Source organism: Populus trichocarpa, chromosome 8 (assembly GCF_000002775.5).
Source record: "Populus trichocarpa isolate Nisqually-1 chromosome 8, P.trichocarpa_v4.1, whole genome shotgun sequence".
Lineage (NCBI taxonomy): Eukaryota > Viridiplantae > Streptophyta > Magnoliopsida > Malpighiales > Salicaceae > Populus > Populus trichocarpa.
In genome coordinates, this window is record NC_037292.2 from 12,240,362 (window position 1) to 12,309,435 (window position 69,074).

At 34.5% G+C, this 69,074-nt stretch overlaps 9 protein-coding genes, 1 non-coding gene and 1 pseudogene across 15 annotated transcripts; 7 read left to right on the forward strand and 4 right to left on the reverse strand.

The window, feature by feature from the left end:
• Window positions 1-3,703: 3,703 nt before the first annotated feature.
• LOC7480918 (U-box domain-containing protein 6) lies at window positions 3,704-8,535 on the forward strand. The gene is made up of 6 exons (XM_002311684.4): window positions 3,704-3,907; window positions 4,720-4,814; window positions 5,244-5,429; window positions 5,540-5,647; window positions 5,994-7,186; window positions 7,536-8,535. The coding sequence occupies exons 2-6, from the start codon at window positions 4,764-4,766 to the stop codon at window positions 8,323-8,325; spliced, it is 2,328 nt and encodes a 775-aa protein (XP_002311720.4). The 5' UTR covers window positions 3,704-3,907; window positions 4,720-4,763; the 3' UTR covers window positions 8,326-8,535.
• Window positions 8,536-10,388: 1,853 nt separating this feature from the next.
• Window positions 10,389-10,461, forward strand: TRNAK-CUU (transfer RNA lysine (anticodon CUU)). Its single transcript has one exon. It is a non-coding gene; the product is annotated as a tRNA-Lys (tRNA).
• A 255-nt stretch (window positions 10,462-10,716) lies between these two features.
• On the reverse strand, window positions 10,717-12,580 carry LOC7494779 (AAA-ATPase At3g50940; the record flags this gene model as incomplete). The annotated part of the gene is made up of 2 exons (XM_002312596.4): window positions 10,717-11,378; window positions 11,462-12,580. Coding segments are annotated over 2 exons (1,638 nt in total), but the record flags the coding sequence as incomplete, so codon positions are not given.
• A 2,624-nt stretch (window positions 12,581-15,204) lies between these two features.
• Window positions 15,205-16,979, reverse strand: LOC7480919 (uncharacterized). Its single transcript, XM_002312597.4, has 2 exons — window positions 16,812-16,979; window positions 15,205-16,472 (listed from the first exon to the last, which is right to left on the reverse strand). Exons 1-2 carry the CDS (start codon window positions 16,812-16,814, stop codon window positions 15,396-15,398), a joined length of 1,080 nt encoding a protein of 359 aa, XP_002312633.4. The 5' UTR covers window positions 16,815-16,979; the 3' UTR covers window positions 15,205-15,395.
• A 1,794-nt stretch (window positions 16,980-18,773) lies between these two features.
• On the forward strand, window positions 18,774-21,961 carry LOC7480920 (OVARIAN TUMOR DOMAIN-containing deubiquitinating enzyme 4). 2 transcript variants are annotated; one of them, XM_002311685.4, is made up of 6 exons: window positions 18,774-18,955; window positions 19,779-19,900; window positions 20,295-20,335; window positions 20,648-20,746; window positions 21,171-21,335; window positions 21,818-21,961. In XM_002311685.4, the coding sequence occupies exons 1-6, from the start codon at window positions 18,907-18,909 to the stop codon at window positions 21,831-21,833; spliced, it is 492 nt and encodes a 163-aa protein (XP_002311721.2). In that variant the 5' UTR covers window positions 18,774-18,906; the 3' UTR covers window positions 21,834-21,961. The 2 variants fall into 2 exon arrangements, with proteins under 2 accessions (XP_002311721.2, XP_024462779.1); XM_024607011.2 differs by lacking the exon at window positions 18,774-18,955 and adding an exon at window positions 18,982-19,217.
• A 1,061-nt stretch (window positions 21,962-23,022) lies between these two features.
• On the reverse strand, window positions 23,023-29,778 carry LOC7494780 (uncharacterized). 4 transcript variants are annotated; one of them, XM_024607010.2, is made up of 9 exons: window positions 29,182-29,778; window positions 27,626-28,383; window positions 26,081-27,279; window positions 25,478-25,739; window positions 25,172-25,378; window positions 24,557-24,730; window positions 23,834-24,028; window positions 23,601-23,714; window positions 23,023-23,490 (listed from the first exon to the last, which is right to left on the reverse strand). In XM_024607010.2, exons 2-9 carry the CDS (start codon window positions 28,301-28,303, stop codon window positions 23,161-23,163), a joined length of 3,159 nt encoding a protein of 1,052 aa, XP_024462778.2. In that variant the 5' UTR covers window positions 28,304-28,383; window positions 29,182-29,778; the 3' UTR covers window positions 23,023-23,160. The 4 variants fall into 4 exon arrangements, with proteins under 4 accessions (XP_024462778.2, XP_024462776.2, XP_024462777.2 ...); XM_024607008.2 differs by having other exon boundaries at window positions 26,081-27,282; window positions 29,182-29,777; XM_024607009.2 differs by lacking the exon at window positions 29,182-29,778 and adding an exon at window positions 28,981-29,146 and having other exon boundaries at window positions 26,081-27,282.
• Window positions 29,779-31,043: 1,265 nt separating this feature from the next.
• On the forward strand, window positions 31,044-33,099 carry LOC7480922 (GDP-mannose transporter GONST3). Its single transcript, XM_002311686.4, has 2 exons — window positions 31,044-31,186; window positions 31,596-33,099. The coding sequence occupies exon 2, from the start codon at window positions 31,607-31,609 to the stop codon at window positions 32,723-32,725; it is 1,119 nt and encodes a 372-aa protein (XP_002311722.2). The 5' UTR covers window positions 31,044-31,186; window positions 31,596-31,606; the 3' UTR covers window positions 32,726-33,099.
• A 2,532-nt stretch (window positions 33,100-35,631) lies between these two features.
• Window positions 35,632-37,931, reverse strand: LOC112328357 (NADH dehydrogenase [ubiquinone] flavoprotein 1, mitochondrial-like; annotated as a pseudogene).
• Window positions 37,932-40,260: 2,329 nt separating this feature from the next.
• On the forward strand, window positions 40,261-49,027 carry LOC7480924 (urease). Its single transcript, XM_024607692.2, has 19 exons — window positions 40,261-40,428; window positions 40,536-40,669; window positions 40,887-40,960; window positions 41,307-41,352; window positions 41,764-41,869; window positions 42,566-42,708; window positions 42,837-42,947; window positions 43,503-43,666; window positions 43,794-44,169; window positions 44,300-44,408; window positions 45,076-45,215; window positions 45,392-45,529; window positions 45,617-45,708; window positions 46,284-46,413; window positions 46,490-46,648; window positions 47,518-47,685; window positions 47,893-48,027; window positions 48,358-48,429; window positions 48,533-49,027. Exons 2-19 carry the CDS (start codon window positions 40,544-40,546, stop codon window positions 48,752-48,754), a joined length of 2,511 nt encoding a protein of 836 aa, XP_024463460.1. The 5' UTR covers window positions 40,261-40,428; window positions 40,536-40,543; the 3' UTR covers window positions 48,755-49,027.
• A 1,007-nt stretch (window positions 49,028-50,034) lies between these two features.
• On the forward strand, window positions 50,035-55,001 carry LOC7494782 (lipoxygenase 6, chloroplastic). The gene is made up of 9 exons (XM_024607194.2): window positions 50,035-50,970; window positions 51,095-51,372; window positions 51,468-51,705; window positions 51,803-52,135; window positions 52,227-52,312; window positions 52,406-52,513; window positions 53,039-53,340; window positions 53,424-53,690; window positions 53,949-55,001. The coding sequence occupies exons 1-9, from the start codon at window positions 50,562-50,564 to the stop codon at window positions 54,706-54,708; spliced, it is 2,781 nt and encodes a 926-aa protein (XP_024462962.2). The 5' UTR covers window positions 50,035-50,561; the 3' UTR covers window positions 54,709-55,001.
• Window positions 55,002-64,549: 9,548 nt separating this feature from the next.
• LOC7494783 (uncharacterized) lies at window positions 64,550-68,627 on the forward strand. Of its 2 annotated transcripts, none has more exons than XM_002311689.4 (4): window positions 64,550-65,204; window positions 66,035-66,466; window positions 66,696-67,002; window positions 67,988-68,627. In XM_002311689.4, exons 1-4 carry the CDS (start codon window positions 64,701-64,703, stop codon window positions 68,125-68,127), a joined length of 1,383 nt encoding a protein of 460 aa, XP_002311725.1. In that variant the 5' UTR covers window positions 64,550-64,700; the 3' UTR covers window positions 68,128-68,627. The 2 variants fall into 2 exon arrangements, with proteins under 2 accessions (XP_002311725.1, XP_024463266.1); XM_024607498.2 differs by having other exon boundaries at window positions 66,696-66,991; window positions 67,988-68,137.
• Window positions 68,628-69,074: the final 447 nt, after the last annotated feature.

The following is a 69,074-nucleotide window of genomic DNA, read 5'->3' on the forward strand; positions in this document are numbered from 1 at the left end:
ATTGTAAAAAACTCTCGGTTTCAAAATTATACAACTAAAACATATAAGAATAAAAACGATTATTAACATAGTTTTAAAACCCAACTCAAAGGTCGATTCAGGGCAAAGTCCGGGTTTCTGGTTGAGGTCAAGGTCATTAGACGGGTTGACCTGAGTCAGCGTGATAATAAAAATGATTATTATCATAGTCTTAAAACTCATTTTAGGGGTTGATCCAGTGCAAGGCTCAAGTCACGAGTGAGGTTGATTGTTGACCCAAGTCAACGTAAGGATAAAAGTGGTTATTATCATACTTTTAAAATCCAACTCGAGGGTTGACCCAGTGCAAGGCACGGGTCACGTGTCAAGAAGGTCAACATGAAATAAAAGTGGTTATTATCATGGTTTTAACACTTGATTCGGGGGTTGACCAGGGCAACAAATCAGGAGAGTCAACCTAAATTAATACAAGTCAATGTAAAGATAAAAATGATTGTTATCATGATTTTAAAACCTGACTCAGGAGTCGACCTGAGAAAATGTTCATGTCATGGGTCGGAATGATCAACCTAGCTGACCCGAAAAAAATCATAGCAACCTAGTTTTAACCATTTTTTTTTCAAAAAAATTCAATGTATTTTTTACCTGTGTTTTATCCTGGATTGACTTGGGTTTCTGGTCGGGTTATGTCGAGTCAATTCTTACTCTGTTGTTTTCTTAAACTCAGACCAGTTTAGGGCCCGGGTTAACCAATTAAGTAAGTTCTAGCTTTATAATTAGTATTATTATGATATTATTAATTTCAACACTTAATATAAATTAAAGTAAAAAAAATATCTAATTATTTTTTAAAAATATATAAGTCTGACAACAATACATATTACAAGTAAAATAGACTTTTCATATTTTATTGTGTATTGTCTATTATAACCAAATAAAATATTTAGATAATCACTTTGTTTTGTGTATTGTTACTAAACATAATTTTGTCTGTTTGTTTTCAGTCTTGTCTTATTTGTCTCCACAATCTCTATCTCTTTTGTCTCGGTATACTAACTAAATGTTTTTTTATTGTATATTTTGTATTGTAAAGTATTTTACTTTAAAAAATACTTAAAAATATATTTTCTAAATTTTCTATATTAAAATCATTAAAAAACATTGTAAAAAAATATATTAATTTGTTTTTTTTAAGACAAATATAATTTTAAAAAGCAACTAAAAATAAAAGATGCGATGCTTCTAAACGATACCTTGCTCGTATAATTTGATTTGAATGACTATGTAAAACGTGTCGTTGCTGAAGAATAGCTTGCTTTAGAAAAATCTATTCAAGTTAATGTTTAATCTTAGAGGGTAATCAATTGCTTAGAAACCATGGGACTTGTTCAAGTGGTGTTGTAAGAATCTTTTTCTAACCTTGAATATTTTGCTTTATAGTGAGGTGCTGTCAAATTTCAAATTAGATGACAAGATAAAAGGATAATATAAATTATTTTATTATAAACAAAATTTAGGGCTTGTTGGAATTATGTTCCTTCTAAAATATTTAAATTTTTGTTTCGTTTATAATTATAATTTTTTATTTTTTTATTTTTTTAATATCAAAAATATTTCTTTTAAAATAATCTCTATCACATTCATAAAATTCCTAAAATATTTAATTTGAAATGCAGTCAAGTACAAGAGAAAGCTATTCATATAATTTGATTATGACATGTATCTCTAGGAGCTTGCTTTGAAAAAATCTATTTAAGTCAATGTTTGATGTTAAAAGATAATTACTGGCTTATTAGATAATAATGTAAATTATATTTTTAAATTTCATGTAACATGTTAAACTATTGGATTGAGATGGTTCTTTAATATGGTATCAGAGTCTTGATGACCAAGTGGTCATGAGTTTGAATCTTATCATTTCTATTTTTTTGATAAAAATTAAACAAAAGGTAAAATGAGTTTATATAAATTTCAAGTTTAAAGGACTTTTACTTTAGAGGGTGTATTAGAAAATAATATAAATCATATCATAAAATCTTACCTAATAGTTTAAGTTATTAAATTGAGATGATTTTATAAAAATAAAAAAACCTTCATTTTGCTTATAAACCATGAGACTTGTTCAAATGGTGTTGTCAGAATCTCCCAACCTTGAATATTTTGCTTCCTGACGAGTGATGATACTTACAGTGAGGCAGTATCAAATGTCATTTTTTTTTTCTCTTCCATGTACGAGAAAGAAAGAGTATTTTCAAACTTAATCAATTTCATACAGACAAGATAATAGGATCATATAAATTATTTTATTATAAATAAAATTAAGGGTTGTTTGGAATTGCATTTGTTTTATAAATTTTTTTATAATTATAATTTTTTATATTTTTAACGTATTGATATAAAAAATAACTTTAAAAAAATAATAAAAAATATTATTTTAATATATTTTTAAATAAAAAAATATTTTAAAAAACAATTAATAAAAACAAACAATAAAGAGTAGCTTTGCAATTTTTATTAAAAAAAAAAGGCTACAGAGACAATTAATGAGTGGAAAAAGATTAATTAAGTTTAGCTTAGTTTCGTTATTGGTTGTCAGTGACGAGAAGCAATCTCAATAAGACACGTGTTGGCCAATGAAGACAAATAATCAAATACAAGCATAGTACAGGGGAAGACAGCTGTGCCAATGAGACGTGTCTTATTGATTACCACCAATCATTCAAAACTAAAGTTCACCTTGCAGTGAACAATTTGAATAATGTCGATACTGTACGGCATAAATGAGATTTTTGCAAATTTACTAGCTTAACGGTCTGCGTGGATTAATCCCAGTCCATTCATATTTATATTTGTTTGGAGATTTTTTTTTTAAAGTTCAAATAAAATTATTTTTATTATTTAAAAAAATTAATTTATATTTTATTCAAATCAAAATTATGACGGATATAATTAAATAAACTATCATTTTAAAAAGCAACCGTAATCACATTTTCAAACAGATTCCAGCCACGGCCTTAATAAATATTGATCAAAGTTTATTTTTTTCTTAATTTTTTTTTATATTTATAAATTATTTTGATATATTAATATTAAAACGATTTTTTAAAATAAAAAAATATTATTTTAATATATATATTTTTTAAAAATACTTTAAAAAAAAAATATCACCGCAGTTTCAATCATAGCTGTCCATGCCATCACCTTTTCAAAATCTGACTATTTTCTTACCCTTACGAAAGACCGACTTCTCATTGCAAAACATTTCTGAGCCTCAGGATTGAAAAGGTAAAAAGAAAAAATAAGAACTTGATGATGAATAGTAAACGACAGTCGGTGGCTACCTGTGGCTGTTGAAGGAAGGAAAGCACCCAAGGGGGAGGGAGTGATGCGTAATTGCATAAATAGTCGTAAGAAAAAAAAAGGACAATATGGTAATCCGAAGCATTTATGACAGATCTGCTAACCGACAAACAAGGAGGTCGGCAGTTGTCGGCCGGCGAACGTGGGAGTCGACATAATGAGCGGCGAAAATTCAAACCACACCCCTCCACTTTTCCCTTCCCCAATTTCAAAAACAAAATTAACTAACTTTAATCTAATTTATCTCACTTAATTATTATTAATACTGTTAAGCATTAAGTATTATTTTTCACAGTCACAGACAGTTACTATTTTATTTTATCACATCACCACATTATTATTTATTTCTTTACCATTGACGCCCACTAGAACCAGAATATAAAATAAAAAAATCGTTTCATTTCCTTCATCTACCCTTCATAACACAACCGATTTGAGCTCCAACTCTAACGAGATGGGATTGTATAGATCATCATAGAAACTCTACCGATAATCCTCTGTCCCGTTACTTGTTTTTTTTTGTAAATGCTCTTTTATAAAGCCTCCCTGACTCGCCCAGATTCTCCCGGTATGCATCTTCATCTTTTTGTTTTTTTAAACCAAACCCTTAGTTTGAGCTGTTTGCTAGTTGTTATTACTTCCCTTTTTGGATTTCTTCTGGTTTGTGCAAATCGTGTTTCAATAAGTTGTTTTGTCGTTGCTACAATTGGTGGGTGTTTTTTTTTATTGCCTTTTTTAGAAAATGAAAAGAGATTGTGATGTTCATTCTGTGTTTCTTATCCTGGTAAAGGATCTCAAAGTCATTCTCGACACCAGCCTTTCTTTTCTTTTTAATTTTTTCGATTCCGATTTCATGTAATTGGAGGCAACGTTTTTGTTTTTGTTTTCTCCTTTAGCTTCTCTATGCAATGTCTAAATCAATTTATGTTTGTTCTTTCTAAATTCTCTTCTTTTGCTTCAAAACTTTTTTTTTTCCCTGTTTTTGAGGTTTGGTGAAATGTGTTAATCAAATGGTGTTGTTAGTGTTTTTCCCTTTATAGAATGATGCTAGATGCGTCAATTATTATTATTATTATTTGTTTTTTTTTTTTTACAAAAATTGAATGTTCTCCTGTTCATTTACATAATGCTGTTTTTTCGTGTTTGGTTGCTGAGCGGTGTTGAGATTAGAAGAAAATCTATTCAAAATTTTCAATTAGTTGGCATTTTATTGTCTTCAAGCTAGATGGTATTTTTTTGGCATTTTTTTCTATCCCAAGAAAATTGTAGCATAAATTTTGGCTTCTTATTCTATTTAATGAAGCTTAATTAAGTTTGTTTGATTTGGAAAATTAGGAGGGTTTGTTTTGTGTTCACTAATGTGTTTTGTTCATGTTTCAGTTGATATAAATTTGTACTGTAATTTTCCACGGTGGATGTGAATTATGGATATTACTGAGGTTGAAGAAAATTTGTTTGCAGCAAGTGAAGCCAAGGTACGAATTTGGTATTCTCTCGTAAGAAAGTATTTGGATTTGGTGTTTTTGTATACTAAGCTTAAGAAATCCCCAATACCATCTAGGCTAGGCAGCTTATTTATCTGTTTCTTTATTATTTTTTTTCGATTCCAATCATTTTCTGATATGCATATGAAAAATGCAATGCCTGTTGCCTGATTGGCTAGTAGACTTGGGTTTGGAGTTGATGTGCTTCTGGTGCTTGCTATATCTCTCATTTTGCTGAAAGTTATCTTCTTTGATATTTTTTTCCCGGTCATTTGGGGTGTCTTTTTTACTACATAAATATTTAAAATGTTCATATTCCTAACTGTTTTTTGGCCCATGAAAGCATGCTTGCTTTAAGGTCTTCAAAGGTTAGCGTATTCATGAACAGTAACTAAATTGATGATATCTCTCTGTTTTCAGCTTCATGGAGAAATGTGCAAGGAACTCTCTGTAGTTTATTGCAAAATCTCTTCCATTTTCCCTTCCTTGGAAGCGGCAAGACCTAGGAGTAAATCTGGCATTCAAGCATTATGTTTGTTGCATATAGCCCTTGAGAAAGCCAAGAACGTTCTCAAGCATTGCTCAGAATGCAGTAAACTTTACCTGGTAAGATAGCCCTTTTTTATAGATGCACTGAAATTTGCTTGCCTTTTCCATTTTTTGTTTTTCTGGTTTTATTTATTGGTTTTTGTGATATCATTGATTTTATGATACAGGCTATAACTGGGGATTCCGTCCTTTTAAAATTTGAAAAGGCAAGATCTGCTCTTGTAGATAGTCTTAGGCGTGTTGAAGATATTGTTCCAGAATCAATTGGATGCCAGGTAGTAATTTCCTTCTGAAGTCTATTTTTGATAAGCCAATGTGAAAATGATATCATCAATAAATTGGCCTGTCTAAACAAATTGATAACAGAAATGAAGTATCAGAAGTGTGATAGCAGAAACTTCTTATATTCGTATCCTTGCTGTATATCAAAAAGAATTCGATCATTTCTATATATTAACATGTCATCTGTAATGATTATATTAACATATCATGGCACAATTATATTGAATTAACCAAAATGTAACCTGGCATTATTTTGTGGCCTTTTTCTTCCCTTGTTTCTTGTGCCTGCATAGTTTAGAAGCATTTTTTGATCGCCTTTGTTATTTGAAATCTTGTCAGATTTTGGAGATTGTAAGTGAACTTGAGGGTACTGAATTCTCACTTGATCCATTGGAGAAGCAAGTTGGTGATGAGATAATTGCATTGCTTCAACAGGGGAGAAAATTTGACGATAGTAATGACAATACCGAGCTAGAATCATTTCATCAGGCTGCTACTAAACTTGGTATTACCTCTTCTAGAGCAGCTCTTACAGAGAGAAGGGCTCTTAAAAAACTCATAGAAAGAGCTCGTGTGGAGGAAGACAAGCGGAAAGAGTCAATTGTGGCCTATCTCTTACATCTCATGAAAAAATACTCCAAGTTATTTAGAAGTGAACTTACAGATGACAATGATTCACAGGGTTCATCACCTTGTTCGCCAACTGTTCAGGGTTCTCTTGAAGATGGAGGCCCTGGTGGCAATGGCCATGCCTTTGAGCGACAGCTATCAAAGCTTAGTTCGTTCAATTTCAAACCAACCTATAGGAAATCTGGGCAAATGCCTCTTCCACCTGAAGAATTGAGGTGTCCTATATCATTGCACCTGATGTATGATCCAGTCATCATTGCTTCTGGACAAACGTATGAAAGGATCTGCATTGAGAAATGGTTCAGTGATGGGCATGAAACCTGTCCAAAGACTCAACAAAAGCTTTCTCATCGTTGCTTGACTCCTAATTATTGTGTAAAGGGTCTCGTTGCTAGTTGGTGTGAACAGAATGGAGTCCCAGCACCTGATGGCCCCCCTGAGTCTCTTGACCTCAACTATTGGAGGCTGGCAATGTCCCAGTTTGACTCGTCCAATTCAAGAAGATCAGTGGAGAGTGTCAGATCTGGAAAGTTGAAAGGGGTCAAGGTAGTTCCTCTGGAGGAAAGTGGTCCCATTGAGGAGGCTGAAGAAAAAAATGAAAAATTGTCATCGCAACAGGAAGATTCCATGCCAGAAGATGCCTTCGGGTACAATATATTTGAAATATATAAGAATTTCCTGGCCATTTTGAATGGTGATGAAGAGTTGAAGAAGAAGTGCAAGATAGTAGAACAAGTGAGGCTTCTGTTGAAGGATGATGAGGAGGCCAGGATTTTTATGGGGGCCAACGGGTTTGTCGAAGCACTATTGCAGTTTCTAGAGTCAGCTGTGCGTGCCGGGAGTCCAATGGCCGAGGAAGCTGGAGCGATGGCTCTTTTCAACCTTACTGTCAACAATAACAGGTGTGTGGATTCTCTAAATATCAAATTAACATGTAGTAGTAGTGGTAGTATTATGAAATATTCAATTCATTTAGGTGTTAGAATAATTATTAGAAACAAGAGGTGTTAGAATTTAGAATGCTTATTATCTTTTATAAAACTGACTGGAATGGAGTTAGGATGTAGAGATAAAGTGAGTGACACATGCTTTTTTCTCAAGGGAACTGTTATGGATCTTCTTGTTGATGGAGGAAATCCTGCTAGAAATAAGGAGTTGGGTTCTTGAATCATTTTCCATAGATCTGTGAAGTGTGAAGATGTGCCAAGAACTTTAGCATAACTGATTTCCTTTTCCACTATTCCATTCCAGAAATAATGAAATGATGTTGGCTGCTGGTGCTATCCCATTGTTGGAGGTTATGATTTCCAACCCTGACTCTGATGGATCAGCAACAGCCCTCTATCTAAATCTCTCCTGCCTTGATGAAGCGAAGTCCATTATTGGCTCAAGTCAGGCCGTCCCTTTTTTAGTCCAAATCCTTAAAGGTGAAACTGGAGTCCAATGCAAGCTCGATGCCCTTCATGCTCTCTATAACCTCTCCTCCCGATCCACCAATATTTCGAATCTCCTCTCAGCTGGCATCATCAGTGGCCTCCAATCCCTTCTTGCAGTACCTGGTGATCATGCATGGATAGAAAAATCCATAGCAGTTTTGATAAACTTAGCTTCTAGTCAATCAGCAAAAGATGAAATGCTATCTGCCCCTGGCCTTATTAGTGGGCTGGCAACGATTTTAGACACTGTTGAACCCATAGAGCAGGAGCAAGCTGTTGCTTGCCTTTTCCTTCTGTGCAATGGAAGTGAGAAGGGTAGTGAATTGGTCCTACAAGAAGGAGTGATACCTGCGCTGGTCTCAATCTCAGTGAATGGGACCACGAGAGGGAAAGAGAAAGCACAGAAACTTCTGATGCTGTTTCGGGAGCAGCGGCAGCGAGATCAACCATCTGCTGAGGTGTGCTTTCAGCGAACCGAAAGTAGTTCCAAGTCCATGCCGGGTCCTGAATCAAAGCCGCAATGTAAACCTGTCTCAAGAAGAAAGATGGGGAAAGCTATAAGCTTCTTTTGGAAGAGCAAGAGCTACTCAGTTTACCAGTGTTAAGTTGGTGTTGTAAATTTCTGTTGTATCTTGTCTTTCTTTTGTCCCTGGGGCGTTCTTTGTTTTTGTTTTCATAGAGAAGAAGAGATGTACATGCCCTTGTAAGCTGTGGGTTTTGTTTTTCCCTTCGCCATCCTCTTCTCTTTGGAATTCATGTACCATATATGGAAATTATAGTGGAAGCCTTGCTAGATTAACCTTGCAGTAAAACAACTTGTGGTTTTTTTTTTTTTTTTTAAATGTTAGAAAGTGTTATAGCAACTATCAAGTGTTTTTCATTCAAAAACAATTTAAATAATATTTTTTTATAATTTATTTTTAATATTAACATATTAAAACAATTTAAAAATAAAAAAAATAATTTTTTTAAAAATTCCATTTTTAGCTCGGGAGGCTTCATGCCTTTAATTTTTGAAAGGCAAAAAAAATCTCATATCACCTACATTATTTAATATTATAGGACATGTGAAATAAATATTTCTACCAGTTCACCGTATTTCATCAGAGGAATCATCACGCATGAGCTTTGGTTCAAACTAGTATAGTAGCTAGTCTTTCACTGCGTGTTAGATTATATATTTTTTAAACTAAAAAGAATATTAAGGGTATAAATTTTTTTCTGCAATATTATTAAATTTAATTAAACAGTTTAATTTTGAAAATTGAATCTTACTTAACTTAAATTTTGAATTAAATTATATAGAAGTTGATCTAAAATGAATAATTCAATTTAATAGATAAAAAACAATTTGAATAACTAGTAAAAACATGTTATAATTTTTAAAAAAACTTTAAGAAGATTTTTTTTTAATATTAAAATGATATCAAATTGAATTGACCTCGATTATCTTGTAACTTAGGTCATGAATTTTAATGAGTTTAATAATTTTATTATTTTTATAAATTATTTTTACTTAATTTTATGATAAAATTAGATGCTTGCAAAATCAAGCACCACCCCTAAAAAAATATTTATTTGAGATCATGATAACTCTATAAAAAATAAAAAAATGAAATGAAATAAAAAAAATAAAAAATTAAAGGACCACAAGCAAAAAAATAAACATATTAGGTTTGATGGATAAACCCACTAAATTTGTGAATCGCGTAACCCGAATCAGCACGAAAAACTTGCAAACTGGGTAACAAACTACATTGGGATTAATAACTTTTTTTTCTAAACTATTTTTTATTTAAATATATGATAACAAAAATAGATGATTGCAAAATCGAGCGTCACACCAATACTAAGACATTTTTCTAAAACTATGATAACCTCATAAAAAAAAACAAAATAAATTATAAAACTCAATTCTCAATCAGCACAGCATCAAAAGATAAAATAAAACAAATAAATTTAAAAAAAAAAAAAAGTTAAACTCGCTAAACCTGTCAACAGGCTCATAGACTTTTTAAAATTTAATAATATGTTTTTTTTTATGGAACTACTTTTTTTTTTTACTATGTGATAAAAAGATAAATAGACGATCACATAATCGAGTTTAATTAGTAAAAAGAAAAACCAACTCTAAACCTGCGAACCGAGGCAATTAGATTTATCTTGCCAAACTTGTAAATTGGGTCATTGGCTTCACAAAGTTTAATATCCTAGTTTTTTTTCAAAAAACATTTTTTATTTAACTAATTGTTTTTAAAAAATAAATCATACCGCGATGCTAGGATTTTTTCTAACACCAACCCAATGATGAGATTTTTTTGATACCATGATAACCATATAAAAAAAAAACTAAAATAAATTATCAAATCTAAATCCATATAAGCACATCATATAAAAACTAAATTAAAAAAAAAGTCAAAATACAAAAATAAAAATAATTAAAAAAAAACAATATAGATTATAATCTACAGCTAATAAATATATAAATATAAAAATCAATATCTTCCCACACCTTTTAGTTTTATACTTAATTAATACTTAATAAGAATTCCTTCTGGTGACTCATCAAAGTTAAAAAGTCTCAAGCAAATTAATGTTGGATTTTTTGATATCAAGTTTATGTTAGTAATGTATATTACATTAGTATTTCCGACCTTGACAACAACGAGCCCGTCTAGCTCAGTTGGTAGAGCGCAAGGCTCTTAACCTTGTGGTCGTGGGTTCGAGCCCCACGGTGGGCGTTTTAACTTTTATCCCCTCATCTTTTCCTCTTTTGCTGCTTCTGCATTGTACATCATTTTCCAACCCTCTCCACGTCCTTTCCAACCAATCCTCGTATTTGTGCAGATGACTTGGACTTGAACTAAACTCTCTTTCAGCTTAAGCTCTCAGTCACACAGATACACACCATAAACCACATATTACTGGGTCACTGTTCTATATATATTCGCAGTTTGGCACCTTCAAGATCAAGAAACTTCTTGGTGAACCGAGGCTTGAAAAGAAATCAATTGTTTCATACTTTTTATTAATATATTTGAGAATATGCACTTCATACTGTAAGCTATTCAAGAACAAGAGACGCAAAAGGATTTATTTTACTTTATGGAATCAAGATAGAACACCTTTAAGTTATCCTCTATTGCTTTCTCCCTTTTGCTCTTCTAGCCATCTTCCTCTTATTTCTCTTGACTTTCCTCTTCTCACACTTCTCCTCCATTTCCTGGCTTTCATTTTTCTTGTCATTTTCTTCCTGATTTTCATCCCCTACCTTTTGTTCTTCGACACCAGATTGTTTTCTTTTCATTCCTTTTTTTCTTTCTAGAAATCCAATGATCCCTGTAAGCGCAGTATCAACATCTTCATTCTTCATGAGCTCCTCTGCAACTTCTGCTGGAGTCACTTCCACTTCCATTATCAACTCCTCAATCTGACTGAAAAGGCTGTGGTTCTTAACGTTGAGGTAGTTAGAAGCAAGAATCTTGAATCCACAAGGAGTGCAGTAGGACATGTGGATGTGCATGTCCATACGGCCTGGTCTCAGCAGTGCAGGATCTAGTTTGTCTTTGTAGTTGGTTGTGAACACAATTATCCTCTCATCTCCACAGCTTGACCATAAACCATCGACGAAGTTAAGCAGCCCAGACAAAGTTAATTGCTACAAGAGAAAAATTCTTAAGGACCACCAACAATATGCTAAATAATTTTAGCGTAGAAGAGAAGCAAACATAATGAACTCACCTGGCTCTCACCCTGGATGTACGCTCCATGTTGTCGGTCCTGCAACTCAATACTACAATCTATGTCCTCAATTACAATTATCGATCGATTTGTTGTACTAGTTAGCAATGACCTCAGATTTGAATTGCCACGCAAACTTGCAAGTTCCAGGTCGTAGATATCAAACTTGAGGTAGTTAGCCATGGCTGCTATCAAGCTGGACTTGCCTGTGCCAGGAGGACCATACAACAAGTACCCACGTTTCCATGGTTTTCCTACTCTTAGGTAGAAATCCTTTCGCTTCACAAATCTGTCAAGGTCATCCATTATCTCCTTCTTGAGTACCGGGTCCATTGCTAATGTGTCGAAAGTGGACGGATGGCTAAGGCTGACACCTTGGTAATTTCCAAGTGCTTGCAGCTTGAGCACCCTGTTTTCATTCTTAATGGCTTTGGATCTTTCGAGTACATAGGGGAGGAAAGTGTTCAAAACCTTCTCGTTGTGATTCTTGTGGAAGCTCAGCAGTATTGTTTTATGCTCCGTTTTTTCTGATGATTGGGACCAGGTTTCAACATCTACAACCGTTTGTTGGGTTTCAGTAGACGCGAATTCCCAAGCTAGCTCAATTCCTTCGAATGTGTCGATAATCTGTTGGCCTTTGTTGATCGTGACAGAAAGGCCTTTGTTCCCTGGATCCTTGAAAACCTTAAGCTGTCCGATAGAGCGAGTGACTCTTGTGCTCAAGTAGACCTCAGAAGCCTCGTACATTTCATTGATGGAGAAACCATTGTATTCATTGACGATGAGAGTCAAACGAGACGAGTCATCTCCAAAAAGGCGTCCGAGACTTGATGATATTCTTTCTTGCAGTTTTTGGGGGATTAATTGGTTAATCACGGCCTGAACTTCATTGAACACAGACCGGACAAGCATTGCAGACGCAGCAAAAGCAGTGTATGTTGATAAAACTGATGTTGTTGAAGGCATGCTTGGTAGAGAATACATGTTTGATATCAAAGAAATTACTGCAAGTCGGTGACTTGGGATGAATGGAGATTTCTTGGCATCGGTTTTTATACTGCAAAAATGAGTGAATATAGCTTCTAGTTGAAGCCACCTGATGAGAAGATAAGGTCCAAATTAAATCTTTAATAATAGAAAGCTTGCAGCGAAATTTTCACAAAAAAAGGAAAGAAATTCAGTCACAGCAAAATCGTATATCATACAATCTCCAGTCTCTGGTCAGTGGCCGAAAAGGTCACATCAAATACGTGGAGAGGCAATCTTCTCGAGCAATTCTTACAGAGTAGGTGAGCTGTCTGGTGGTCAATGACTTGGACCGTTCAAGTCATCGAAAGGAAGTTGTTTGTATTGAAAAAGTGGTTATTTTTTTAAATAATTTTGTTTGGAAATATATTAATATAATATAATTTATTTATTTTTTAAATTTTATTTTTAGTATTATTTTAAAAAAATTAAAAATACAAAAAAATTAATAATTTAAAGTATTTTTTTAAAAACACATTCACATCACAAAAATAAAAGCTGCAGTGGCTCTTTGGTCGAACGATCTGTTTCATCACAGAAATTCGGCTGGAATAATTAAAGGAAACATCTCTTCTTTGTTGATTTAAAAGGTTTTTTTTTTATTTTTTGTTTTTTAAAAATATTTAATTTTTTTTGAAGTTAATATTTATTTCAAATTATTTTAACTTGTTAATTTTAAAAATAAAAAAAATATTATTTAATATATTAAAAAAAACTCTTTAAAAATAACCACTAAAACAGAAATTCTATAAATATTACTATGCAAAATGCAGTGGCTCAACACCTTGCAGCACTGAGTAATTAACTTCTGTCAAATGACCATTACTATTATAAAAAAATTTAATCAAAACAGACTGTAGTCGGAGGAAATTTTTTTTTTTGGTTTCAAAAGCAATTTTAAAAAGAATTATTTATTATTTATTTTAAATTATTTTTTTATTTTCGTATTGTTTTGATCTGTTAAAAATAAAATTTAAAAAATAAAAAATTACATTATCATTAAAATAAATTTTCAAGATTTTAATTATTTTCATATGGTTTTGATATTTAATGTTTAAAATAAAAAATATTATTTTAATAGTTTTATAAATAAAAAAACTTTTTAAAAAACCTTTATTATAATATTAAATATTAAATAGACTTTGTGTATGTGTAGATAGAGGGCTTGAAGATTTGTCCAGTAAATTGGTTCCGTGTGATATATCTAATCTTCAAAAAGAAAAAAAAAAAAAAAAGGAGAAAAAGGTAAATGGGACAGGAAAAGACAACAGGAATTTTCGATTAAAGAGACTCCTAACTCCTAACACAATTAGCTGCATAATAGAAAGTTGTGTTGCTTGTCAGACTCGGTCCGGAGCCTGACTGGTTAATGAATTGCATCACTAAGTTGTCGGAGTCAATTTTAAAATTGCATTTTATTATTTTTTTTCTGAAAGATAAAACGACTTTGTTTAAGATAAAAAGTTGAAAAAACTTAATCCTGAGGATGATAATGATTACATTTTAAATTTAATTTTTAAAAATAATTAGTTTGATTTTTACAAACTTTAAAGTCGTTAAAAATTTACATGATTGTTAATTTTAAAATCTGTTGAATTAGTCGAGATGAATGTAAATTGGTTCAAATATTTATATAAATAAAAAAAATTAAAAAAACTTAAAAAATTAACAAAAATCCATGAAAATAACTAGTTAGGTTTTACTCAGTTTTAGTTTAATCAATTATATTATTGATTGATTTGTTAAGTCATTAAAATTTGATTGGATTAATATACAAATTAGATTAATTTTTTTAATCTAAAATTTGATTTTTTTTTTATTAAAGCAGCTTTAATAATGATGTAATGAATGTGAAATGTTTATATAATTTCTCTGAAAATGTAATACAGATTTTCATATTGTTTCTCACATGATCACCCTAACTTTTGGTGCACACTTCTGGTAGAGGTAATTGCACTCATTATTAAAATTTTCATCATGGATTCCCAAAAACACCAATTCATTTCAAAGCCTAAGCCAAAACTCAAGTACAATGATAAGTACTAAAAATTTAAATAACTTAGAAACAGGATTCTTAAATTGAATAATTATTATTCAATAAATCTTAATAATATTATTCATTATTTAGAGTCAAATGATTGATAACTTGTATTTGATTTTTTATAAGTTAAGATAACTTATGATTGATACTTGTAAAAGATTCAATTTGATGAAGACGTGTCAAGCCCAACCTCGAGTTCATGGCAGTGTGCTAAGCCTAGTCACGCAGGAGTTTAAATCACTTGTGGCTCATAATTTTTTTGCTAGATAAAATAAATGAAATATAAATCATAATACAATTCAAAATATCACAATGAGAAAGTTGCCATCCAGTTTTTTTCTCTATAAAAAAACAAAACTCATGAGTTATAAATAAATCATAAGACCTTCAAAATAAAGATTCATAATCTTTTTTTTAGAGAGAGAAAATACAATAATATTCTAAAGATGAATACTTTGAAAATATATATGCATTAAAGATTATTTAGACGAATTGAATCACTTATTATCTAACCCAAAAATCCTATTCCTAGGATATTTAAATTTTTGGGACTTCATGAAATACAATGCCCCGAAGTCCTGCACTCTAATAGACCGCAAACTCATCGTCTCATCCGCAATTTATCATGTACAAAAATATACTGCAGCTTTTACGATAGCCTAGCACAGGGCACAAATAAGAAAATATATGCAGCATTCATGAACGAACTTTAATGCTGACTCTTCAGCAATGTCCTCAGACCAAGAGATTGAAATTCCCCCCCTTTTCATATTCAATTGGCTCAAATGGAAAATTACATAAGCTTCCTTTACCATTGGTATGGAGTAGAACATTTACAGCAGCTTTCGTTGCCGTTTTCTCTAGAATTTATATGTGCCAAGCAGATTCGAATAGTGCTAAAATTGGATCTTCCTTGCTGATGCTTGTCAGCTTTTTATTTGCCGGCAAACTGATTAGATTACCTTCGATGACTGCAGTATTATCCCCTCCTTCTCCAGTTGCTTCCTTGCTAGCCCTCGCTTCTTCTGTCTCCTCCTCAGCAATACATTCTTTCGGTTTCATGCTCTCATTTGTCTCACCTTTAGTGCTAGTTTCTTCACCGCTAACAGTGGATTGGATCATCTGCTCTGTGCTACTAGTTTCTTCACTGCTAATTACAGTGGATTGGATCATCTGCTTTGTGCTCTCCTCTGAGTTCTGTATGCTTTCTCCTGTCCCCTTCTCTAGTGCATCCTTATTTGTGGATTTCACAACTTTTTCCAGTGCATCCTTGTATGTGCATCTCACAACTTTCGGACTACCTGTCTGAGATTCCGATCCTGATGTTGCAGATATGGGACAGAAACATACCTTTGTTTCATTTCCATCGTGATTTGGGAACTCTATTGCGTTACTATCTTCTTCTTGAACAATTGTCTGTTCAATACTGTTGTTGTTACAGTTTATATCGACCACGATCTCCTTTTCTTTTGTAGTTTCTGATCCCCAATGAGTCAGGATAGATAACCAAAAGTTCAGCCAACAGATAGCACATGACAGCGCCCAATCTAGAAATGGAATTTGGTGGATTAATATGGGAAACTTGTTAACAGCAGAATCAAATTTTGCTGGAAGGGTTTCTACAATTTGGACGAGCTTGTCAACCTTGTTGAACACATATCTTGATGGTGGGAAAATACCCTCAGCCTTTCTTTCAAGGGCTAATATTATATGATCGTCCACAAAAGAGAGGATTGCCAGGAAGAGACACTCATACCGCAGGACACATTCAAGAAGGGAAGCAAACGAAGCTAACCTGATCAACTTCTTTGTCACTAAACCTAACGGTCCATTAATTTCTTTGGCTTCTCTGTAAGCTTTTCGAGTGATTTCCATGAAAGAAACTCCACATGCATGCAACGGACGACGCCTACCACTCATTCTGCAGGTTCCTGCTGTTGATTCCTGATAAATTCAACCCAAACATGTCAAAAGGTCTGGTTTCTTAATTTCAGCAATGCCATTAGATCCAGCTAGATTTTAATAATCCAGATAAACATTTTTTGTAGGAAATATATTTCCCTTGATAGTTTCAAGAATTAGAGTTGAAAAAACCCATCAGGTACCTCCATTTTTGCAGGGAATGATAGAGAACAACAGAAACCATCTAGTTAATAATATCATCAAATTGTAGTATCCAGTTTATCACCCAGAAAAGCTTAATGCATGCATGGCTAATTATTTCTACAATCCTTATGCAAACAAGGATGAAATCACAATTGAAATTAACACTAATTAATTTACCATCAACAAGAATTCCTTGGCGAACCAACTTGCAACAACTTTAACCAATGAATAAATTGAAGTTAAAACACAAATTAAGACATTAAAAACTAATTAATTATAGAACTAATAAAACTGATGCCGAGGAAGAGAACGCTGGAAATGAGATCCGTACGTTTATTCTATAATTAGCTGGGGGTACTGCACAGTTGCTATTTATTTTAGCACCGTTCTAGGAACTTCGTATTTTAGGCCTAGAATTTAGAAACAGCTTTGAATTTTATTTATTTATTTTGAAAAAATCTCTATACTTGTTTATTTTGCAGGGGCTAAGATTTTTAGTGGCTGTGACTCGGTGACTCTTGAAGTACAAAGGGAATAAAAAAATGAAATATAATTTAATGTAAAATATCACTAATTATATATAAAACAAATTAACTATATAAGAGAATAACACACCTTAATATCCTAATTAATTTAATTATTTTCTGTTCATCATGTAAATTAGAGGGAGTAATATAAAATGAAAGTTAATAATTAAAAGGAAATAAAAAAGAATGAAGAAAAAAGCTCAGAGGTACCAAGTTTTTCTTATGATTTCTTGAAAAAAATATTAATGTAAACGAGGAAATCTTTCTCATTAAACAGCCTCAAGAAAAATAAATCTCGGAGCACAAAGGCTAGGCTCTAACAAAGGAAATACCCTACCCAAACCATCTCCTAACAAAACAGTATGAAGACCTGAAGGAGGAATTTCCCAAACAAAACTGGGAGCCTGAGAGGTCGACCCTAGCTTGGCAAGAAAGCCTGCGCATCGATTCCCTTCCCTTCCCTTCCCTCAATGTGTGAAACAAGCTACGATTTAGCAAAGAATTTATATCCTCCAACAGAGCATGACAAGGATGAAAAGGACCACTGTTACCGGAAATCAAATGAACTGCCTCAAGGGAATCAGCCTCCACCATTATGCTTGTTGTCCACCCACTGTAGCTATGGAAACCTGCAATGCACTTCCCCTCCTCATCCCCGATCAAACCACTCATTCCAGCATTATTTGGATTCCCCATATATAGAAGAACTTCAATGAAACCACAAGGAGCCTTAACGCAGGAAACCAATCTCGATCGGTTGTATGGACTCTCTCCTGCCACTTTGATCTGCAAACGCAAGACTACAAGCTGATCTATTCTAAAACTATTGTAAAATATCTGATGTCTGATGCTTTTCAGCCCAAACATGTTTGAAAAACACTTTTAAACATGATGCATACGCATTAGATAGATACAGGGGTGTAGAATATGGCCAGGTTCCAAAATAAAAAAAAAACACTTAAGAACATAGGGGAACGAATTTATTTAAGAAATGATTTTTTATCGAGGAAGAAAAATTGAAAATGAAAAATTGTTTTATGGTAGCCTAAAAGATTTTGAAGCGGGAGTAGGGGAAAGAGTTTAGACCGTGGGAATTATATATATATATATATATATATATACATATACTAAAAAAAGATTTGCTACCACTGACCGCGTCCATCAGCTGACATGAAACTGTTCTAGCTTAATTAAGATCCTTGGTTCGAGGTTTGAGAATGCAGCTACGTTAAATACTTAGTAGTGAGAGCCTGAGTAATTTCCTACGTTAAAAATTACTATTTATATAATTAATAATAAAACCCAGAAATTTTCTTTTTTTTTTTTTAAAAAAAAGACCACAAAATTATAATGTAAGTGAATATCAGCGTCCAGGCGAACCAAGAAAGATTCTTGTGAAAGAGGGAAACCAAAATACGGTTGCATTGGAAGCATGAACAGCTAAAGCATGATGACTGCGATGGTGCTGCAAAAGAAAAGGAAAGGGAGGGCATGGAATTCGATTCTGTGATTGATTCTTCGCGCACACACCACAGCACTTAAAAAAAGGACCGCTGTACCTCTCTTATCACTCATTTTCAAGTTCACTCTCCTTCTCTGGTAATCAATGACTTTATTCATTTCGTTTCTATCTAATCGAATCGAATCAACAACACGAAACCAAACCAGTGGCATGTCAAAAATGCTTTTAAAATTTTCTGCTTACTAAGTAAATAAAACAGGAGGTCTGGTCCTCTCCTGTTGGGATGCGTTTCTTTCCTACTCGCAAAATGCCGAGACCAGAAACTGCCCTCGGTAACTCTTGTATCATTCAATTTTCTACTAATCTTGTGTTTCTTTGAAGAAAAGATTAAAGGGAAACTGAGCCTTGAGGAATTAAACGAAGGCTTTTTTTTTAAAATCTTTGCTCTCAAGTTTGGTTTGAATTCTATTCTTGACTTGCGATTTATGCTTTTCTCTTGCTTAATTTGGTGGTTTCCATGCTTTCTTATTTTGGGAATTGTTTTTTTAAAACATCCTCAGAGTAGGTTTTGAATTGATATGGATTATGGCTTAGGTACACTTTGTCTTTATAATTTCTTCTATTTTGCTTGAATTCTGTAGAGCCCTTATTTTTCGCAAGGTAGAAAGCGAGTAGCTTTTTTCATTATATGTCGGGAACTCATGGAAAATGCGGACATTTTTTTTTTAAATAATTTTAAATGGTGCCAGCCTTGTATATTGGCTTTAGTTTGAATTCTTTCTTAAAGTTTTTGTTTTTATTGTTCTATTTAAGCCAATGAAGCGAGAAGGATGGTTCTTGAAGAAAGTTGACTAATAAAGTTTACAATTTGAGCTGTCTTAACGATTGTTTTTTGTTTGCTACAATATTGATGGGCTTTAGGAGACAAGAAACATGTTTTCCATGTTGGCTTTAGTTGTTAAATTTGATTAGTGATGTTTTATAGCATCTCATCATTCGCGGAAATGGCATGAATGGGTGCGAAATCAACTTAAATTCGTAAGATATGCAGTGGACAACGTAAAAATAAGCAGCATGTGTTTATCAATACACCAGTATGTCCGTCCTTTATCTTGCTCCGTGACAGATTGATGTGTTTATGTTTGATCCGTGCAGGCATACCTGGAGATGGAAGATGTTTGTTTCGGTCTGTGGTTCATGGTGCTTGCCTTAGGACTGGGAAACCATCTCCGAGTGAAAGCCTTGAGAAAGAACTAGCAGATGAGCTTAGAGATAAAGTACCAAGTGAACTTAATTTTTCTTTTTCATTCTTAGCGTTGTGTCATTGGTTGCTGCACTGTTTAATATGGTTAAGAAATGTTTTGCTTTAAGAATTGCAACTGTAGAGTATGATTTTTGCATGTATTTCCATTTACTGCATACCTCATTACAGTGTAGACTATGCCCATACCATTTTCCCAAATTTGAGGAGAGTAAAATTTGCTTTCGAATCAGCTCTCTTATTCATTTTTTATTTGTACATGTTCCGAACCCTTTTTTGTGCTTGTGTTGTTTTTATGTGCATACATCAGAACAGTTTTCTATATTATTTACACTATTAATTTCTTAGTTTCTCATTTCTGATATAGTGTTTTGGCCCTCTTACTGAAATTCTTAGGATCATTTCTGCAGGTTGCAGATGAATTTATTAAGAGGCGGAGGGAAACTGAATGGTAAATTTGCTTGAGGATCCTTGGATTTTTTTTTTATGAAATCTTGTATCATTTCGCAGTATGGTTTTGCAGAAACATCATCTAGCAGGTCTGATTATTTCAAGGTTGTTGACAAGGATAGCCAACTTTATGCACAACTAACAGCTATGCATTCAGCATGACTATTTTTTTTTTTGGTTTATTTATTTATTTATCAATGAACCAATCTCAATGATTGGCAGTGGCCTTTTCTTTTTCTTGCCATTCAGCAATCCTGATGACTATCTACCTACTCATTCTCTAGCAACAAGTTGAAAGTTTGTGCATTGGCAGGTTTATTGAAGATGATTTTGACACTTATGTTGTCAAGATGAGACAGCCCCATGTTTGGGGAGGAGAGCCTGAGCTGCTCATGTCCTCACATGTCCTGAAGTAAGCTGCCCCGCTCCCACTCTATGAGACATTAAAAGCTAAAATTTTATGTTGTTCTACAATTTTGTAAATACGTATAATTGTAATTACATGATTTATTCATGTTCAACTAGGCAATTTACCTTTGTTTTGAATTATTAAGGCTTGGACTTAATGCCACTGAACTGAAATGTCCTTGATAAATGTTTTTGCAAGGCAGCTGTACTGCTGCTTTTCACAAACTATATTTGTCATGAACTCAAAATTATAATTTATTTGCTATGTAAAGTTGAAGAATCTAATAAATGTGACCCTCTTCTTTTCAAAATCTGTTGAAATGCTTGGGATTATGTTTAGTTTTAATTTCCTACTTTTAGTTAGCCATGTTTAGTTGAAGTAGTTTAAAACATTCTCGTTTGATGTCTTACGCTATTTTCTTTTCTAGGATGCCAATCACTGTATACATGCGAGATAGAAGTTCTGGTAGCCTTAAAATTATAGCTGAATATGGTCAAGAATATGGTAATGAGAATCCTGTGCGTGTCCTGTATCACGGTTATGGGCACTATGATGCATTGCCCGGTCTGATTGGTGGTGCACAATCCAAGCAGTAAGATCTCTTCCCTATTACTTTCATTTCTGATAGAATGCAAGCACTTCATCAGCATTCTCCTTAAAAGGTTTAAGATAGTTGATGTGTTTGCTTGTGAGGATATATTTTCAAAGGATTTTGTGCATCTAGGGATTGAAGGTTTAAGAAAAAGGTTCAACTTATGTGTCAATAGATTTCGAGCTTTGTTGGGATCTTTTGTAACTTAGATGTATTGTCAAATCTGGCATGCAAGGCTTATTCAGACTCAAAAACTTGTTCTTGTAGAAACTGGATTATCTAATTTGTCAATATAGATGACCACATTTTGCCTCTAATTTTGCTTCTCACCCTGACAACTTTGGTGTGCAAATTTGATAAATATTCTGCATTTCTATTCTTTGCTGAATTTTCCTCATCCTTGTAAAATTCAAAATTTCCTCATCTCTGTCAAGTTACAAACTGTTAATGCTAATGGGAATGTCTTCTGGGATTCTTGGCAGGTTCAAGAAAAGATGAAGAAATCACAAGATGGGGATGTAATGCTTTCTTGTCGGAAGATTTCTCTTTGGTACTTGAAATTATCTTATTTCTTCATGGACTTGAAGTTATTCAATATGAATCTCACATACAGGAATTTGATGGGATCACAAGATGCAATTGCCCCTAATTAACTTGGCCAAATTTTCATTAAGAAAAAAATGTGATGGAAAGAATCTGATGAACTGGTTAGATAATTACGCCTGTGAACTGTGGTTTTTAACATTGCACCTTACGATTCTTCTACCTTTCCCGAGTGGTTTTTCCTCTTGGAACTATTTTAATTCTAGTCAGGCTTAAAAAAAAAGGGGATGCCTTAAATAAGTCATAATCAAATATATCTGAATTCTTGAACATCATGTGATCAATGATTAGATTTTGCTGCGTCCCAGTAAATTGATGGTTTGATCTGTTTAATTCTTTGAGATATACGGATCAATATATTTACTGCTTCATCCTTTTGCGTTAGACTGGTGGTGAATGCTGGATTTGTGCACGGGTATGTCTACAATTACTATACAAGTTCTCAAAATAGTTCCCTTTTTTCCCTTTCTGCGGGCTGGGGTGAAAAAAATCTTCTTGTATTGCATGGGATCCGCAATGCTATTGCCAAAACAAACGCCAAATGATCTGGATAAAAAAATTCTGTGAGCAAATAGCAATGCCTATTTTAATCCATCATGCATTCCTGAAGGCCATCACGACTGCCAGGCAGCAGCAATAATGGACCTGCCCCTCCCCGGCACTCTGCCTAACTTTACAAATCCCCGCCTACGATCCATCATCGCACGCTTAAAAATGGTTAGACTCAATAAATTGGAGCAGGCTTGGAACCAAAATCCCTTCGACTGCTATCAAGCTAAATTAAAACTCAGGAAAAATCCTGAAAGGTACATGCTGCTGGATGGCAGGCAGGCAGGTTTGCACATACAGTATCGTTTGGATACTCGAATTAATATTGGGTAATCGATGAATGGAAAATGATGCAAGATTTTGTTGTCGCTGATTGATATCTTTCATAAAAAAAATTCTGTGAGACTCGAATGTAGTTGAAAGTTTTTGTTCACAAGTAAATTGTCCGAGGCTTCCAACTTTTGAGATGCCAGGCTTATATCCTGTAGAAATGTGACTGGCTTGAAACTCGCACTTGTAGTGAAAACTCAAAAGATAATCAAGTAATATAATCATCGATTATTGTATGCTCCAATGAAATCAAAATACAAAATGCACGGGTGTTAAAATTAAACCAACCTACACAAAATCCATACATGTATATACATATGCATGTGAAAGAGAAATGAATAGACTATTCACCATCCTTCCATACCTCCCGGAGGAGTTGATATCTAACAACTTTCCGGCCTGCCTTTCCCTTTTGCATCCAATTCCATGCTGTAGATGTAGGAGAAACCTTGGAGCTGTCAATGATGGAAGTCATGGGTGAATCCAGCTCATCAAGCTCATCATCACTAGCGTATGACTTTCTAAGCATTGCTGATCTGCTCCTCTGCAGAGTTTGGCCTCCCACCTCTCCTATTATATTTGTTAGTGATGCTGCAGGAGGTGGTGAGTAGATTGTGGGAGCTGCAATACATGGGAAGTTTGTGATAGACTCCTCCCCAGAATCAGCAAGATCCTAAATCAAGATGAAACCAAAAAATTATCAAGTGACTTTGTTGCATGTTGAAGAAATATGAAAGCAAAAATTCTTTTCAAAAAAGTAATGGCTTTTCAGGGTGGAATAACCTCAGAATCCAAGGCCTCAAGAATCGTCTCTGGGACAGGGTCAGGGTTGAATTCGTCTGGGACAAAATTGTCAAGAACCCTATTGATTATTGGCACGCCAAACGTAGGGCATACCTTCAGGAAAATATATTTAAACAGCGAATATGGAGAAAGTCATTTCTAGAGAAGAAAAAATGCAACAAGAGGGTAGGGAGGATAGCAGGGACATATCACTGAAAATATTTAGGATTTACCTCTTTTCTAGTTGACCTATCTCCGAGCATTTCAAATGGAAGCATCATGAGATCACTCAAGGCATTCAGGAGTTGGAAAGCCTTGAAGGATGTCTCACATTCACGCCTGCTGCTATCAAGTTCATCCTTCTCTTCTGGAGAGTCATTATCATCAATACCGAATAAATCTGTGAGCCATCTGGACCAATTTCCAACCTAGTGGGATGAAGACAGAGGGCAAGATCCTTTCATCAACGAGAGCAAAAGAAACGGTTCCATTGTAACTAATACAGTTGATGTAATTCATTTAGCATCAGTAAAAGTCTTCTATGTTGCAAATATTTAGTGAATGCTTAAAGAAGTGATCTTAAATTGGAAAGGAGCATATATTTATGTAGGATGTATTTAGCAGATTTCTTACTGCTTTCACTGGCTACTAATCTGTGTGGAATACTTTTCGGAAATATGTATTTTGAACATCATCTTGATGAACATTTTGACTAATTCTCCTTGAAGGAGCACGCAAGTACACTGTTATCCAAATGAACAAGTCCAAGGGGTGAGTGATAAGATCAATTATCCAGAGTTAAATTCGTTCGACTAATTTCTCAGTGGTGAACTATGTGAAGTTTTTGTAGGAAAATAGGTTAATAGCGTTGCACACACTGAGCATGTAATCATATCGCAAAAATCAATTTCAATGAATGCATGCAGCCTGAGGCAACGATTGTGTCTACTACTCACAGCATTTTTCAATTGTGCACCAGCCCCAAAGCTTGAATTTCCAGCTGGGATTGGAAGAACCTTAGGATCACTGATTGGGTCAGAAACAGGATCTGTTGGCATCTCTTCAGCTGATTCCCGAAGTATAGCATTGAACATGGCCACATCTAGTCTACCCACCAACTGTTCCATTACCTAGAAACAGAGCTGCAAACTGTCACCTTTCTACGGTTCTACAAGAAAGCTTCCGAAAGTATCATAATGCCGAAATAAATTACATATAATATAAAATGGTCCACATATATTCAAGATGAAGAGCATGGAACTATTATTTCTTAAAAAAAGAAAAGAAAAAATGTGACTGGATATCAAGTAATTGATAGAAAATAAGATAATCAAGAGCCAGCGTGGGATCTTCTTTGTAGGAAAATGATTATTATTTCATTAAAAGGATTGGAGGCATCATGCAAATAGTACGATGGATTTATGCTCGCGAGGACAACTTGTACATGGATTATATCCCTTGGGATGCACGAAGCCAGAAACTTTAATTCCACTGGGAAAAAAAGCAACGAATCATGTAAGATATTTCACTGTAATATATATTAACGAGATTGCTGTCTGACAATAACATACCAATCTAGACAGCACAGGCAAGCAACCACATTCATGCCCCCCAGCTCGAACCGGACAAAGCCTTTCACATGCATCCCTGAAAGCCTTCTTCCATAAATCAATAGCAAAATTGTCCTGTTCTTGATCACCCAATCCATGCCTCCTAGCATTGGTCTTCCTTGAGTGTGAGCTCTTCACAGCTGTGGACTGCATATGTGGTGTCAGAGTCTGAAATGCATAAAACAGAAACCGATGAAAGGACATTCAGTTATACTACAATCTTCATAATTGAGAACCTTAATTTCTCAGTAATGAAGAAGTAGGGACCTGCCACCAAACTGACTCGACAATTCGGGAGAAGATCCAAGCTTCGACCTTCTTTAATGCTGCTATACATGGCTGAGGTTCTGCCCACTCGTCAGAACTTTCTGTTCGATCAGTTTTCTCTACTTCACCAGGAGAGGATTCATGCCTGCCCTTTGGACCACCATTGTTAATGATGGATGGTACCGAAGCAAGCTGCAACTTCTCAACATCCTGGGTTACAATTGCTCTTAGCACAATTGAATTTGACAACCAGAAAGTTAACCTGGTGGGATGTTCAACATAACGTCCAAATAAACACAAAACTTTTGATAAATCCTGGGAAAGCTAAGGAGAATGATAACATTATTTATCAAGCGGAAAGATGAAAGATTCCTAAATGGCATCCATTCAACGGTCAAATTAAGTTATTTCACAACATACCCTGGCATGAACAATTTCCACCACTCAAAGGAACATAGACAACATAACTGGTTTGATGTCACTAGTTATCGGTGCCTCTACTATCTATTTTGTAAATCATGACCAGTATTTCCATCCATAATGGTTATTGTTAACAAAAATCAGTTGACATTAACTGGCAAGGTTTGTGCAATGAGACATTACCTTGGAACATCATTTCCACATGCTTTAGAAACCAAAATTAATCCTGAGATAATAGCTCTAGCTGAATTTGCCCTCTTGACCCGGGACCTTGCCTTGCAAGCATGAAGATAGAACCTTGAAAGGCGCCTTGCTGGAGCTAGGACCTTGTTTATAGAACTTCCATGCTCGGCAACAACTGAGTAAAGGCCAACCTCAACAGTCGCAGCTTCCATCAGTTCCTCCTCAAGCATTTCAACTTTCAACTGCAGTTCAACTTTGTTTCCAGAAAAGTTGCTTTCTGTTTGTTCTTCCCTTTTACTTGGTGTATAACTCATGTCAACTTTATTTAAATTTTCAGGAAGATCAATTTTCTTTTCCTTCTCCATTAGCTGGAACTTTTTTGTGGAGTTTCCTTGCTCAGCAAGATCATCCTCTGCAGCAGCTCCACTTAACTCTTCCTCGAGTATTTCAACTTCAGAATTTGATTCACCTTCATTGTCAGAGAAGCCTTTTCTTGATTTTTCCTTTTCACTGTGTTCATAACCCTTGGCCCCTTTATTAACATTTTCAGAAACATTAATCTTCTTTGGCTTCTCTATCAATTTTCTATTGATGAAGGGATCATCGCCTTCAGCTGAGTGAAACTGTAATTGAACAGACTTCAGGTGCTTCATTTTATCTCTACGGGTACCCTGCACTCCAATCGCTGTTCTGTTGAGTGCAAGAGTATTGCTCCTTAATTTGGCTTGCTTTTTTGACGCATCTTCAGGTAATTGACCAGGTAATTTTTCCTCCAGAGAAGGTTTCTCTACCTCTAAAATAACTGAACCCCGTTCCTTGTCATCCAGCTCTTTTTTCTCTTTCCCATCCATAAGATCACCATTTAAATTATTAGTTGTAGGATTCTCTGGTCCACTTGTTTCATGTCTCCAGGCTTTTCTATCAGCACCTTGCTTAGAACGAGACTCTTCCAAGCTTACACAATTTGAGTCCTTCACCTGACTACAGTCATCTGACAACATATTAGTTTCTGCAAGATTATTTACAGGATTTAGCAGATTAGCGGGCATGTCTGTAGGCAATGAAGGAGAAGCTGCTCCATTCAGATGTTTAAATCCTTGAGATGCTGAGTTCACATCTGGGTTTGAAGGTGCTACACCTGAGGGTAATGCAGGCTCCTCATCGATCCTTCTTGTGCCACTGTTTGCTGTCCGTGATCCCTTCTGCAATTTAAGGCAACTCGTAACTAAGCTTACAAAGAATAGCAAAGCTTCATGCAGGCAAATGGTGGTTCTGGCAATATGTGAAACAGGACAGAAATACACTTTACAATTATGGATAATGTGAAAATACATGTATAGAATGAATTATAAATTGATTAACATCACCAAAAGCTACGAATAAAGATGACTCATTGAAATTGAATCCATTTCAAGCTGCATAAAGCTACCTTCAACGGTTAGAAAATGAGGATATGCCATTGGAATGAGAATGCACATGGAGCTTGATAGTGTACAATACATTATCAACAACAACAACCAAGAACAAAATGGCATTAAAGAGTACCTTGTGAGATTGACCTGGAGATCCTCCAATAGACTCTAATGCAGAAGAGGATACAGTCAGTGATGAATGTGAGGAAACATCGTCATCATCAGTGAATGAGGCAATCTCAATTTCATTGTCATTCCCTTCATTTGCCACTTCTGAAACAGTTTCACTTCCATCCTTGTCCAGTGACACTTCTTTTGACAAGGTGGACTTATCTCTGTCAAATGGCTGAATATTTACATAAAGAACTGCCGGCACCGTGCTCCTAGAAGATTTCTTGAAATTAATTGGGGCATTTATGGTTACAGCATCCATGATGATTCCATAATCTGCAAGGTTTATGACTGCCGATCCCAGGAGTTGACCTTTCATTGCCTTGTCCTTTCGAGATTCATAAAAGTTAAACTCTAAGTAGTTCTTCAGGAAACTGTCTCGAGCAGTGCCTTTTCTGGACACTTCCTTACATAAAGTAGCTGAAAGCCTAAAAGACTCGATAAATTCAACTTTCCCATCTCCAACATTAGAAGTGAAGGAACCAGAACTCTGATCACCATTTTCCCATTGAAGCAACAAGGACTGAACAGATTTAAGAGACTGTGATGGGGGCCAAGGCTTGATTTCTTGTACATGAATGGTGTAATCAACCTGCACTGAAGTACCTTTTCGGTTCTTTGATCTAAGCCCGAGAACCATTTTTTTTTTTATGGAGAACACTGTTTTTTCTCTTAGCGAGTCTAATTTACATGCCTGTAAATTGATCAAACCTTATGCAACTACAATTCAACACAAAAAAGATCCAGAATTCAGCATACATACTCAAAATGTGCAGGAAAACAGAAACAGAAAATCAAAAGGCCAATTAACGTCTAATTTCAAATAATCATGCAATGCATAAGAGTGAAGTTGAATTTTTATTTTTTTAAAAAAAAAACAGAGAAAATGGCGTTCACACGAAAGGAAGGGAGAAAGGCTGAGAGAAGGTGGGTAGGTCTTAACATTACAAATTAGAATCAGAGAATATGTGACGCACTCAAAATAAAAATATACTATTCCATGTCCGCCTCCACAAATAATAACATCTATTATAGCCAATTAATGAAGAAAAATCTCCCATTTCATTTCAAGAGAGAAAGAGAGAGTCAAAGGGAAAGAAACCAGAACAGTGCTTCGAATCTTAAGAAGAGAGTTGATTGATGAAAATGCAATATTCAACACAAGTGAGGGAAGAATGGAAAGAAAAATGAAGATGATAATAATAAATATTACTAGAAACCATTGAAAGGCAAGCAAGCAAGCATCAAGAGAGAGAGAGAGAGAGAGAGAGAGAGAGAGAGGGAATCCGAGACAATAATAAAGACAAAACCACTCACTTCATCGAAACATTAAAGTAATATAATACTGATCATGTCTAAGTCATCATCAGATCCAGATAAAAGCAACCCAGAACAAGATCAAGACAATGCAATCAGAAAACAAGAACCAGAGTACTAAAGACCAGAGTTGTGTAACAAAATGAGCAATATATATATACACACTCGACGTGAGGACTGACAGCGCTAGATTACCACTACCTTCCTTTCAGTACGTGAGGCTGAATGTAGAGGTTGTTGGGTGCAAAGGACCAAGAAACACAGACAAAATATATAGTAGTAGTAGCAGCAGCTGTACAAAAGAGATGATGAAAGCTAATAATGAAGTTTCTTCGTCAAAGATGGATGAGTTGAGGTTTCTTTTTCGGTAGTTAGCGAGTCAGAGTCAAATGTGAAAGTTACAGGAACCGTAGGAAAGCAGAGCTCGAAAAATCAGGGAAGGACGCATATCCAAGCAGCTGCCCAAAAAACAACCAAGCCTCGCCAACCGCGGACATCCAATGGTTAGCTCAAGCTATCTTCTCTTCCCTTGTTGGGGGCCAGCTGCTTTTCACTAGTGAAGCCCTAGAGAGCTGAGTGCACAGTGTTTGAACCAAAAAAGAAAGAAAAGAACTGGGAGATTTTTCTTCAATAATTCTCAGATACTGGAACTCTTTTAAGAAAATAAAATCATCATATGTAAATAATACCAAATCATATCTGATAGAAGTGGACGAAAGAAATGAGGGCAACATGAGTTCTCAATCTGTGTGCGCCCGTGATGGTGTTCATCGGTAGGTTGTCATCATTATACCATACAAAATATTCTCTTATCATTGGTAGCAGGTAGGTTGACGACGACGAGTCGCACATGCCATGCTGCTACTTTTAAATTCAGTGTTTGTTTGTTTTTTATTTTAAAAGTTTTTTTAAAAAATAAAAATTAATTTTTTTATATTTTCAATGATTTGTTAAGCAAATCAAATCTTATTCAAATTAAAAAAACTAAAAATAAATACTTCTACTCTTTTAAGAACGGACTAATAAGATCAGCTAATCTACATAATTAAATATTATTACTGTGTAAATGGATCTGAATTTAAATGGAAGAAAAAAATATGTTGATAAATAAATTCTCGTGTTGATATACTAATATTAAAAATAAATTTAAAAAAATAAAAAAAAATTTAAATTAACTTGAAATTGTAATAATAATTAATTTTCAAAGTATTTTTTACTTAAAAATATATCAAAATAATTTTTTTATTAAAAAATTAATTTTATATCAACACATCAAAATAATTAATTAAAAAAAATAATTATTTTTTTAAAAAATACTTTTTGAATGTAAAAAAAAATATAAATCTATAATCCAAACTTATTCCATCATTAGCTGAAAGTAATGTGTGGATGGTAAATCGTTAAAATTGATTAATAACTTCAGCAATAACAACAGAATTACCCCAACTTTACACACCACATCTCTTTTCACTTTCCTAATCGTATTTTACATTTAGGTTTAAGAAAAAAAAAGATTATTATAAATTTAATACCTATACTTTAAGAATTTTTTATTTTATTTTATTGTGTGTTTTGATTATTTGTTTTCTATTAGAGCATTTGTATTTGAAAGTTTCAACATGTGCATTGAGAAAAAATCAAAATAAAAGGAAAAAAATAAATATAAAAAAATAAAATATAAAAAATGAAACTCAATATTTACACATCTTGAAAATAAAATTAAATCCACAGTGTAGTTTGACATTAAATTTTATTTTCATAATTTTTTCGTTGAAACTCAATTATCATATCTCAAATAAATAAAATTAAAGATGAGTCGATAAATATAAAAATAATAAGATTTAGACATTAAATATGTAATTTTATCTTTCACAATTTTTTTTATCGGGGGCCACCTTTTTGTCACGAGCACTTAAAAGGACTAAAGTAAAAACGAATAGTAAAGATAATGTACTAAAACGAAAGAAAATAAAAGGTTGGGGTCAAATATATAGTTTCTTCATTAATTTTTTATACAGCAATAAAGTTGGAGCAGCGTTTCAAGTGACCCCATATTGGGCCCAGCGAAAACTTCCATTTATAAAATCTCAACGAGTTAAACGTTGCCGATTCAACAGTTTCCTTCTCGGTGTCTGCATCAGCTGCTGCTGCTGCCTGCAACACATCTGAACGCATAGTCTCTGCTCACAGATTGCAAGATCCACAGGTATCGAAATCGTTTCTTCTCCTTCTTTGATCTGATCATGCAAGCCAACACCCCCGCCCCTTTCTCTCTTCTGCTTTGTTGCCGGGAAAATGTGGGTTTAGAACTTTGCTTTAATTCTCTGTCTGCTTGTTGAAGGCTGGGTATAACGCTCCCTCTCAATTCATTACATTAATTATGTTGATGGTGATAGTTGACTTTGATTTGGTATGTAACTTGGGTTACACACATGAAGAAAAATAAACTTTTTGGAGTTGTATTTTGTGTTATTGGCACAATCTGAGTAATTTAACTGATTCCGTTTCGCTGGTGGGTCTGTATGGAGGTTAAAACGCCTCCGGGATAAAGTTTCTGAATTTGAATGGAAATTTGCACACTAACTTTATGATATGTTCTCCACTTGCTTTATCAGGTCACTATCAGATGTCCGGTGAGTTGGAGAATCCTAAAGATGGTGGAGAGGAACAGAGAGGTACTGGAGCCTCCTCCTCTGCGGATGAAATCAAGGAAACCTGGTATAGTGGCTTACTCAAACTAACGTCCATTTATGGCGTAGCTGCTGGATATTGCATCTCAGCATCCCTGCTCTCCATTATCAACAAGTGGGCAGTCATGAAATTCCCTTACCCTGGGGCACTAACGGCATTACAGTATTTCACTAGCGCCGCAGGTGTACTCGTTTGTGGGTGGTTCAGGGTTGTAGAGCATGACTCGCTTGACCTGTTGACAATGTGGCGGTTCCTACCTGCGGCTGTTATGTTCTATCTGTCACTCTTTACCAACAGTGAGCTCTTACTCCATGCTAATGTGGATACATTCATTGTCTTCCGCTCGATAGTCCCCATCTTTGTTGCAATAGGAGAGACCTTGTTCCTACACCAGCCGTGGCCATCATTGAAGACATGGTTGTCACTTGCCACCATCTTTGGTGGAAGTGTGCTATATGTGTTAACAGATTACCAGTTCACGGTCATGGCTTATAGTTGGGCTGTAGCTTACTTGGTAAGCATGACTATAGATTTTGTCTATATCAAGCATGTTGTCATGACCATTGGTTTAAATACTTGGGGTCTCGTGTTGTACAACAATCTCGAGGCCCTCCTACTCTTTCCCCTGGAATTGCTCATAATGGGGGAGCTTAAGAAAATAAAGCATGAAATTTCAGATGAGTCGGATTGGCACTCTTTTGGGGTGGTTTTGCCAGTTGGTTTATCTTGTTTGTTTGGTTTAGCCATCTCTTTCTTTGGGTTTTCTTGCCGGAGAGCAATCTCTGCTACAGGGTATACTGTTCTTGGTGTGGTGAACAAGTTGTTGACGGTTGTAATCAATCTGGTTGTTTGGGACAAGCATTCAACATTCATTGGGACAGTGGGTCTTCTTATTTGTATGCTAGGTGGCATTATGTATCAACAGTCCACAAGCAAGCCCAAGGCTGTGCCTGAAGTAAAAGCAGAGCAAACTGATGAAGAACAACAGAAGCTACTAGAAATGCAAAGCAACAATAATGAGAAGGAAGTTACTCAGTCACATCAGGGTAAATGAGATAGATGTTTCGTTGTTATTCGAATAGTAACAACATAGAAAGCACCCTATCTGTAGAATTTAACCTGGAAAAACAGATTGGGTGGTATGCTTCATTCTTGTTAGAATACCTCCAGTTATCCAAATAGTCACAGCAGTAGTGTTCTGAAAGTCCAGATTCCTGCCACCGCCTGAAATTCATCCGATGAAGTATGCACAGTTATATTGATTGGTGAACATGAATATCTTTTTTACTCCATTCTTTTGCAAATGTTAGTGCTTTTGTCAAAGCTGCCGGGTCCTGGCATCTGCCTCCACCAGCATTACGATTGCCTGAAGGCGTCATTACCTGTATTTCTTGTCTTGTATTTAATAATAACCTCACTTCAAGCCCCTTTTTGCTTTTAAAAAACAAACCTTAGGCCTTTAATGGCAAATATCCGAATTCAGTATTCAAACCTGCACGCTCACACTCTTAAAAAAAAATGAAAAGAAATAAACAAATAAATGGTTCCTAACTGAAACAGAAAACTAAAACAACTATCCAAGGCAATATATAAGTTCCAAGAACTCAAAACACCGAGAAATAGAGAACCGGCTCAACTTTCTCTTATTCAAGGACCTCGTGATCATTTCCCTTCTGTAATGCTCGAGCACATCTTCCCTGTGTATCGAATCTCTGACGTCCAGATAATCATCTGTGCCGTAAAATATATCCCCGACCATATCACATTTTGAATAGTAGTAGTTGCGAGGTATCCTGCTAGGACTGTTGATTTGTTCCACAAAAGAACAAGATGGCAAATAAATATTAGAACATGGAATCAGGGCTTCACCGCCTCCTCTGCCGCAATCACCACCATTGTCGTCACAGCTCGGAACTCTTCTGGCCATCGACGAAAGTGCCTGGAAGAGAGACAGCTAAATAAAGAAAAGAGAGAATAATGAGAAGAAATAAATGAAAGCAAATAAGTTCACCAAAAAGATGTTTGAGTTTGTGAGTAATGAGCTCTTTATTTTGGTATATAAAGAAGTCCACTCGTTCTTCAATATATGTTTAAACTTATCAACAGCAGCAACAGGTCTCTGTTTACACTCTCAATTTTATTTATTTATTTTTTTAAAAAAAAAAATATATATATATATATATATATATATATATATATATATATTAAAATAGGTTTTTCATTCTAATTAATTTTGATATAATACATCAAAAATCCTACCCAAAAAACATCCCAATACATCCTAATACTGAATCTTCGCGTGTTTTTTTTTCCTGTTTCTTTTAATGGGTGCTTGGATGGAGGGATTTCTAAGGGCTGGACAACGTGAGGTGGCAGACATGCCTGCCTGGAGGATTTTAGCAGAATTATTTCAAAGATTTGAATAACATGAATCCATAGATATTATCAACTTACATGGAATAATGGGGTGTCCAATTGTGTCCTAGCAAGCACAATAACAAAAAAAATCACATAAACCCTAATTTGCGATTTAAGATGTCTACAGTTACTTAAATAAATTCAAAAACCAACATGGGAAACATAGAAATAAAGAAAAAAAATAAAAATCCTAAGTAAATTAGGGAAAAAAAAACTATTAAACATAATATTTAATTTCCTAAACTAAATAGGAAAAAATAAAAATAACTAAGCCTTGAAAATCCTCCTGCTGCATCATCTTCCCTCTTTATTGATGAATCTTTCCTTGTGCTTAGTGTCGAGCACTACCCAGAATTCTGTAATTTCAAGTGAAATGTTTAAGAAAACATCAGGAACTTCGTATATCAATTGGTTTCTAGTGTTTCTGGTGTGGCTTTGTTGCCCAGGGGCGCTGCGTCATTGCAATCACAAACTGAACAAATTCCAAAGTATTTTTAAAGACAAAGGGCTCATTTAGATGATGAATGAACAGAGGTCCCTCATTCAAGCTTAGCACATGCTTGAATGAACTGTTCATAATTTTGTATTGCAACAACTTTAGCATTCCCAAACAAGCAGTCTGTTGTTCACAAATCACCTTTAAAGCTGCAGCGAACAGCCTCTATTTGAAATCTGTTCTCCTTGACTTATCATAAAATGAAACTACAAATTATTGACAACATTCTCCAGAAGTGTCCAAAGACATGTTAAAAGCACAACAATGAACGACGAGTTATCCTTCCCAGACATGTTAAAACTAACAGGACTGCTGGTGCCCGAGGTCAACTAACCAGCAACCACCCACACTGTACGATAGTTTCTTCATTTATATCAAGAAGTTCATGAATAAAGCATTTCCTGCACAGAAGAAAGAAAAGTCATTTTTGCTCAGGTAAAAAACCTTGGAAAAACATAGAAAACAAGTCAGTATCTAAATACATTCTCTACCTCTCAAAAAGGTGCGCACGTTCGTTGTATTGTCTGAGTATACTCGATGTTGCTGGAGATTTTCACCTGTCAGACTACGCAGCACTATTATTATGCTGTCTTGTGTTTAAGAAAGACTTGTGCTTAGGTTCAAAGAGAGGAACGGAAGCAACTTCTGGGAAAGTTAAAAAATGCCTCGGGAAGTTTAAAAACAAGAAACACTGATTATATCTTTCACGTTGCTAGAAAGGAAAAAATTGAAGAAACAAAAATGTATCAAGATCCTTATGTTTAAGGGCATTCTTCCTACAGAGTTGTAAGCAAATGTCGAGATTTGTTATGGTTACAGGGAATTCAGGATAGTGAAAAACCCTCCAATCCTCTTAAAAAAGGTGCAGTAGAGATTGAATAGTGTATTCCTCTCTCCCCCCCAACCCCTATCCAACCAAAAAAAACCCTCCTATATATAGTGCAAGAGGCTGTTTGGAAAATTTTTCATTCGCTTCTGGCATGCCTTCCCTGTTTCTGATGTTCTTCAAGAATAAAAACAGACACAACACTGTCCAAACAGGGAAACAAGAGAACCAATGCAGTGATTATTCCACCTTCCAAAATGCCTGCCACAAATCAAGCTTCTTTTTCTTTTTTCTATTGGTGGGAAATTACTGCCTAATTTGAATAAACAGGGGACACTGACCCTCAATCTGCCCAGGCTTTACAAGCTTTTATCCAGGACACTTCTAATTCTGAAACAATAATCACAACCACCCATGTATATTAATGAACCAATAGGAAATCATTGTATATTTTCTTTTTAATGTCTACTTAAGAACAATAAGATGCAAGTAGAAACCGGCATAAAATTCTTAAGCAGCAGCCTCTAGCAATTCCCTCTCTGCACGCTCCTTAATCCTTCTCTCAAGCTCCGGCCTAAAATGCCTTATGAGACCCTGCACAGGCCAAGCCGCAGCATCACCCAAGGCGCAGATAATGTGGCCTTCAATCTGTTTAGTCACCTCCTGGAGCATATCTATCTCTTCCAACTTTGCATTCCCAACCTTCAACCTTTCCACAATCATCCAAAGCCATCTTGTTCCCTCCCTGCATGGGGTGCACTGTCCACAGCTCTCATGCTTGTAGAAGTAAAACAGCCTTGCAATTGCATCCACAACATCAGTAGATATCCATCACAATCACTGCTGCAGTACCCCATCCTGACATGACAGCCCTTAGTGCATCATAGGCCATAAGCACATCATCACATGTGCTTGGGGAGCATTGGGACAGAAGAACTGCCTGGTATTACAGCAAGTAAATTGTCCCATCCACCTCGAACACCTCCACAATGCCTCTCTATTAACTCCTTCAGTGGAATGCTCATCTCCTCTTCAACTGTGCAAGGCTTGTTCACATGACCTGACACACAAAATAACTTGGTCCCAGAGTTGTACATCGGCCCAAACTTGCAAACCACTCTGGACCATGCCTTAAAATGGTGGGAGAGACAGCCACAGTTTCTACATTTGTAACAGTGGGGGGGCAGCCATACAGCCCAGCATTAGCTGGGAAAGGAGGCTTCAATCTTGGTTTCCCTTGTTTTCCTTCAAGGCTTTCCAAAAGCGCTGTCTCTTCACCACAAATGTAAGCACCAGCGCCTAAGTGAATATGGACATCAAAATCATAACCAGATCCACACGCATTCTTGCCCAACAGCCCTGCTTCTTTTCTGGCTCTTTCCAGGTTTATTCATTCATTCACATATCCACCCCTAATGTAGATATATGCAGCAGAAGCTCTCATTCCTACCCCAGCAATCAAGCAGCCCTCTAAGAGCTTGTGTGGATCATGCTGCATGATTTCCCTGTCTTTGCAGGTCCCAGGTTCACTTTCATCGGCATTGACAACAAGATATGAAGGGCGACCGTCTGTTGTTTTTGGCATAAATGACCATTTGTGGCCAGATGGGAAACCAGCACCACCGCGTCCTCAGAGGCCAGACTTCTTAACTTCATTAACAATCCAGTCAGAACCCTTGAGCACGAAGTCTTTAGTTCTATACCAGTCACCCCGTTTCATGGCACCTTTGAGGAAAGGGTCATGCAATCCGTACAAATTGGTAAAAATTCGGTCCTCATCTTTGAGACCTCCAAAATGGGTTTTCTCTGGAGGTGGCGGAGGCTGAGGAGTACCAGCATTTGATGCAGCTTGGGTACTAAATAATCTGAAACCAACTCCCAACCTCTCTCTTTGACGCTGCACCAAAGCTGCTCTTTGCAAGGAAAAAATACCCCTAATGGGCGCCTATGCAAGAAAACCAAAAATCAGCATATGCCGTAACATTATGAATTTCATATGTTAATTCAAATGCCTAATGTAACATCCACATCCACTACATGTTTTCTTAAGAACTCAATTCACAACAAAACAAACATAGAACTTGCATAACCATACTGATAGCACGAATACTAACAAGTACAGCTGAAACCCATCAATAAAATGTGACTCGCCAGTCCACGAATAGAACTCAAATATACCACCAAGCCCGCACCCATGCCCATTCCAGAACAACAACAAAGAAAACTCATTAACAACCAAAAACAACAGTCCACCACAAACACAAGCAAATTCTAACTTACAAAACAGATTACAGATTAGGCTCTGTTTTAACACTAAAACCTAAGCCAAACACATTGATTAAGCTAAACTAATTAAAGCTTCTAAAAATACCTGGATCTAACACAAAGAATTGTTTAATGATCGTTCATATACTGTACTAAAACATGATTATCTACAAGAACTAAAAAAAATCATGAAGATTAAGCGATACCCTAAGACAGTGAAAATGAATTTAAGAAAAGAAAAAAGGCATCCGAGAGGGCAATACCATAGCAAGAAATGCAGCAGGCGAGCTTTGATGGTTCGAGAGAATCAGCTACAACAAATCCAGATGAGAAATGAATTATTAAGAATATATGGAAATCATATTGTCACTGAGTATGCAAGATGGACGGCAATGATTTCTGATCTTAACGGGAATGCCCGTGGTGACTACGGGTAACACGTTGCAGAGACACCCGACTGCTGTTATTGTGATTCTCACGGTGTTTTTTTTAACGTGTAAAAATATATTAAAGTAGTATTTTTTTTGTAATTATTTTATTTTTAATATTAGTAAATTAATATTAAAAGAAAGTTAAAAATTAATTTGAAAAATATTTTGATATTTTTTTATTAAAATTAAACAATTAAACTACCATAAATAAGTATACCAGTATTTAAAATTGTACTCATAATTATTTTTAAAATATTTTTTATTTAAAAATATATTAAAATAATATTTTTTTAAATTAACGTGTTAAAATAATTTAAAATTACGTGTTAAAATTAATTTAAAACAAAAAAATAAATTTTTTTGAATAAAAAAATAAACATAACTAATCCCAAAAATCAGCGGTTCTGATTCACGAATCCTTTTAAGACTGCCTTACGTTCAGAATTCAGCCTAGATCATCAGCTCAAGTTGTTTTTCGGAGCATGAGCCCAAGCCCAGTTACGCTTGAGAAATAATACACTGACCACGCCTTTTCCTTCCACTAGAGCAAACAGGTGCATTTTGGTCCTAAACTTTTATAATTACACAAACGAGTCCTTGAATAAATAAGAAATCTTACCATTTTATTATATTTATCCCTTCCAACATCCATGGAATTACACAGACAAAACTATGTAAGGAATAGGTGCTTTAAGGAAGATAGCTTCAATCGATGCTCGACTTACTTGTCTACGCTAGATCTAACTTGATGTTCTCAAAACAGGTTCGTCATGGAAGTTCTACTAAATAATTCATAAATCATTAGAGTGGGTTTAGAAGTGTAGCAGTGGTAGTGATTTAAAGTATTTTTTGTCTAGAAATATATTAAAATAAATTTTTTTTATTTTTTAAAAATTATTTTTAACATCAACATATTAAAATAATATAAAAAATCATTTTAAATAAAAATAAAATTTTAAAAGACATGATTTACATCACTTTCTCAGACACATCGTAATAATCTAACGAGATGTTAACATGAAACTCCTTCACATAAAAATAAAACTAAAAATAAAAATAAAAAAGTCTTCCACACTATGAAGTATGGACAGATGAAGATTGAATGTTTCTAAACTATGTCGTGTATCATGAACTCATTGCCACGTCACTTCCATACATTCGCAATGTACGGGTCAACCCTGTACAGGCATAAACGTTAAAAGACATCTGTACAAATTGTGGTGGATCTGGCGGTGGAGCTTGGCAATTGGCCGTTTTAAGCTTCCTTGCCTATGTTATCGTGCTACTTTAATCAGGGGATCCAGGGCCGATTAAAATATTTTCCCTAACCTAATTATTTTTCCAAGCATGCTTGGTGATAAGGATTGAAAATAACAACGGATCTCGTCATGCCATACCAACTTGCTTAATAAAACAACTAGGAGGACGTCCATTGATGTCGAAATCAGAAAAATAAAAAATTAAAAAATTAAGGGATATAAATTAATTAGTAAAATTCTAGATTTGCTTTTTAAAAATCATTAGATCGAGTTTCACAAATCTTAAGACCACTAAAAACTTACATGATCATTAACTTGATGGTTTGTGGGATTAGTCGAGATATATATAAATTAACTCGGACATTACTGTTAATAAAAAAATCTAAAACAAGTTTTTTTAAATAAAAATATTTTACCTAAAAAATGGGTTTAAAGAATGTATAAAATTGATAGTTATTTTTCAAAACTAATTCTTCTTAATATAAATTTGCAAAAATAAGAGAAGAATTTCATTTTGGAAAATAAAATTAGACTCGTAATTAGCAAGTCAAAATATAATTAGTCTTAAATCCATTTTTTTTCATATAGTACAATTTTGAATATATTAAGGGTATACATGTTTACATGGTGTTTTTTTTTTTAATTTGATTGTTTTAAATTATTTTTAAATTGTTTTAATGTGATAAGATAAAAAATAAATTTTATAAAATAAAAAAATATTATTTTAATTTATATTTAAATAAAAACACTTTAAAAAACAATATTAATGTTAATTGATAAAGATTTTTTATGAAAATTATTTTAAAAACAATTTTTTTTTATCACAAATGAAAGGAAAATACGTAACGAGTAATTACTGTACATTCCAATAAAAAAGTCTCGCGGGATTCAAGCGAGAAGCGACAAACACCATTTTCAACGTAAAGCATGGCAAGGTACAGCGCATACACTTAGCAGCAGGAGTTCGTCACTCCAAAACTCCCTCGTCCTTTCTGTATCTTTCATCATCTTCACAGCAACGATTCCCACTCCCAGCCGATAAGAAAGAAAGCAAGAAAGAAGGTCTCTTCTCTCTCGATCTATATTAGCTTCCCTGATTTTCACTCTGAAATAATTTTTTTTTGTGAGATTGGATTGGACTGACTTGGAATTTTGATAAAAATATTAAGAGGGAGAAATGAAACTGACACCAAGAGAGGTGGATAAGCTAGGACTCCACAATGCTGGATTTCTCGCACAGAAACGCCTTGCTCGAGGCCGCAAGCTTAATTATACCGAGGCCGTCGCTCTTATTGCCTCTCAGGTAATTTATCTTTCTTCCTTTTCTTTTTGTGTCCAGTTCTAGCACAATAGCACTGATTCTACGTTTTTATGAATGGAGAATAATTTTAACACCCGTCCCCCCCCCCCCCCCTTTATTTAATAAAAAAATAGTGTTATTTATATTTTGAATTCATTTATTTGCTATAATTTATAAGAAAAATAGAGGTGCCTAACGCCTATGGTTTTCTTCTTTATAGATTTTGGAATTTGTTCGCGATGGTGACAAGAGTGTAGCTGAATTGATGGACATTGGGAAACAGATACTTGGAAGGTAGGTATAATAATAATAATGATAATGATAATTATCTTAATTAATATTTGTTCTAGTTAGTTAATCTTTCTTTGATGGAGTTGCAGATGAGATGTCTCGTTAAGACACATGCTCCTCCTGTCTGTAATATTAGTAGACATATAGGATTTCTCCATAGCAGTTAGTTACCTGTGATTCTCACTAATGAGCCGTGGAGTGGAACTTTTTATGAGATCTTGTTTGTTTTCTGAGTTTATTTGTAATTTGGCTTTCTGTTGAGATGCTGTTTTTTTTATTAATTAATATTGAATCTGTGTATTGGAATTTGTTAATTTATAGGGTCTGATTTGTCTATCTTTAATAACAGGAGACAAGTTCTTCCAGCAGTTCCACATCTTCTCGATACTGTACAGGTATTAAGAAGCTTCATTAAGTTATAAACAGCTTTGAAGTCATGCTTTATGAACTTTATCAGTTATCACACTATACATCAATCCAAATTCTCTAATGCGGATAGCTACTTTGTGCCTCAATGAATTATGAAAGAAGATGAGGATTTACTGTTTCTTGTTTGCAAGTATGAGTATGAGTGATGCATCAGCACAAACAAACAGGAAAGGGATAAGAGGATCAAGGGTATAAAAAATACTGTGTACTGTAGTTTGAAAGTGGAAACCTGGCAGATATTCTGCTTATGTATTGATGTCTACTTGATGAAAAGATGATGCCAGAATATATGGTGTCAGATCTTTTATCAAACTTATCAACTTGATTATTCATCATAATCTTCCATAAACTACCTTATTAAGTAAAACTAACTGTAGGTTGAAGGGACATTTCCTGACGGGACCAAGTTAATCACTGTACATAATGCGATTGCTAGTGAAAATGGGAATCTGGAGCTAGCTTTACAGGGTTCTTTTCTTCCAGGTAAGGGCTTACCTTGGGGATGTCCCATTGTTTGAAATACTTTATTAATGAACCTGATCTGAGAATCGGAGCTTCTAGTGAAGCTGCTCTGTTTTACCTTTATACTTAATGAAGGTTCAACTTCAAAATAAGCATTATACAAAACCCAAGATTTTTTCTGAATGAAAGTATTTGTACCCTTAATGTTTCTGTTGTTGCTCGCTGATAAATGTTCACAGTATGTTGTTGTCTTCTCTCTGTTTATTTTTTATTTGTTTTATTTACAATGAATTTTTTCCTTTTTACTTTTTTTTATTTATCTTGTAAGAAACTGGTTATAAAAAATTATTCTTGTTCCATGTTCTAAAGCCACAAGTTTTTTTCTTGAGAAGATCATTGTGCATATTTGAGGAGTGACTTGGGAAATATGAGAAGATAGGTACTATTGCATTATGGTCTCGGGTTGGTTGGTGCATTAGAGAACTTAGAATCAAATTATTTTTAACTTGACAGAAAATTTCACCTGCATATCCCGCTTCTCATCATCCCCGCATTTTACACTCTTCAATCTTCCATGATGTAGTTTGTACTTGAAATGCTCTATTATGATCCTAGCTTTCCGTGCACACTAGTGTAGTATTACGTGAAGGCTAGTTTGTACAAACTTGTATGCAATTTAGTTTCTAATTAACTTGATGGAGGGAAATTATTCTGCAGTTCCTTCTCTCGACAAATTTCCTGCAATAGAAGATAATGAAATTCCTGGTGCAATAATCTTTGGAGACGGGAATGTCATAATTAATTCTGGAAGGAAAGCAGTAACCCTCAAAGTCATTAACACTGGAGACAGGCCAATTCAGGTGCTCTTGCTATGTGCTATTACAGTCGTCTCTTCCCAGGATGCCCAGCCTCTGTGTGACAATAAATTAAGCAACTGCGTTGATGTCTTTTCATTATTATGTTTGTCAATGATACACCATTGTTTCAGGTAGGCAGCCACTATCATTTTATCGAGACAAATCGGAGTTTACTTTTTGATCGAAGAAAAGCACATGGCATGCGCTTGAACATCCCAGCTGGGACAGCCATACGATTTGAGGTTGAAATTTGTAACTCTTACTGAATTTATCACCTTTTCTTGCTTCAGTTATTTAATTTCAGTGAAAGCATTTTTCTATATATCTTCCTGTTACATTTAGTTTTCTTACAGAAATTGTAAAATGTGGCATATTCTTGAATGCTAAGAAATCTTGGGTGCTGGACTGCTGGTAAATTACTCAACTTCAAAGTATTCTCTGCATGGTGATTTGAAATGTTAATGTGTTGAAAATTGTGGGTAGGAGTTAAATGATGCATGATTAGGAGAACCCATCCAGCAATTGAAAGTTCTTGGCATAAAATATGACAAGATAGTAAAGATTTTGATAGCATACTTGTAGATTATTATTCCAAGGAGCAAGTTGATATTAAGAGATATCCCAGGGTATTAGGAGAGAAGTTAAAATAACCTCTCTCTATCTCTTTTTTTGGTTGAAATCTTGTGGTATAAAGTTGTTTCCTAACTTGGTATCATCTACTGTAGTCTTATCTATTTCGAAATCAATCCTGTCGTTGCATTTTCTGTGATGTACTAAAGGTTTTTCTACTTTGCCAGCCAGGGGAAAGTAAAAGTGTAGTGCTTGTAAGCATTGGAGGTAAACAGGTGATCAAAGGTGGAAATGGCATTGTTGATGGGCCTGTTGATCATGAAAACTGGACCAATATCATGGGAAACATAAGGAGGAGAGAATTTGGGAATCGAGAAGAAGAAAATGCTAGGTTTAGAATTTCTTGCCTAGCAATTCAGCTGCTTGTTGCTTCTATTCTGTGTTGTCAAATGGATTTATTGATTACCCTAGTCAGCCACACTGATTAGAGATAGTGAAGATGCCTGACTTTTTTGCAGTGAAGGTGTAATTGGAGAAGGTTCTGCATTCAACAATACAATTTCTCGCGAGGCTTATGCTAACATGTATGGCCCTACTGCTGGTGACAAAATTCGTCTTGGTGATACCAACCTGTATGCTGAAATTGAAAGAGATTTTGCTTTTTATGGTGATGAATGTGTCTTTGGAGGTGGAAAAGTTATAAGGGATGGAATGGGTCAGTCATGCGGACATCAACCAGCTGACTCACTTGATACCGTTATAACAAATGCTGTGGTCATTGATTATAGTGGAATTTACAAGGCAGATATTGGTATTAAGGATTATCTTATTCATGCTATTGGAAAATCAGGAAATCCAGATGTCATGAATGTTCCCTCTGATATGACCATTGGGGTAAGCTCCATCTTGTGATGTCAAAGATAATCAGAATTCCTGATGTCAGCCATGTCAATGACTCATTTGCTCCACCTTTTTCTTATTTGTCTCTTATAATTGGTTTAACACTGGGGTTATTTACAATTAGGTTAACACCGAGGTTATTGCGGGGGAAGGAATGATTGTAACTGCAGGGGGCATAGACTGTCATGTGCACTTCATATGCCCTCAACTTGCATTTGAGTCGATATCAAGTGGTGAGCTATATAACGAGAAATACTTCAGCAGGAAACTGCACGTGTAACACACACAACACATTATATTCTTGTGTAGACGAGATAGGATAGAAAATAATTAATAATCATGTTATTTACTGGATTTCCACTTAAGCATGTGCCTTCCTGTGCATCAGTAAACATTATTGCATTTATATTATGCCTGGCATTTTAGAAAGCTCCTGTGATTGCTCCCAGTCATCCTCGGGTGCCATGATAAAAGTGTTAGGCTACCCAATGCCAGATGCAAGTGCAACTGTGGGAATATGAGCCTTGAGATGGTCTGAGGAGTTGGTTATATCCTTGAACCTAAACATGAAAATTCCCTGTTTACCCCCTGCTATTCCTGTCTTCTCTATTTGGAAAATATAAATTAAGAAAATATGCTATGGTGGACAAGTAGATTCATGGATGTAGGTTCAAATAAAAGCATATTCAGAATCATTTTTGAAAATTATCTTGCACACATTTTCTGTATTCTAGCTTAAAATGAACATCTGGACTGTGGATATCTAGAAATCTTATTTGTCATCTTTTTCTCTGAATAACTTGAGTAAACCTGTATTGCATTAGATGATGAAAACTGAAATGAACATCCTCGGGGTACATATAATAGATATCTCATTCCACAACTTCAAAATATATGTAGGCATTACAACACTTGTGGGAGGTGGAACAGGACCTGCTGATGGGACACGTGCAACGACATGTACTCCTGCTCCTTCACATATGAAATTAATGCTGCAGTCTACTGATGACCTGCCTCTAAACTTTGGCTTCACTGGAAAAGTATGTTCAGATTTTTTATTCTTTTTTACCTCCATATTTTCTTCTCTGTATTGAACACATCTGAAGGATAGGAATCTCATTTTACAACTTCCCTAGTAGTATGAAAAATTGTTGCGATCCCTGAAAAGACTGTTACCTATTTTTCTGCTTCCAGTGATCACATTTATTTAATTTAGGGTAATGCTGCCAAACCTGAGGAGCTACATAAAATCATCAGGGCTGGAGCAATGGGACTGAAGCTTCACGAGGACTGGGGAACTACTCCTGCTGCAATAGACAATTGTTTGACTGTTGCAGATGAATATGACGTTCAGGTCACTTTCTTGAAAGGAAAAATCAGGGAAACTCTCATGTGTTATGTATTTAAACCAGATTTCTTTTTTTATATTGCATTTTGGCAGGCCAATATCCATACTGATACCTTGAATGAATCTGGATTCGTGGAAGATACTATTGCTGCATTTAAAGGAAGAACTATCCATACTTATCATAGGTAGATATTGAATCTCTGATTATTTTTCAATTTACAGGTTCTAGTGTGACTTAAATAACAATTTCTAAAGGAACAAGAAAAGGAAAACAGTTGTATCTATTTTCTGTGATGTCCTTTCCTGTCAACTAATGACGGTAGTTTTCTAACGAGACGTGAACTAAAAAGATCTTGATTAGCGAAGTTCTTGGTGGCTGTCCCGTATTCACTTAAATCCTGTTAATGGTATGACATTAACCATGGTCAGAGATCTCTACCTCTCTGATGATGTACTTAACATCTTTGCTTTTGAATACTTAGCTATTGGCATCACATTAACTGCAGTTGCAGTACTTTTTCCTTTTCATGGTAGCACCTAATATCTCTTTCTTTGCATGTTTTCAATCTCTTACTTTTTTGTCTCTGTTCTTCATGAACCTCAAGTTGTTGTGATCAAATAGCTTTTTCCACTTACTAAAGTATTACTAGCCTATTATAACTGTTTTACCTCTGAGTACAATATTCATGTGAACTTTTACCCTTTTATTAATTATTCCACTTTCTGCTCTTTGATGTTTATTTTGATTATTTTTGGACAGTGAAGGTGCAGGTGGTGGTCATGCTCCAGATATTATCAAAGTATGTGGTGTAAAAAATGTCCTGCCCTCATCAACGAACCCTACACGGCCATATACTTCCAATACTATAGATGAGCATCTAGATATGCTGGTATGATGGGATGCTGAATCTAAGCATGTAGAATCTATACAGGTGTTTCGTTCTCATTTTGTATTGGATGATGCAGATGGTCTGCCATCACCTTGATAAAAACATTCCAGAAGATGTAGCTTTTGCCGAATCAAGAATAAGGGCTGAAACAATTGCTGCAGAAGACATATTACATGATATGGGAGCGATTAGCATTATATCTTCCGATTCACAGGCCATGGGCCGCATTGGAGAGGTTCATCAATTTCTTGTTTTGATTAATGAGCACTTTTTTTTTTCAATCATTCTGCTTCATATCTTTCTTTGACAACCATTATTGTTTCCTTGCCATTGCTAGCTTGACTTGATCATATGGGCTTTGCAAGCTTAAAGGAAACCTACTCTAGCATTTTGACAGATATGGTTTTTTACACAACACAGGCATACCTGGATATTGACTAGGTTTAGTTGTGATAGAATTAAGGATAATGAAAATTTGTAGTCAGAATGATATGTGCATAGAAAGAAGAAAAATAAAAAGAATTGGCATGCATGGCTTCCTGACAAAATTATCTAGCTATAAACTATCGTGCCAGTAAACCCAGCATGTTGAAATAAACTAAAAGGACAAAATACCTTTAAAAGTTGATGGCTACAGTAACATCCTACTGTGGCATGGACCTTATCTGCTATCTTGATTTGCTACAATATTGTTGGGTTAAAATTGGACTCATTACGCAATAAGCTACTGACACGACATCTTATAATGAATCACTAACAAAATATATATTCTTTAGATAATTTACAAGGCTTCCAAAAATGGAACACAAAAGTCCAGTTTTCATGCTAGCTATTTTTGCATCAGATATGCTCATGTGGGAGAATCACAAGTCTTTGTTTTTCTTCTTCTTCTTTGATCTGGCTATGGATGTGCTTGCTATACTAGTGATCAATTTGCAATTCCTCAACTGCACTATCCATTGAATTTTTCAAAGCTGTTGTTTCTTTAACCTCTGACACACTAGCAGGTAGCATATTTCTTGTTTGTATTCCTAAATTATGGCTCTGCATCCTTAATAACTGTGCAAGCTGAGGTTGAAATTTAGTCCCATTCTGTCTTGTCAGGTCATAAGTAGAACATGGCAAACTGCTCACAAGATGAAATCACAAAGGGGATTGATTGGGCCTGGTGGATCAGACAATGACAACTTTCGCATCAGAAGATACATTGCAAAGTACACAATAAACCCTGCAATAGCTAACGGGCTTGCTAAGTTTGTTGGTTCAGTTGAGGTATGCTAGTTTAAACCTCCACAGGCCAAAAGTTATCACGCACAAATTCTTCCAAGGATTGAGAAACAGTTAATTGCAATAGTTCAGTTTGTACATGACAAACATTATCAATTTCTGTCTAATCTGTCAACTGGACATTATGGTGGAATGGAATCAATTAATTTTGGAATCTCCCTTGCCTTCCATTAGTAATATATGTTCCTGCAGGTAGGGAAGTTAGCTGATCTTGTTTTATGGAAGCCGTCTTTCTTTGGGGCAAAACCAGAAATGGTGATTAAAGGTGGTGCTATTGCATGGGCTAACATGGGGGATGCAAATGCAAGCATCCCTACACCTGAACCTGTAAGATTTGATACCATTAGTACAAAAGTAAGATGCATCATATGACTAATTATCACTTTGCTAATGTGACAGCCATGTGAATTTTATACTTATGCTATGAAATTTATGATGAACATTTTGGAATCTCGTTTTTTTGGTTAATCATGCATCTCTTTAGTGACAACTTCAAACTAGCGTTTGCAATTTTAAACAGTTGTAATGAAAAGAAAAACCATTAGGAGGATTATTACACGGAACAGTATTTCACATGTTTATATGGTCTGAAAATCCATGTTGAGTTTTCAAAGATGCATATAGATCAAAGAGCAAAATGTAACATTTTTGTTGCAGGTGATTTCAAGGCCAATGTTTGGAGCATTTGGTAAGGCTGGGAGCACTCACTCCATTGCTTTTGTCAGCAAGGCACGGTTCCCTCTTTTTCTCTCCCATATGCTTGTGTACATGATGTTGCTTTATATATACATATATATATATGAATCTTTTTTCTTTTATTCCTTGTGCACAGGAAGCTGCAGACAATGGGATCAAGGCAGAGTACGAACTCGACAAGAGAGTGGAAGCTGTGGGTGGTGTTAGGAAACTCACCAAACTCGACATGAAACTCAATGATGCCCTTCCAGATATTACAGTGGATCCAGAAACATACACTGTAACTGCAGATGGCGAGGTTCTTACATGCCCCGCTGCCACCACAGTTCCCCTTTCACGTAATTATTTTCTATTTTAGCCATCTTTACAAATTTAAAACACCGTGATCAAATTGGCAGAAATGTTGATCCTGACGTTTATCTTATATGGGTATAGGATGATCACTTGTTTTTCTTATTGCAAATTTGGGCCAACTGTTTTCTGCCTTTTGCGCTTATAGCGAAACCTAATTCTGTTCCTGTTGGGCTCACTTTTGACATAGAGGATTCTGGGCAGATGTCCCAGATATTTTTTATGGAGAAAATAAAAGAAAGGTAGCCCTGATGATATGCTGCAGGCTCGATCCTTCTAAGATTGGAATTACCTTGTACTTTTTTTAACCCCATAGAAATCTATTTTTTTTTTAAGAAATTAATTCGTTCTTTTTTTAAGTATTTTAGCCATCACAATTAATCAATGCATTTTTTATTTTTAATTCTATGACCATGTGTAGGATAAAATGATAATTTAGGTATGGTGAAATATTTAAAACTATGTTTTACAACGAACAATAAATCCACACATTTTTTTATGGTTTTATCCTTTTGGATGAATTTTGTATATCGAAATTAAGTTTATCTCGTATTTAATTAAAAAATAATTATTCTCATTGAGACTATTGATTTCCATGTGCTTTTTTTTTTAAGGGTCATTGAAAAAAAAAACAAATAATAATATTTTAGATTGATCCAGGTTAATTGAGATTAATATATTTAATTCTAACTTAATAATAACTAATTAATTTTTAATTAGAGAGTTAGAATTAACTGCTTAAAACAGTATCTCAATACATAATTTTTATATATATAGAATATATCGGGCGAGCTTACATGCACCACCGAACCAGATTTTTATTTCTATACCTTGAATAAGGTTTTTAAAACAAGATTTACACTATACAATACGTGAATATCAATATTAGTAGGCAAAAAAAAAATCATTCCAAAGATTATATAAAAAAATATACCTCTTAACCCCTATTTACTTTACTAACTCAGCAACCATTTTCTAATTTTACTATTAATATATTTATACATTAAGATTCTAAGAAAATGGTATAATATGAAGCGATTACAAACTCTATTCATCCACTATGATCAAGTCTAGTCTAGACTATCAAGCAAATAGGTTAAAATAAATAAATTTTATTTTGTCGAAACCAGGACAAAGATGGATCATGGTTGTCGAACTCGTGGTAGAACCCACCCTTATCTTTTATTAAGCGTGCATTATAGTCATGAAGTCGGAAGCTTTCTTCCAGGAGAATTGGCTTCGAGGGGGCAAAAATTTCAAAGGAAAAAGGAGTAAGATCAAACGAGAGAAGATAAGTGTCACGGGAAGAATATAAAATTGTCTTTGTTGCGTTCATTATAGAATTTTTGTTTTTATTTTTGGATCAAACGGCTATAGACGTCCAGACAGCTTCTGTACTGTTTATTATAATTTACAAAGGATTTCTTCATCTTCCATTTTTTTCTCGAAACCTCCTCTTTTTATTGGTGTGATATTTGCTCTGCTTTGGAACCCCCACAGTTCATTGAAACGTAGCTCTTGTGCAGCCCCAGCTACCTCATTGGCACGTGTTTCCACGCTCCATTAACTGAGATTGTGCAGCTGAACTTGTCAAACATCATTAAAGTAAGCATGGTAAGAACTACAGAAAACACAGAAAGAGATCACAATCACCATTATCGACTGTCTCTCTCACTCAGAGACTTAAAACTCAGTCCACGCAGTTTTCACAAGCTGCAAACTCTTCTCTCACTGTCTTGGGCAGGGAAACTCCATTGATTCTGCCAGCAGCCTCATTTTTACCTTGACAAGTTGTCAACTTTCTTTTCATCACCATGTATGCAATGAAACGAGTATATTCTCCTTTCAAGTCAGAGCTCACTTTCCGACTATCTCCGGCGACATCCAGAGCCTGGAAAGATGGTTTTTTCTGGAAAACCCGAGTTCCATCTGGATCAAAGGTTAGTTGTACGCCCGGGTCAATCCGAGCAGTGATAAGCAGTGATGACAAGGCTTTGGAGCCTTCTAGTAAGGAAGCTAGTAATAAAGAAGTCGATGAGATAGTGTTCTCGAGTTCTAGTGATAAATTAGGAAAAGGAGGGATAGATGTGAGGGCAGTGATCACTATAAGGAAGAAGATTAAAGAGAAGATCAATGAAAAGATTGAAGATCAATGGGAATACTTTGTTAATGGGATTGGTAAAGGGATCCTGATTCAACTTGTCAGTGAGGAGATTGACCCTGGTAATCAGTAGAGCATATTCCATTGCTTAGAAGAATTTTTCAATGATTTTTTTTTTAACATTATTTGCATGCTAAAACCTGCATCAGTAACCAAATAAGTTTCTCTGCTCTGTTGTTCTTGTAGAAACCAATTCAGGGAAGAGTGTACAGGCTTCTGTGAGGGGCTGGATACCAAAGCCATCAAATAATGAGCATATTATTGAATACGCAGCTGATTTCACTGTTCCCTTCGATTTCGGGAATCCTGGGGCAGTGCTTGTTACCAATCTTCATGGCAAGGAGTTCTACTTGATGGAGATTGTAGTTCATGGTTTTGATGCAGGCCCCATTTTCTTCCCTGCAAATACGTGGATTCATTCGAGCAAAGATAATCCTGATAGCAGAATTATCTTCAGAAATCGAGTGAGCGTTGTTTACTAGGGATTTCTTTGTTTTGTTTTCTTTACCAAGCTTTTGTGTTTCATTTTGCTTATGCGATGGGCACATGTTGTACACAGGCATATCTACCATCTCGAACACCACCTGGTATTAAAGATCTAAGGCGCGAAGACTTGCTCAGTCTCCGTGGTAATGGAAAAGGCGAGAGAAAGCCTCATGATAGAATTTATGATTATGCTCTTTATAACGATTTAGGTAATCCTGACAAGGATGACGAACTTGCTAGACCGGTCCTGGGCGGTGAAAAGTGGCCTTATCCTAGGCGCTGTAGAACTGGTAGACCTCCAACCAAGAAAGGTATCGTGTTCTCCTGAGAATTTATTTGAACTACTTCCTGACATTCTTTCAATACTATTCTGATTAGTTATGCATTGCCTTGAGTGATTTCATTTAGATCCAAAATGTGAAACTAGAATCGAAAAGCCACATCCAGTATATGTACCTAGGGATGAAACTTTCGAGGAGATCAAGCGGAACACTTTCTCTACTGGAAGGTTGAAAGCTCTGCTTCACAATCTTATTCCAGCTATTGCTGCTACACTGTCAAGTTCAGACATTCCCTTCACGTGCTTCTCTGATATTGATAAGCTATATAATGATGGTTTTATTTTGAAAACTGAGGAGCTAAGTGAAATAGTCCAGAATCCCTTTTTGGGAAATTTTATGAAGCGGGTTCTTAGTGTGAGTGAAAGGTTGCTGATATATGATATTCCAGCTGTTATAAAGCGTAAGTACTCTTTCCCTTCCTCCATCTTTCCTGCATGGCTTTTCTATACTATCTTTCTCTTTTTCACCTTGTCTCTGTTATATCTGCCTAGGGGATAGATTTGCATGGTTGCGTGATAGTGAGTTTGCTCGCCAGACTTTGGCTGGGGTGAATCCAGTGAACATTGAGATTTTAAAGGTAGTATTTCGAATCTTACTCAACTTGTCGCTATTTACAGGTTGTAGCTTTTTTACCACACCCCTTAGTCTGTAAGCTACTTCAATTTTACAGGAATTTCCGATTCTCAGCAAACTAGATCCTGCTGTGTATGGCCCTCCAGAATCAGCAATCACTGAGGAATTAATTGAGCATGAACTTCATGGAATGAGTGTAGAGAAGGTATCTGCATCATGCATAATCTGTTGCTTTCATGCTACATTTACAGAAGCCTGCTTCCGTTGTTCTAAATCTGGAAAAAACAAATATACATTTGGTGATTCGTGCCTTCGATTTTCATATTGTTTTTCTGGTTGAAATGCTGATCCTGTTTCGCATCCTATATTGTCACACACCTTTTTGTATATGGGCTACATTGCTGGAAATTTAATATTGGTGATTGGGCAAATCATACGCCCTTTATCAATCGCCTTACATTCCCAGTATCTTGTTTGGCTTATGTGGAAAGACATTCTCAAGGTTGTAGTTTGCCTAGATTTTCATACTGATTGGACTTAACAAGAAAAGCAATCTTTGACTTTTAATCAAAGTAGTCTGTAACATTAGCTGGTTCTATTACCTCTTAATTTTTCATGGCTAGATGAATTACAAAGCAAAAAATCCACAACATGAAAAAAATAAATGAAATCAGTTTGTGCTGAAGAACTGGATTCCTCTTACGCTGGTTTCTGATACTTGATGACACAGGCAATTGAAGAGAAAAGGTTATTTATCCTCGATTACCATGATATGCTTTTGCCATTTATCGAGAAGATGAACTCCTTGCCAGGAAGAAAAGCTTATGCATCAAGGACTGTTTTCTTCTATGATCAGGCTGGTATTCTAAGGCCAATAGTTATTGAGCTTTCACTTCCCCCATCACCCTCTTCACCTTGCAACAAACATGTTTACATTCATGGGCCTGATGCCACGACACATTGGATCTGGAAACTAGCCAAAGCTCATGTCTGCTCAAATGATGCTGGTGTTCATCAACTAGTAAATCACTGGTAAAAGAAAAGATTGTACTCAATGAAATTTAAAAAAGCAAGGCATGCACGTTTCTAACCTGTGGGTGTTTTTGAATTCTCAGGTTGAGGACTCATGCCTGCATGGAGACTTATCTAATTGCAACTCACAGGCAGCTTAGTGCAATGCACCCCATTTACAAGTTGCTCCATCCCCATACACGTTATACACTAGAAATTAATGCACTTGCACGGCAGAGCTTAATAAATGGAGGAGGAATAATTGAGGCCTGTTTCAGTCCTGGAAAGTATGCCATGGAGGTTAGCTCTGCAGCCTACAAGAATATGTGGCGGTTTGACATGGAGGCATTGCCAGCAGATCTTGTTCGCAGGTAGAACTGGAGTGCATTTTAATCTCTTACTCTTTGTTTATTTTTCAAGCTTTTAGATACTTCCTGGTGATCTGACCTGTCTGAAGCAGCGGCTATTGCAGGACTGGACTGTTAGTTGGGTCCATTCCTGACCTCCCACTTTTTTCATGCTTTTAATGCTTAACTGTTTCTAAACATCACTTGCTGTATTCTTGTTGCCAGCCTTCTTGTAGAACAAATGAAAAAAAAAAAAAATCATAATTGTGATGAAATTTTCAGGGGAATGGCAGTGGAGGATCCTTCGATGCCTTGTGGAGTGAGGCTTGTGATAGAAGACTACCCTTATGCTTCAGACGGACTCCTCATTTGGTCAGCCATAAAAGAATATGTAGAATCTTATGTTGATCACTTCTACTCTGAGCCTAACTCTGTCACATCTGATATTGAGCTCCAAGCCTGGTGGAATGAGATAAAAAACAAGGGTCATTTTGACAAGAGGAGCGAACCATGGTGGCCTAAACTCGATACCAAAGAAGATGTATCTGGCATACTTACTACAATGATCTGGATTGCATCAGGGCAGCATGCTGCTATAAACTTTGGGCAGTACCCCTTTGGAGGGTATGTGCCTAGTCGTCCTACCCTCATGAGAAAACTCATCCCGCTAGAAAATGAACATGATCATGAAAAGTTCATCCGAAACCCTCAGCATACTTTCCTGTCATCTTTGCCAACTCAACTTCAAGCCACCAAAATAATGGCTGCTCAGGACACTCTGTCGACTCACTCCCCAGATGAAGAGTACTTGGGTCAGGTAAGCCACCTGCACAGCCATTGGATCAATGATCACGAAATAGTAGAATTGTTCAATAGATTTTCTGCTCGATTAGAGGAGATTGAAGGAATAATAAACTTGAGAAATAAGGATGCCCGCCTTAAAAACAGAAGCGGTGCAGGTGTTCCACCATATGAACTGCTCGTTCCCACTTCAGGCCCTGGAGTAACAGGTCGAGGAATCCCCAATAGCATTTCTATCTAAAAGGTTAGCCTGGTTTAAAATCATTGTAAGTGTCAGATATTGCTGCCTTTGCCTAGCATATACCACTTTCTTTCTCAAAGAGCTTGTTCACCTAGCATCTGCAATAAAATGTGAAGCATAGAAGCAATTTCTATGGTATTCATATTTAGACTAAGCACCTAGAGCTTTATGAATACAGTATATGACGTAGAAAAAACAAATCAGAAAGATCTAAAGTTTGAATACCAGTGTGTTTGTGTGGTGTAAATTATTTTTGATGTGCTTTGATCGATTAAAAATGGAAGTTCTTTGCATACTCGGGCCTTGGTAATGGTAGGAATACACAATTATCTGTACTAAAGGATTTCATCAGGGTTCTTTGCAGAGGCGGAGCAAGAAGAAAAAAGTAAGGGGGGCAAATTAAAAGAAATATTTTAAAAAAAATTAAAATTTTAAATATTTTACAAAGGGAGAGGCTGGGAAAAATTTCCTCGCAGGGCCCCTGCCAACCTCCCCTGCCTCCGCCACTGGTTCTTTGTATGTAGATTTAGAGGCAATTGGAGTGTTCTAGATTTTGTGCTGCTAGCACAATGATGCTTGATTTACGCCCGTTGTTTTATCATGTGTACTTCAAAAGTTTAGAGCAGTGGCAAAATCTGAACTTGTAGAATCTAGGACCAGGTCTTTTTTTCAAGATTGCCAAGAAAAGGGTATCCTTTCCCCTTCATGCAGTCGAGAGAAGCCTTCTCCTTGTCTTTGATAGCATTGCTATCTCTAATCTCGAAATCTTCAAGCAACTAGTTTAGGGTTAGGCGCTAGGCAGTGTGCATTGTTTTCTCGGCTCCATAACAGGAAGATGGGAAGTTAGCCTTTCTTCTTTCTTTGCCAAAGCAGATCCCACCGCTATCATGCATGATTCTCCCAAAAGATTGCAGAGCTTCTTTGATCAATCTGTCTGGGGGTTTTAGTCTGTCAATCTGTAACCCAGTATTCACAGTACATAGCCACCCCTCTGGTCGCCTATTTTGTTCTCTTGGTCAAGATACTGGACCATCTTGATTCAAACGCATGCCTGAGTTGTCTTAGAGATCTTGGCATATTGAAATGCGAGTGGCCCAGAGTACTGAACCACATACGAATCTTCTAAAAAAAATTCAAATTTATAATCTTCCAGTTGCATTCCTGGGTAATGATTCAATGATCACTCGTTGTAATCTCCTGTATGGTGCCACTTACAGCATAATTATTTGAACGATCAGAAAGATAATTATGAAACATGGTTTTAATTTATCTGGTATCATCATCGTGGATTAGAAGTTAGAGAGAACCTGTCTGGCAATAAAATCCTTGATTTTTTATTCTTCTTTAATGCTTCCTTTCTGTCTTGCCGCGAAGGCCACGGACACTTGACCTGCTTCCTCATCAGGATATTGCTTACGGAATTGCAGCAGTTGCTTCGTCATCACCAACGTAACCTGTGCTAAAATGACACCAATTAATGCCAACAAGGTGAAACAACATCATCAGACTAGGCCTGATCTCTCATAATTTCATCCACCGCCATGACAGGCTAACTTAACACAGCTTTGTATATCTAATACACTAAAACAAATCCCATGGGGAATACGAATGATTAGTTGATTACCTTTCGTCATTGTCTCTCCTCTAACCCAAAGCTCCCCGGGCCTGCAAGGAGTCTGGATCAACAATCTTTGCTTGGCAATTGATATAATCTTTCCTGTTTCTCCAACAACTTCACTTTCTAAGACCTACTGTTCCAAACACTCAGGCCGTTGTTTTTGTCAGCCCATATCCCTTCATGCCATTTTAGATTATACTATATTATTTTCTCTCACTACACTCCAGATAGGATAAAAAAATAAAAATTAAATTGAAAAAATAATCAATTTTAAGAAAAGAACTCCAAAAAAATAACCCAGTAAACCTGGTTTACCTACCAAAATCGTGACCCGGATCATGAGACCATAATAACCTAATAGAAAAAAAATTGAAACAAATTATAAAACTTAATTATCAATAAACTCGGTATAAAAAGATGAAATTAAAAAAAAATAACATGATAAAAAATAACTTGAGTCAACCCGAGTTAACTTGTCAAACTTACGACTTTAGTTGTGAGATGGAGATAACGTCATAGAAATCAAACTGAAACAAATAACAACGCTTAATTCTCAATTATTCCAATGTTAGATGATGAAATTGAGGGAGAAAAAGTCAATTAGAGGAAAAAAAACTCGAGTCAATCAAATTAACTCGTCTAACCTGCAGTTTAGGTCATGAAATTAGAATAGCCTCGTAAAAAGTAATTTGAAAAATATTTTGAAGCTCAATAACTAATAAACCTAATATTGAAGTATGGAATTAATATTGAAGAATTGATTAAAAAGAGGACACAAATATTAACTTGAATCAACTCGAGTCATGAGATATAGATAACCTCATAAAAAACAAACCGAAACAAATCACAAAACCTAATTCCCAAATAACCCAATATTTAATGATGAAATTGATAAAAAAAATCAATTAGAAAAATAAAAAAAAACTTGAGTCAACCGAGTTAATCCGTTAAACCCGTTGTTTGGGTCATGAAACTAGGATAGTCTAATTAAAAGTAAATTAAAAAAAAATTAAGCTCGATCTCTAATTAACCTTATACTAAAAGATGAAATTGCAATTGAATACATATATATTGGAGAAAAAAAATATTATTCAATTAAATAGTATTTTGTGAGGAATAGTAGGATAAAATCTCCTTTTAGTTATAGCTTATAAGACCCAGCTCAAGGACCAACATAGCCTAAGGTTGAGGTTGTGAGTTAAGTTGGATTAGTTTGGATCAATTTATTTTTTAATATATAAAAAATCCTAAAATAGTATTAAAAAAAAAACAACATGGTTTTTCCATTCACTTGTACGTAAAGAAAGTTTCAGGTTGCCTGATTTACATGTCGGGTCAAACCATGTCTTATGACTATGTTTTTAAGTCATTAATTTTTGTGATTTAACGAGTTCATCTATGCTCCTTGTAACTATAATTGGATAATTATACTGATAGCACATTAATTTTATAAATTATCTCAATAAAATACATGGATTTTCATTTATATTTTTGAGCACACTAATCTTTCATATTTATAATCAAATACAAGGAGCATAACATAAACTATCTGGTGCGAGTACATAGACTATAATCTTTCTTAGTTTGTAGACCGAACTTTTTTGACAAAGCCACCTAAATATCAACGTCGATTTTTTTTTATTTTTTTAAAGAAAAATGACCGTCCAAAACCATTTTCTTTCGAGATGGGAACAGGAGAAGAGTCTCGAAGCCAATCCAAGAAGAATTGGACGCCATTGATATTATATTTAATGAACAAAAATATCTAAAATTAAAATAAACCCTTTTAAGACGAAAAAATATTTTTATTTAATGGCGAGCTATCCAAGTTCTACGACAAAGTTAAAAACTATTTTATGATTACTAAAACTAATAAATAAATTACTAATATAACTTAAGATATTTACTATTTAAATAAAATAAATAGAAAACCAAGCCAATGACTGTTTTTTTTTTTATAAAAAATAATATTCTGGATTATATAGAGAAATACATGAATCTAGCGTGAAAAATACGTTTTTAAGATAATCTAGAGGGAAAAAAATCATTTTAATTAATATATAAATATACTCATTCGATACGCTTTGTTGTAGAATAAAAAAGTTATTGGTTCCCGAGAAAGCAACAAACCTCAAGGTTGGAATGTTGAGGCCGAATGGCCTGCCTGGTCGGCCGGTTGCACCTACCTTGACGTGGTGTTTGTCTTTACAATGGCCTGTATTTTTTTTAAAAAATGTTTTTTATATATTAATATTATTTTAATATATTAATATTAAAAATAAAATTTTAAAAATTATATATTATTTTAACTAACAATAATTTATTTTAAAAAACAACCATAAAACACTACCTCCAATCCGCACTCCACGAATTAAAGTATTTAGCAAGTAAAATTGTGTTTTTCTTGTTATAGGTGTGCTCTCTGTATAAAACGAATTGATTGAATTCTAAGTAGATTTGACTTGATAATTTTGAGATTAAATCTTTCACACTCTTTTTTATTATGTTTTTTCATTAAATTGTTGAATTTAAATTGAATGAATATAATTTAATATGTAATGAAAATAGAGATAATCCAACTCGTTATTTTATTTTTATTATTTAATTAAAATTATTTAATTCAAAATTAATGTTTAGATTTGAAATGTGAATGAGAAAATTCAAATTTGTATCTATCAATATTATAACTGTAGATATTTTTTTACTCAATGAAAAAATTATTTTAACAACCCATTTATATTTTAATATATTTAATATTAATACTTTTGATTTTTTTAAGAAAAATTACTGAGAAAAGTTTAATTGGTGAAAAAACTAATTTTTAAACCATTTAGTTTAATGTTTTGACTCTTTTAATAGATATGTATGAATGATTTTTTTTACTCATTTGGCTCTCCTATTTGTACAGAAAAATCAAGAAAATAAATTAAAAATAATAATTTTTATTTTATTTTTAGCTCTTGCATTAAAGAAGAAGCCCTAAGCAATTGATCCGCTGTAAATAATCGGTGAATAAATTATTCTAAACTCCCTTCAATTACGAAAGGGCTCCTTACACTGCAAAAGTATTTCCTCAGACCCTTTTTTTTATTAAACAAAAAAAAAAAGGGCAAGAAAAGGAAGGAGGAGGAGGTTCCGCAAAATACGCTGTCTCGTTTGTCGTATCTGCTCACATGTTTGCCAATCAGTCTGCACCTGATTCAGCTTCCTAGTACACCGTACACGTGACACGTGAGCGATAATCGCGTCCCTGTCTTTATTGAGCGGTTTCAATTTTATTTTTTATTTTTTTTCGTTCAAGACGATACGAAAGCGTAAAGGAGATGAGACGAAAACAGATCTGTCTCTGACTCTCTGTTAATAGTTTAAAAGATAAAATGAGCGTGTCCGCATCATATTTTATCTGTGGTGTATGAAATGTGTAAAAGTCTCTTTTACCCTTATATTGTTTTATCATTTTTATAATACATGTATCCGAAACACTAGACAAAATATTTTTGTCTTGTTACCCATATATCATTTTTATAATATATGTATCTGAAATATTTTTATAATATATGCTTTACTTATTCAGTGATTTTTTAATGGTAGTTTTTTTTTTCTTTTATCACATTCCGTTTATTTTGTAATTGTTTTAGTTTTGTATTTAAATTTCAAAAAATATTCATTAATTATTTTTGTTTTTAGTGTAGCTTTAGAAAATATATCGTTTATGTAATTTATATATAATTTACTTTTGTTAATTTATATTTTATTGATATAAATTAGGAAGAAATTATAATCCACTTTAGTTGGTTAATTTTTTTCAATTTTCATTTGATGGGGTGATAAAGAAAAATCTATAATACAAGTGTATAACAGTATAAGTAGGAATTTTTTTTTAAAAAAAATTATATGTAAAAAAAATAGATCAGTCAAGAAAAAAAAAGAAAAAAAATTAGGTTTTTACTTAAGAAGACATATCAACGTGTGGTTTATTTTTATACTTTTTAGAAAGTCTTGTTGGTTTCTAGAAAGACTCACCAAAAATTATTTTTTTTTTAATGAAATATATGAAAACACTCTCCTAAATATTCTAAACTTATACACGATCTTAAAAAAAAAAAAAATTAACCAACAAATCAACGCAAAAAATCAATCTAAAATTTTTTAGAATTAAAACTTCAAATCCCATAGATAAATTGTGTAATTTTTTTTTTGTATAGTTTTGAAATCCAGCCCGGTTCAGTGTTGACCTGGGACTTGATCGATCCAGGACTAAAAACAAATCGAATTGAAAAAATTAATTAAAAAAAAATCTAATATAAGCTGATTGATCTGATGAAAACTTAAAACCCAGACCTTAATTTGTTATCCGTGAATTCCCCGTGACGAAAGTTTTTATTTAATGGTATTCTTGGCCGGTTTTGTGACCGGACGGATTTTGTCAGGCCAAGTCTTATCTCTTTGCTCTGTAACATCTTTCTCTCTCTTCTTATTAATATTTCTTTATTTCTGTAGTATTTTGTTTTATATCTATGGGCCTTTCAAATCCAGTCATCAAAGTTGAATGGCATAAAAAATAATGGTTCAGTAAGGATATTTTTTTTGAATAAAAATATATATTTTTTATTAATATAGATGTTTGGATCAGCCTGCATGTACCTCGACTAATTTCACGTATCTTAAAATTAATAATCATATAAGTATCCAGTGATCCTAAAATTTATAAAACTCCAACTACCCACCTTTAAAAAAACAAATCTAAAATTTTATCAATTAAATTGTACTTTTTATAATTACAAAAATATTATTTTTGCTTTTGGGACATATCCACTGTATTATTTTAATGTGTTTAACTATATTGGTTCTAGTTCCAACATTCACCGCACAAGTCATAATGAATTACAGGATGTGGAAAAATCTATGTACACGTGCCTTCATTTGGGTTATGATAGGGAGATTGTGTTTTTGCCCTTCGCTCAGGAAAACAAATGGACTGGAGTTGGAAGGGTAAAGGAGTCTTTTTACAAGATTTATTTGTTATTTTAAAACTTTTCAATGGTACTTCACTTTTTTTTTTTTTTCAATAATAATGCTGTCACTGAGTAATTTGGTAAGTTGATTGATAAAAAATAAAAAAATAGAAAAGATGGTGACGTGTTTGTGGAACGCGTCCATGGGTAAGTTACTCTGTTGTCTTTCTAGCATTGTTTGCGTGGTGGCTCATGATGGGTTAAAATATATTTCCTTTGTGTTTTCTGATTGGCGGTGTTGGGGCCAGCTTTCTTGGGTGATGTTCTCTCTCTCTCTCTCTCTCTTTTTCATGTCTACCTTTACAGTATTTTACAATAGCGTTCAATTTATTTTTCTACTTGTTATTTTTTTTATTTTAATTAACTTGTAGAATTGAGATTTTTTTTAATTTTATTATTTATTGATTTTTTAAATTTAATATTTAGTCTCCATTATTTTTATTTTCATTTATTTTATTTGGGATAGTTTCTAAAATTATTTTTTTCTTACAATTTCATTCTCCTTTATTATATTTACATGTCAAATTTTATCCTTATTATTTATTGTTGTTTTGGTTGTTATTTTTTAATTTTCATAAGTTTTTTAAATTGATTTTTTTATTTGATCCTTCGGTATTACATTGAGTTTTTTTATTGATCACAGGTCTAGAATTTATTGGGTTATCAATTTGAGAGATTAACCCAAGTTTAGAAAATTCATTTTGATTCATTTGTTGTTGTTTTTTTCCTTTTTTTTTATATTAAACACATGTTTTTAAGCCTCGTCATTTGATATAATTGGATATTGAGATTCATAATTTTTTTTTCTTCATATAAGATTTTTCATTAATTTAAAAATGACTCGAGTTATCTTAGATTTTTTTATTTTTTGTTCTTTGCTTGATCTAGCTTCCTTTCAAGGAAATATTTTTTGAATTAAATTAATTTAATTGCTTAATATTCATTAGAAAATATATAATTCATTATGTCACTGTCTACATTTATTTTAATATTTTTTGAAGGTTAAAAAAATTTGTCGACCCGCAGCGTAGCTTAAGGCAAAATTTATTTTATTTTATATTTTTTTTAAGTTTATGTTTTTGTTAGTTTTACCATTCAACATTTGATTTATTTAGCGATTGAGCACTATTTTTTTTTTATTTCACTGATTTAAAAAAAAAACCTGGTTATTTAAGGGTCTTTTTATTTATCTTTTATTGTTAATTTTTTTAACTGTATTTGCGTTGAATCTGGAAGCCATTTCTGAAGTTTTTTTTTTTCTTGTTTTTATTTTCTTTCGCAACGTGGTCCGATTCCTGCCTATTTATCATCTGTTGCTTTCTCTATCGCATCAGATTTTACTTCCTTGCGAGGAAGCCATCACTGTCTCAGGCCACAACCTCACTCACACTCCACGCTATCTCCCACCAGTTTTCCCAGCCCAATTATGCATCTTCCGCTTCTTAAATTCCCAACACTCCAACCTGACTGTCGTGACTATTTTTTTTTTATTTTTCAAAGTCAAAACTACGTTATTTATTTTGTAAATCAACAAATTATTGTTCGTGTTTTAATTAAATTACAAATTGTTTTTTTAATTAAATTATTTATTGTTCGTGTTTTAAATCAACAAATTCCACTTTTTTTTTTTTTTTTGCGAAATCACACATCAATAAAGTTTTGATGTGTGATTGATGAAAACTTTATTAAGGCTCTGTTTGGTCAAGTACAGTTAAAAATGTTAAAATAAAAACATAGATTTGATGTCTTTTCAACTCATTTTCACTTTCAAAACCATTGCAAAACAAATACAAAGGCCACAATAGCAATTTCCCCGATGCGACAATTCATTGATGTTTCTATTTTTATTTCCAGTTCAGGCAACATTTGTCTCTTTTATCTGAAAATTCTTACCGGAAACAACGAAGAAGAAAAGCAAAGACGACGACGACAAAAAAAAAAAGATTCCGAGTTCTCAGGCAACAGCTCCAGAGACGAAAAAGAATTATTTGTGCCCCATGATCACATACAACGTAGACACGTTCCCTCACCAATTCCTTAAAGTGTGTCTGAGAATGTGGTTTCAACGTGTTTCTTTAACAAAAATAATTTTTATTTTTTTTTGTTAAAAATTATTTTATTTTATGTTTTTAAATCATTTTGATGTGTTAATTTTAAAAATAATTTAAAAAAATAAAAAAAATATTATTTTAAAACAAATTTAAGTGAAAAATATTTGAACCGCAATCGTTATTATAATTCCAAACAACTGTTCATATACATCACTGCAACCATATAAATGGAGCTATCGGTATATATTTGATAATGTAGTGTATAAAAAAATTTTTAAAATTTTTTTTTTATATAATCTTGTATATTAAAACCATTTAAAAACATTAAAAAAATTAAATTTAATATTTTTTCAAATCAAACATACTTTAACACAATTTTAAATAAAAAACAAGCGGTGCTTTTGACAAAAAGATACTATATTCTATTTAAATTGAGAGCATCCTCAAAGTAATTATACTTTTCAAGAGAGATTTGCAGACTGATTCTAAATTAAGTATAAATTGAATTGATTCCCAAGAACACCTGTTTTTTTAGAATTTATAATCAACTGCTTTCATAAATCCTATTATTAAACAAATCCCAAAACCTCTGAAAATTACCGTTTGCACCACTAAAACCTTCTAGAATGTTAGTTTTAGCATTTACTTTAGAGATAACAATAGATATCATCCTAAATTAAATCAATTTGAATTAACGAGTTTTTTTTATAATTATTTTTAATTGATGTATAATAGATATTGAATAAATATTATTAAATCTAAACTGAACTACATTTATTATAATATATATAGTCCAATATTATCATAATAAGTATAAACATGTACAATATTTATAATTTTGTCATTTAATAGATGTATAAATACCTCAAATATATAATGCTATTTTATTTTATATTGAATAATAAATAATATTCAAATAATAAGCACCCAAATAAATATCTAAGATCTTATGAATAAGACATAAATATCTAAAAAAATTATTGATAAATAAGAAATAAATATTATATAAACTCATACCATGAAAATTCCTTAGGTGACTAGTATTAATCTATTTAAATATTGTTGCTTTGATGCAAAGTAAATTTTTTTAAAAATTTATTTAAAAATACATTAATATATATATATATATATATATAAAACATTGATCTGGTCACGAATGAATCTGCTTTTGCTTTTGAACTTTTTTTGATTCTGAACGATCAAGGCAGGCACCAGAACGCCCCTGACCCTGAGACTGGTATGAGATCTCAATCATTCTTCTCTCCATTGCCATCTTAAACTCAAACCCCAAGAGTGTCTGCAAAATCCATGGCAGATGCTCATGTAATACACTTCCAAACAGAACACCAACCTCCACCCCACACCCCTCTTCTTGATGATGATGATACTAATAATAAAAATAGTAACAGTAAATCAACTCCTAATCACAATCCACAACAACAAAACCAAGGGATTAGTTTTCCAAACCAAAACATCAATCAAGCACTAGAAAAGCTTGAAGCATATCTATCATTTCTGGGATTCAATCAATCTTCTCTTAAGAGTTTTCTGCTTTCATGGGCTGCTTTTTTGCTGGTTGGTGTCTTGCTTCCGGTAGCACTACTGGAGCTGTCCCAATGTTCAGGGTGCGACAAGTACCAGATTAAGGATTTCGAGCTTGATATTGTGGCATCACAGGCCTGTCTTGCTGCTGTTTCTTTGATTTGCTTATCGCATAATTTACGCAAGTATGGTATTAGAAAGTTTCTCTTTGTTGATCGTTTTGGTGGCCATATATCTCGCTTTTCCCTTCTCTACATTCGACAGATTAAGGTAATTAGCTCTCTTAACTAGCTTAAATTATATATTACTCGCTCAACTCTGTTTGTGGATTCATCTTCATGTTGTGTTAACTGCTTGTAGGCTTTGCTACAATTCTGGCAATTTTGAATTCGTAGTTCTTTTGCGTTTTAACATAGCATGATTGCAATCCGGCATAATTAGCAATCAGGCATGAATCGTGGTTGGTTTATGTTGTTGCTTCGCCAACTCAAGTTTTATCAGAAGTTTAAAAGATTACAGATTTTCTCATTTGCCCATAATTTGCTCGCCTGCGTACCAAAAAGCAATGTTTTCCTAATTTCTTGCCCCAGATAAAAGATTATTCTTTCCATCAAGATGAAGAATGAAAATCATAAATCATTGAATGACTTTTGATTTAGATGTGTTTGGAAGTGTGTTGTTATTGTTTAAAGTATTTTTTTATTTAGAAATGTATTAAAATAATTTTTTTTATTTTGTAAAAATTATTTTTAATATTAGTACATTAAAATAATTTAAAAATATAAAAAAAAATTAAAATTTTTAAAAAATATGATGACAACCGAATTTTCAAACACAGCTTTAAACATGTAACGAATGAGGCCCTCTGGTTCTCATATTACATTGTAATCCCAACTCTTGAAAATCTGGTTCCTTTACAATTTCTCGTTCATTTTTTGAGAATGCACCTGCAATTGAGTTCTCATAAATCATGCTATTAGCTTTACACATTCTCACCAACATAAGTTATAGGTTGTTGACATATCATCCCTTTGGCTCTTCGATGAGATATTTCAGTCACAAGTACAATGAAGACATGGTTTGGATAATTTCTTTCACAGGATTCTTTACGCTTGCTGATCCTCTGGTCGCTGCCATGTTTCATCCTGAAAGTTGCGCGTGAAGCCATCCGCGTCTCGTATGTACGTCATGAATCATGGTTGATGTCTACTGCTGTTTTAATTGGTCTGATTATATCCTGGAGTTATGTGAGTACAATATCTTTATCAGCCAGCATTTTGTTTCATCTAATCTGCAATTTGCAAGTAATTCACTTTGAAGACTATGCAAAGCTGCTGGAAAGGGATTGTGATGTTTTGGTTTTTATAGAGGAGCACACCCGTCTGCGTTATCATCTCTCTAAGATAAGTCATAGGTTCCGAATCTTTCTTATTCTCCAGTTCTGTGTTGTTACAGCTAGTCAATTTGTGACTCTATTCCGAATCACAGGCTATCGTGGAATTATTACTGGTATAAATGGCGGTGATTTTGCGGTAAGTGCTTCACCACCTGCTCCTCTGTAAAATGTCTGCATAAACTTCATCTGATTCTTTAAGGTCCCATCCTTAAGGGCTTGCATTCCTAGGGTTTAGATGGGTTCCACGTCTATTTTGACATATTTAATCAGAAGAAGTTTTTTAACTCGCACACTTCCTTTAGAAAAATTTCGCGCTGCATGCATTATGGCCCTGATTGTCATTGACATTTTCCCCAAGTTTTCAGGTTTCCTCGACTGTCCAGGTTGTTGGGATAATCCTTTGCTTGCATGCTGCTACAAAAATATCCCATAGAGCCCTGGGTATTGCATCCATAGCAAGTAGATGGCATGCGTTAGCAACATGTGGTCAAAATGATACATCTCAACTGAGAGTTTCAAACAGTACGGGGAACTTAGAAGCTGCGAATCTACAAAACTCAGCACGGATAAATTATTCTGAAAGCGATTTAGAGTCATTTGATTATATTGCAATGCCTACAAATATGCAGTTGGCATCCTACATGACCTCATATCACAAAAGGCAAGCCTTTGGTACGAAATCTTATCTTGAAACTTTCTCACTTGAACAGCAGAGATTATTTTTGTTTTAATGAGATATTGCCACATTTTCTACACTTAATTGTTTGAGCATGTTTGCAAGATCCACGATTACTTCTAAAGAGATTCGATACCATACAGAAAAAACATCATGGGATCACTTCAGTCTAAACTTGATATTCATTATCTGTCCAAATTAATTGTTGCTCTTTCTGTGTATTGTGCTTCTAGTTATGTTGTACACTTAGGTTTAAAATGACATGGAAATCAGAGACAGGCATCACGGGAGATGGGGTAAACAGAATGTTCACATGCACTTCATTTGTGTTCCATAAAAACATTGGCTTACGTATTAAAACCATTTTCTACTTCCAGAATACAGAAATTTTGAGCCATTTATGTGAAATTCCTTGCCTTTACATGTATCATTCTTAGAATGGAATCTGTAGATTGAAATCTATTGGATTATTTCATGAAAACTTAACATTTAAAAAGCACTTCTAAAAACTTCAAATATATGTTTAGTATCCGAGTGCATAAAGCAATGGCTTTTTATGGACACACTTTCTTGCAAGTTCTAAATCTACCCATGGATTTGAGGGACTTTTCATACATGCTTAGATAGCTGCGACACTCAGCTTAAGATCTTCAAACCACAAAAACCACCGTATCCGATATTTATTTCTTTTAGAAGCCCTTTCAGCTTCTCTTGTTTATTTTTTATTTTTTTATCACAGCCCCCTCCTTAATGTGTGCACACAACCTAGTTCAGTCATCACGTCACCTCTGGATGATCAGATCTAATATGGTCTCAGCAATTCATAGCTACGGCTTGTTGTACACGTTGAAGTGCTTCACAGTGATCTCTTTACACATACGTTGGCAATTTTTTGTTTTGTTAGTGCCTGTATAAAGTTGGGGTTTTGCTAACTATATATCGGCATCTCAATTCTCATAACTGGTTTATTTGGCCATGCAGTGCTATATTTGCAGAACAATCCTGGGGGAATAACTATTTTTGGCTGGACTGTCGATCGAGGACTTATTAACACAATCTTCTTCATTGAACTCTCTCTAATTACCTTTGTTCTTGGAAAGACAATAGTTTTCTCTTCTTGATGAAAATCCCCATGACAAGAGCACTCTAAAGATCTATTTCTTCCACAACTTTGCTGTCGAGAAACCCCTCTTCGGTAACCACCAAGACGAACCCATCACTGCTCCCAGGGTTGACCCTTGATGGGTTCAGGGAGTCCATTTGTTGATTAGATCCCATCGCCCGCTTCTGGCATCTGATTGGTATCCACGAATATTGAAGCGGCGAATCGGATGATAACTATGGATGCCTGCATGTCATAGCTTACAAGGGAGGTGGAGAGAGACAACGTGTCTCCGCGTTTAGTGTAATTTCCGAGTTACAAGCTCGTCAGCCATTCAGATGATGTTTTCTGGATAACCTGAAAACAAACCCATACCTCGGCAGCTAGTAGTCTGTGTCGAATTATGTAGCGAGTCAAGATATTAAACGAGTCTCCGCGTTTAGTGTAATCTGTGAGTTACAAGCTCCCGGAATTATGTATTTTTTGTATGTCGTTAATGTTCTGTGTATGAATTTTGTAGTGGCTTTGCCTATGCGCCAAAAATGCAACCCGTGGTAGCGAGTCGAGATATAGAATCTCTGGAGCACGAGCCTGTAAGCACCGCAGCAGTAAAATCTCAGAAATGGTTTCAAAATTTGAAGTCGTCGTTAATATTCTTTTTTAGCCTTCTCTTTTTCCGGGAGTGTTGCCGGTTATATGCCTCAGTGAGTCTCTGGATTGACCATTGATTGATTGGCACGTTGCACGCATCAACCGTGCATTTAACAATAACATGTCCATGCCTTCCTAGTAGGTTTTTGCACATTTGCAAAAGGGGAAGGTTATCAACGTGATATTTGTCCTGCTCGCGTTTCTTACTATGGGTAGAATTCAGGGCTAAATATGAAGAGCTAAGAGTCCATTTGACACGATTTTTTTTTTATATAAAAAAAAAACAGTTTCGATTTCGAGTTATAATTAAATTTT

Coding starts and splice junctions, on each gene's coding strand:
- LOC7480918 (XM_002311684.4), top strand. CDS start 4,764: ATGGATATTACTGAGGTTGAAGAAAATTTGTTTGCAGCAAGTGAAGCC. Junction 5,648..5,993: donor CAGAATCAATTGGATGCCAG/GTAGTAATTTCC, acceptor AAATCTTGTCAG/ATTTTGGAGATTGTAAGTGA. Junction 7,187..7,535: donor CTTACTGTCAACAATAACAG/GTGTGTGGATTC, acceptor ATTCCATTCCAG/AAATAATGAAATGATGTTGG.
- LOC7480920 (XM_002311685.4), top strand. CDS start 18,907: ATGCGTTTCTTTCCTACTCGCAAAATGCCGAGACCAGAAACTGCCCTC. Junction 18,956..19,778: donor GAGACCAGAAACTGCCCTCG/GTAACTCTTGTA, acceptor TGATCCGTGCAG/GCATACCTGGAGATGGAAGA. Junction 20,747..21,170: donor ATGTCCTCACATGTCCTGAA/GTAAGCTGCCCC, acceptor TTTCTTTTCTAG/GATGCCAATCACTGTATACA.
- LOC7494780 (XM_024607008.2), bottom strand. CDS start 28,303: ATGGTTCTCGGGCTTAGATCAAAGAACCGAAAAGGTACTTCAGTGCAG. Junction 27,283..27,625: donor CTCCAGGTCAATCTCACAAG/GTACTCTTTAAT, acceptor CTTAAATTGCAG/AAGGGATCACGGACAGCAAA. Junction 25,379..25,477: donor TCGAGTCAGTTTGGTGGCAG/GTCCCTACTTCT, acceptor TATGCATTTCAG/ACTCTGACACCACATATGCA.
- LOC7480922 (XM_002311686.4), top strand. CDS start 31,607: ATGTCCGGTGAGTTGGAGAATCCTAAAGATGGTGGAGAGGAACAGAGA.
- LOC7480924 (XM_024607692.2), top strand. CDS start 40,544: ATGAAACTGACACCAAGAGAGGTGGATAAGCTAGGACTCCACAATGCT. Junction 44,409..45,075: donor ATTTGAGTCGATATCAAGTG/GTGAGCTATATA, acceptor AAATATATGTAG/GCATTACAACACTTGTGGGA. Junction 45,709..46,283: donor ACTATCCATACTTATCATAG/GTAGATATTGAA, acceptor ATTTTTGGACAG/TGAAGGTGCAGGTGGTGGTC.
- LOC7494782 (XM_024607194.2), top strand. CDS start 50,562: ATGTATGCAATGAAACGAGTATATTCTCCTTTCAAGTCAGAGCTCACT. Junction 52,514..53,038: donor ATGGAATGAGTGTAGAGAAG/GTATCTGCATCA, acceptor TTGATGACACAG/GCAATTGAAGAGAAAAGGTT. Junction 53,341..53,423: donor CATCAACTAGTAAATCACTG/GTAAAAGAAAAG, acceptor TTGAATTCTCAG/GTTGAGGACTCATGCCTGCA.
- LOC7494783 (XM_002311689.4), top strand. CDS start 64,701: ATGGCAGATGCTCATGTAATACACTTCCAAACAGAACACCAACCTCCA. Junction 65,205..66,034: donor TCTACATTCGACAGATTAAG/GTAATTAGCTCT, acceptor TTTCTTTCACAG/GATTCTTTACGCTTGCTGAT. Junction 66,467..66,695: donor TAAATGGCGGTGATTTTGCG/GTAAGTGCTTCA, acceptor CCAAGTTTTCAG/GTTTCCTCGACTGTCCAGGT.